This window comes from Bidens hawaiensis, unplaced genomic scaffold, assembly GCF_021521415.1.
Source record: "Bidens hawaiensis isolate Kalapana, Puna unplaced genomic scaffold, B.hawaiensis_p1.1 tig00047698_1, whole genome shotgun sequence".
Classification (NCBI taxonomy): domain Eukaryota; kingdom Viridiplantae; phylum Streptophyta; class Magnoliopsida; order Asterales; family Asteraceae; genus Bidens; species Bidens hawaiensis.
Genome location: NW_027506054.1, coordinates 1 through 72089, shown reverse-complemented (window position 1 = coordinate 72089; position 72089 = coordinate 1). Strand labels below are relative to the sequence as shown.

General features: G+C 37.5%; 1 protein-coding gene, 1 long non-coding RNA gene and 1 pseudogene across 3 annotated transcripts; all 3 read right to left on the bottom strand.

Moving 5' to 3' along the window:
- Positions 1-25476: 25476 nt before the first annotated feature.
- Positions 25477-29509, bottom strand: LOC143616515 (ATP-dependent 6-phosphofructokinase 4, chloroplastic-like). Its single transcript, XM_077089327.1, has 13 exons — positions 29276-29509; positions 28520-28566; positions 28349-28388; positions 28192-28254; positions 27966-28103; positions 27639-27851; positions 27477-27545; positions 27271-27400; positions 27131-27171; positions 26027-26251; positions 25899-25947; positions 25667-25821; positions 25477-25575 (listed from the first exon to the last, which is right to left on the bottom strand). The coding sequence occupies exons 1-13, from the start codon at positions 29507-29509 to the stop codon at positions 25477-25479; spliced, it is 1503 nt and encodes a 500-aa protein (XP_076945442.1).
- A 1665-nt stretch (positions 29510-31174) lies between these two features.
- Positions 31175-36755, bottom strand: LOC143616516 (lipid droplet phospholipase 1-like; annotated as a pseudogene). Its single transcript, XR_013150672.1, has 11 exons — positions 36552-36755; positions 34930-34997; positions 34736-34806; positions 34421-34657; positions 33439-33602; positions 33299-33354; positions 32335-32387; positions 32159-32268; positions 31955-32054; positions 31593-31726; positions 31175-31314 (listed from the first exon to the last, which is right to left on the bottom strand). The product of XR_013150672.1 is annotated as a lipid droplet phospholipase 1-like (transcript).
- Positions 36756-49261: 12506 nt separating this feature from the next.
- LOC143616517 (uncharacterized) lies at positions 49262-65184 on the bottom strand. The gene is made up of 3 exons (XR_013150673.1): positions 65036-65184; positions 64009-64129; positions 49262-49732 (listed from the first exon to the last, which is right to left on the bottom strand). It is a non-coding gene; the product is annotated as an uncharacterized LOC143616517 (long non-coding RNA).
- Between the last annotated feature and the right edge of the window lie 6905 nt (positions 65185-72089).

Here is a 72089-nt window from a genome sequence, read left to right as displayed (position 1 = left end):
GACGTATAATTTTCTTGTGCATCGTTAAGAGTTTTACTAGCATAGTGAATTGGGTGAAAGTGTTTTTCTTTTCGTTGTCCGAGTATGGCTCCAACTGCAAAGTCACTTGCATCGCACACGATTTTGAAAGGAAGGTTCCAATCGGGTGTAGTCATGATTGGTGCGTTGACAAGTTTGTCTTTTAATGTGTTAAATGATTCAACACATTCTTCAGAGAAGACGAATGGTGCGTCTTTTTCCAGAAGTTTAGTCATAGGTCTAGCAATTTTGGAGAAGTCTTTTATGAAACGATGATAGAATCCTGCATGACCTAGGAAACTTCTAATGGCTTTGACTGAAGTTGGTGGCGGAAGTTTAGAGATGGTTTCTATTTTTTCTTTGTCAACTTCTAATCCTTCTTGAGATATCTTATGACCGAGAATAATGCCTTCTTGGACCATAAAGTGGCACTTTTCCCAGTTTAGTACTAAATTCACTTTTTCGCACCTAGCTAACACTTTGTCTAGGTTTTTTAGACAATGATCGAATGAGTCTCCAAAGACTGAGAAGTCGTCCATAAAAACTTCCATAGAGTTTTCGTTCATTTCATGAAAGATGGCCACCATGCAACGTTGGAAGGTGGCCGAAGCATTACATAGTCCAAATGGCATTCTTCGGTAGCCGAAGGTTCCATACGGACATGTAAAGGTGGTTTTCTCCTGATCTTCAGGAGCAATGGGAATTTGAAAGTATCCGGAGAATCCATCAATAAAACAGTAGAACATTTTTCCACATAAACGTTCAAGCATTTGATCGATAAAAGGAAGTGGAAAATGATCTTTTCTTGTGGCGTCATTAAGCTTCCGATAATCAATGCAAACTCGCTAGCCTGTGATGGTCCTCATCGGGATTAGCTCGTCCTTCTCGTTCATTACAACTTTCATTCCTCCCTTCTTTGGTACTACTTGAACTGGACTAACCCAAGGTGAATCCGAGATTGGGTAGATTAATCCGGCATCAAGGAGTTTGATTACTTCTTTCTTCACCACATCTTGCATGTTGGGATTGAGATGTCTTTGATGTTGGGCCACGGGTTTGTGTTCTTCCTCCATGAGAATTTTGTGAGTACAAAAGGAAGGGCTGATGCCTTTGATATCCATGATCTTCCATGCGATAGCCTTCTTATGGTTTTTGAGAACCTCAAGAAGTTCGTCTGTCCCCCTTTTAGAAAGGTGAGATGAAATAATTACTGGGAGTTGAGAGTCTTTTTCTATAAAGGCATATTCGAGATGGTTTGGGAGTTCTTTTAATTCTAAGGCTGGTGGTTCTTCGATTGATGTTTTTGATTATTCATTATGTTCGGTGATCTCACATACTACTTCTGATGTTTCGTGAGAGTTATTGATAGTATTGATATTATCATGTTCTAAGGTGGATTTAATGTTTATATCAGTTAAGATCTGTGTTTCTAATGGGGTGTTAATGGAATATTTCCGCACATAGAAACTTACGATGGAAGTGATGATGTCGACACAATATAATGTATCGTCGTGATGTTGCAGATGTTGTATAGATTTCCCTATATCAAAAGTGATAGCCTCTTCATTAACCCTGAGAGTAAGTTTGCCAGTGCAAACATCAATGATAGCCTTTGTAGTGGCTAGAAAGGGTCTTCCTAAAATCAGAGGTACACTTTTGTCTTCTTCCATATCTAGAATTATAAAATCTACTGGGAAAACAAATTTGTCAATTTTGACAAGCATGTTTTCAACAATGCCCCGAGGATATTTAACGGATCGGTCAACTAATTGAATGCTCATGCGGGTGGGTTTTGGTTCTCCTATCCCTAGTTTTGCAAAAACTACATAACGCATTAAATTAATACTAGCTCCTAGGTCGGCCAGGGCATTGCTAATAGATAAATTTCCTATGAGACAAGGGATAGTAAAGCTCCCTGGATCGGTCATTTTTGGCGGCAGCTTGTTTTGAAGGACAGCTGAACATTCTTCACTCAGGGTGACATGTGATAGCTCCTCCAGCTTCATCTTATTTGTCAGCACTTCTTTGAGAAACTTAGCATATTTTGGCATTTGAGCAATGACTTCGATAAAAGGGATGTTGATGTGGAGTTGTTTGAAGAGTTCGGACTGGTTCCTTGGGTTGTACGGAATAGGTATGGAATAGATGGAACATTAGTTCGGACTGGTTCCTTGGGTTGTACAGTGCCGGTTGGAATCAGTACCTCTTGTGTTTTGTCAGGGGATTCCTTCTCCATAACTGGTTCTGAAGTTGGTGGGGGCAACAGTGGTTGTACCGCTTATGAGTGGAACAACGTTAGCTATCGCATTCGGATTTGTTAATTGTGTTGCTTGGAAGAGCGCCAGGTGGTATTTCGGATAATTGTCGCGAAATTTGTCCGATTTGGGTTTCTAGATTTTGTAGTGATGCTTGCTGACTTTTTAGGCCAGCTTATGTTTCAACAATACCCCGCTAATATCAACAGCTCTTGAGTCGGCCTTCTTTTCTGCTTCGTTTGTTTCAGTCATGATTTGGATTAACATTTCTTCAATTTTTTAGTAGCTTGGGTTCTGATGGCTACTGGAACTTTGGTCTTGGAATTGTGTTTTAGGCTGGAAGGATTGATTCATCGGTCTCTTTTCGAATCCGGGTAGGGTTTGAGTGTTATCTCCGTCCTTCCAACTGAAATTGAACTGAATTTTCCACCTTATGAATGGTGCTTGATTTGATTTCGAAATGTTCGGTGATATCGGGTGGAGCCACTCCAGTGTTGTAGCCTTCGAGAGTTGGCTTGGCATACTGGCTCATGATTGGTTCATTATTATGTGCTTCCATCATTTCTTTGGTTTTATTTTCTCCTGATGTCGTGGCGTCTACTGTCTCGTCTTTGATTGTTTCGGCGGTTTCTGCAGTCCGTCTACGCATTCGTCAATGAAAGAGTTGTTCTGGTTCAGAAATTGGAGAAACAAACTCAGGTCCAAATGTAGAGGACATACATGGGATTAAATCAAAATTTAAACTATTTAGATTAAACTAAGGGTTAGGCTAAAGTTAAGCAAAAAGTTGGGCTAAGCTATTCTAAAACTAAACTAAGGTATAAGTTAATTAAACTAAAGTAAAGGTTAGGCTAGCCTTAAAATAATTAATTCTAATATAGTAATAAGTGAAAGAAAATAAAATAAAAGTTACAAAATTTGTACAATTATAAACAATGATTAAATTAAATCTTGGATCGTTCTTAGAAACGTACCATGTCCCCGGCAACGGCGCCAAAAACTTGATGGTGGGTGTGCTAGTGATGGTAAAATATATTATGTATTGGAGATTTAAGCTTTGCACAAGATCGTGTTTTAAATTTATAAAATTCATTTCTACTAAAACTAAACACACACAAAATAAGTAAGTGTACCTATCGTATATGTAGGATAGTATTAGTAAGAACCAAGTATTGATCCGTGGACACAAATGTGTCTAATAATGTATCTTCGTTTTAATGTACTCGTTTTTATTCATTTTGGGTTGATTTTTGAACTTTTTTATAAAATATAAATACTTATATATAATATATAAGTGACAAGAAGAGAAGTTCTAAACAAGTAGTTCAATTATATGAAGGTTACCGTCTAATATCAAGAATCCAGTCCATTATTCCTTGATGATTATTAAATAAACATGTGATAAACTTGTCCTAAGAATATATGATAGAATAGTCCATCATTTCTAAGTGAACATATTCTATGACATAAAAGAAAGTAGCATGCGCATTTTAAAGTCCATCCTTTTCTAATGTCATACTACCACGAGAATGTCAATTTAAGTAGACAAGCAGCTTGGTATAGTAGAACGATTAGGATTGACTTCGATTTCTCAAATACCAATCCTAACAACTTCGAGTGGTTGTAGTTAACTCACAGAACCTCCCCTTGGTTGATTTAATTAGGTTATAATTGTTTAAGTTCTTCATGTAAGCAATAAAAAACTTAATAAATATTAAACCTATGAACCTGTTACAGCATGGAGAGTAGTAATCACAGCAGAGTATGGATGTAGACGACATAGTTGTCAGGTTGATCGAGTTCCCCTTTAGGACGTATAGTTAAGGATGGTGTTAGGGTTCTTGACAGGAACCCGGTTTAGGAGAGAGGAGGCACACAAAATTGTATGTGTGTGAGATTAGGTTATGATGTTAATATTTATCTCTCTATATATACACCCAAGGGGAAACCCTTTATTAGTTAATTATAGGTAATATGGTCCATCAACAATTACCAAACTAATATATAATAAGGTATATTTAATATTTTGATCTATTATAATATAAATGATTATAAATGCCATATATAAATATATATATACTATTATATATTATTCTTACATTCTCCCACTTGGCCGGGTAATCATTTATTATGAGTATTAGATAAGCCTGATCAGGAGTTAACACTCATTTTAGCTTTAAACTTAAACTGGAGCAGAGAAATATAGTCATTGAATTGAACATCAGCTCAAGACCCCCATTAATCATACTACAGTCTTTATTTAAAACTTAAGTAGTTATGATCAAAATTTTCAAGTAAGCCCTTCAAACGTTTGATTTGTAAAATAATTTGTCTATATGTCATTATGCATGCAGAACATATTAAGAGACATACAAAATCAAAAGTGATGAGGAAAATTAATAGTTAATTATTCATAGTACGATATGCAGTTGTATGTGGTCATCAATAAACCCCTTATGATTATAAGCGCTTTCATAATACCTATGGGTAATAGACCTTTAGTTATAGGATCCTTAAGCATATCATGAATGTATTCGATATGGAAATTTAGATTCCTCAATTCGTTCATAAACGAATAATTAATTTCATATCAAAATTTAATGCAGCACCTCTCAAACTGTTACTGTTTGAGAAAACATGGTAGCTGACTTTATCACAATTAGTCTTCAGTATATAATTTATTTGGAGTTTAATAAAACTTATGAGTCCACTAATAAATATTCAACAACATTTATTGACAACAACGTTGTAATTAATCAACATATTATGTCGTTATGACTTAGGTTGTTGTTATTAGTTCATTATGACTCATCCATGAGATAGATTTATCTACTGATATAAGAATATATCTCGAAAATTACATTTTCTTATATCTGAATATGGCAAAGTTTAGAGTAATCTAATTATTTGAATTCTCACTTCTTCTTTTAACTTATAGTCATTCGTTTCCTTTAAATATATTTTAGTATTCTTTTAGATGCTTCACATTAATCTAAACATATCTAGAGTGTTACAATGTTGAGTACTATCTAAACTAGTATAGACTTGAGCTTATATAAGGCTTCTACTTAATGAAGCATAAAGAAATAATCATGTGTTCCTATTATCCTCTAAAGTAGAGCAATATTGTTTGTTACATGTGTAAGGAATATTTCTGAGATCTATAATATCAAAGTGTGTGAACAATGCTTTGACTTATGTAACATATACTTGTTAGAAGAATGTCATATATATAAGGACAAGTTTGTTTTTAGTTGCTCCCACTCATCTTGAGGTAAGTACATTAATCCACTTGGTTTTTGATGAAAATAATTGTGTAAAGATTTCATCACATTTTGATGTTTGCATTAACCCATATATGGATTTTATTTACTTATAGACTAAATGTTCTTTAACCTTTAGCTTATAACTTTCAGGTTGTTTTATGAACATATAAATATGTAAGTCGATTGTTATGGAAAGTCGTTTTAATGTTCATCTAATGTAGCTCTTAATTATTATAAGCTACTAGAACAATAATGATCCTTAAAGAAATCATTATTAAAATAGGTAAGAAGATTCTTTGATAATTGGTTTATCCTTAAATATAGCCTTTAATAATCAATCGTGCTTCTTACTATCTTAACGTTTCGTATTGGGATTTAGTTTAGTTATGAACACTCTTGGGTGATTCAACCAAATCTCAAAACGTTAGCCTGATGTATGGAGTCAATTATGATTGATGTTAATGATTGAATTATAAGGGGTATGATCATTAAAATTTCCAACATCCATTTCAACTTTAGTTAGGGAGGTTACATACTCATCAATGTTAGTAGGTTTAAAGCTAGATGGCATCCTGAGTTGATTATTGGGTAAATTTAAAAATCTCGGTTTTATGGATTAGCTTTTGATTAGGTTGCTATCATTTTTAAGATTCTAAGTATGTAAGAGTTGGTGCAGTATGGTGTACAAGAGGTGTAATTGGAGTTTAAATATGGAGTAAAATTTAATGACTCTCTTTCCCTCGCCTCTTGTACTTCTTACAAGTCATTATAAGGACTTTTACTGCTCCCACTGACCTTAGAATCCTTTAGGAAATTAGCATGCTTAGGGTCAATATTTAAAGACCAATACATTCTAACAGATAAACAAGTTAATAATATAAGTTGTTGCAGTTTCTCTTGGTGAGGATTAGGTTAGTAAGAAATCTGAATTTGCCCACGTTTAAGCAACAATGAAACTTTTGTAAGAGTACTAGTAAATTCTAAAGAGATAAGTTTTGATGAAATAGTGTTGTGATGGAGCAGTGTCTTGTACAAGAGGTGTAATTGAGATAATGTCAAGTTTTCACTCCCCCACCTCTTGCAAATCTTGTAAGTTATGATTGAGACACTTAAGGCTCCTACTGATCTTTAATATCTCTAGGAAAAATACAAGAGAAGTTTCAATGATGTACGTGATGTGGGAATCTGTCATACATATGTTAGACTTGATTTGATTTCATTAACGTCCAGATGTCATAATAAATTTAAGGACATATTTAGAAGAAATCGTATTAAGTATATATGAATGGATCTCTTAAGACCGTGGACCATAGAATAGATACAAGTAATAGCCTTTTAAATCATAAATAATTATGTCTGAATATTCCGTTTGAATACGTTCCACAAATGTAAGTGAAATATAACTTCTGATGAACCCAAACTTATTTCTTAAGCCAAGTAATGTTTAGGGCATCTAACACATGATTTAAAATCATTAAAATGAGATTATGAAATATAAACCTCATCAACCATGTCATGATTTCTCATGAAATTTGGTTTTAATGGGTGAATTTATAGGTCTCATTTGTCTTCTTTTAAATTTTATTTGCATGATAACAAAAGTTGTGAAAGTATATAGTATCATCTAGTTCTATTTTATAAATGTTTCAATCCAGATATAAATTCTGATTAATCTCCATAATATTTAAGATATCATAAAGCGTAATTAGAAAACAGTTTATCATGGTTCTAATAACCTTAACATTTAAATTTGTCACTAACACTCATGTTAGTTATTTGTTGATTTCGGGTAAACATATAGAACTAGACTCAACCAATCATGTGTTAATAGGAATATTAGGATTAGCATACTTAAATATCATTAATATACAACTATCACTTTTAGCCAGTTGTTCTTTTGAATTCTGGATAGTCTTGTTGTTTATGCCTAATCTAATGACATATTTTTGCAATGAGACTTCTCCTTAGAGAACATAGAACTGGAAGTAATACTTGTATTTTGTTTATGAACCTTAGAATTGTCCTCTTTTAGGTTTTAGTGGTAGTGATTTGAATAACATCAATTATTTCCAGTACCATACATTTCTTTTCTTGTACATATGTTGCTGATCAACACACTCATTTTCCTTTGGTACTTCTAAGTGTTATAGTTGATTTTTAAGGAACCAAATTATACTACTGAAAATTTTAGTATGTAATGTACTTTAAAATTGTAGTTATTTTCATGTGTGAACCCTTAATTTTATGGGTTATGGAATTGTACATTATGATGTATTCAGGGATACCATTTAACCTTATAGTTAGAATTTAGAAGGAATGTGTGCATCTTATGAGTTATTTTGATTAGTCTTAGGAAAAACTAAATCAAGAATAACTCTAGTGATAACATTTATTTAAATAAGTTCTTGATTATCATTATCATAAGAGACATTATGATTGACTCATCTCATTTGTTATGCTCTAGTTTTCAATAGAATGATTGTTATTAGAAAGAGCAGTAGGATAGTCATATCATGTCTTAATGGATAATTAAAACTGAGAATAGCTAAATGTTATTAAAACTCTTTATGAGACAAAATTCAATTGTGTTTTGAGATTAGAGTGGATGATTTGGATGGGATTGTTATTTATAAAAGAATGTTATAACGAGTAATATTATGGGATATTAAAATAATACAGATTAAAATTTATGATCATTAGATTAATGAAGGATTATTAATGTAAGGATCATTATATTTCATTGAAGATGTGATATGTCTATTATTAACATCAAACTAATAGACTATGATAAGAAGTTCTACATAAACAAAAAATAAATCACCTTTGGGCAGAATTAAAATTTATTTAAGTATATGTGCAAAACAATTGTAACACATCACCTTTGGGCAGAAGTGAGACAATTATTTTAATTATGCACGAGCTAGTTTTGCTAAATAAAAATGTGACACATCACCTTTGGGCAGAAGTGAGACATTTGTATCATGTTACGCAAAAACTAACAAAAGCTTTTAAATAGACTTGAATGATATGGTAAATGTAACAAATCACCTTTGGGCAGAAATGATACATCAAAAGTTCATTCAAGTTAAGTCTTCTTAGCTTTGAATATATATATATATATATAATATTTAATAATTTACAAAACTATTTAGTTAATAGTAAATCATTAGAGTTCTCGAAAAACTTAGTTCTTGAAAAATTGAGTTTCCAAAAATTTTGAGTTTCCGAGAATCTTAATGGGTTTATGGGTTTCTAAGGTTTATGGTTTATGGTCGGTAAACTAGTTAGAAAACCATACACTGACTTGAAAACCCGTAGACTAATCCATGATCTTTATTAACTAAATTAATAATTATAAGATTTGGTTCAAATCTTTTTAATTATTAACAATTATATCTGTTTCCTATTTTAAGGGGATTCAAATCTTTTAAGAAAATATTTAAACTACTAAGTTATCCAATATTTGAGAAAATATTTCCCTAAATAATCATTAATATATTTTAATCTAGATTTTGAACCAACATATGTATAATTTTCGATAATTATGATGAACACGAAGAACATCATCGAAAATTTTAACAATTAAACATACAAAAAAAGAAGCTTGGAATCGAAATCTTTAAACATGAAATTAACATATTTCAAAAATATGAGAGTTTACTAAATATGAATTTTAGCGACTTTAAAAATTTTCATATATTTTTTTTCGTAATAGAACATGAAAAAATAAACCGAAAAAATTATGGTTTATCAAGTTTGAGTCCATGTCTTCTGATTCAATTCCAGATTTAGGAAAAACATGAAGAACTGATTAATCAACATCGCTCTGATACCACATGTTGATCATTTCTTCATGTAAGCAATAGAAAACATAATAAATATTAAACCTATGAACCTGTTACAGCATGAAGAGTAGTAATCACAGCAGAGTATGGATGTAGACGACATAGTTGTCAGGTTGATCGAGTTCCCCTTTAGGATGTATAGTTAAGGATGGTGTTAGGGTTCTTGAGAGGAACCCGGTTTAGGAGAGAGGAGGCACACAAAATTGTATGTGTGTGAGATTAGGTTATGATGTTAATATTTATCTCTCTATATATACACCCAAGGGGGAACCCTTTACTAGTTAATTACAGGTAATATGGCCCATCAACAATTACCAAACTAATATATAATAAGGTATAGTTAATATTTTGATCTATTATAATATAAATAATTATAATGGCCATATATAAATATATATTATTATATATTATTCTTACAATAATTACGTATTCCATTAACATATGATTTCTTTAACTAGCATGACCTAAGCAATCGTGTTAACAATGTTATTTCAGATTTATCAAAATTAGAGAAACAGATCATAGCTTATATCTCATCATTTCTAAGTACAGCATAAGGATCCATATTTTATCTTGAATAAGGTATCAAAGTATTCTTTTTACTATTTCTAGTTTCCAAGAACATGAGTTAACATGAAGATTATAAATCGTTAACTTTGATGTATTGAGTTAAAGTGATAAACATTTCTTCAACAATGGATAATTGCAAAATAATCATGTACTATACCAAACTAAATCACATGTTTCATATAATCATCAAGTAAAACAAAGTTTCTTCATAGATTATAGATGGTAATTGGAGTTTAGCTCATAATGAGCATTGTTGTGAATATAAAAAGATATGATGATAACAAACACATGATTAAACTAGAACAATCTAACCAAATGTGGATGAATCTCACTTATTAACGATGATGGATTATGGTGATATTGATGATGATGGATGATGATGATAACCTCCAAGCCTTCAAACTCCTCACAAGATCTTCAATATAAGTGTAATGTGGGTGTTTTTATAAGAGAACCTCGTTTAGAGATCTACTTCAAGCACACCAAGTGAGTGCAACTTAAGCCTCTATTTATAGGCTGTCTGGAGGGAGGAGCACGGCCCCATGTCCACGTGTCCCAGTTGCATATTGTCAGATCGTATATGATGACTCACCACAGGGGTGTGTTTCTGGGGTACGCCCCCGTGCTTTTTATTGAAATGTGCTTAAATTCATTTTGTCTTATTTGAAGGTGACCACGGCCCCGTGGTTAAGGAGGCACGGCCTCGTACTTTTGTCTTCAGTGTTTGTCTTTTCTTGTAGATTTTTGTCTTTTCTTGTGATACGAAGCATGGGGGCGTGTTTCTTGGAGCATGGGGGCGTGCTTCTTGTTTTTTCTTGTGTTTTCTTCTGTTTTTATTTGTCTTTTTGCTTGTTTCTTCGTTTGAGGCTTGGGTTTACCTGAATTTGCATTTTATTATGATAAATAGTCTTCTGAGTTAAGTTATTTGATAGAAATTGCAGTTTTTTAGAGATTATTTGATGCTGAAAATATGTATAATTTAATATACATCATGGCCCTCAGACGTTAGTCCTCCGCGGCCTTCTTTGCTTCTTCAGTGGCCCGGGACATCCACCCCATTTTCCCCTCTTGATTGCCATTCCCGCAGAATTTCTTGTCCGCTGGCCATAGTGTTAGCCATGACATAATTAAAGTTTTGGGCAAGATCTGGCGGGAGCGCCCGCGTTGGAAGGCGCGTTCAGCGGGTGGCACCCCGCGACTGACGAACTCAGCACAGGTGTCCGGGTCTACAAAGCGGGACCCGTGTGCGATTATCCAGTGTGGGATGTACAGATGATCATCCTCCCCAGGGTTTCTCATTCCGTAAAAGTCATAAGCGGATTGTTGGGAATGAGAAACCTCTCCACCACCCGCTTGATGTGGTGGTGAAGGAAGTGAAGTCTTTGAGGTGGTGAGGGAGGAGATTGATGTGGTGCTTCCTGCGTCACGGGATCCTCAACGGCGTTAACAGGATCCTTCCCTTTGGAACCAGACGCGTCATCGGATATGACGACTGTTGGAGGAGGAGATGGTGGCTTTTTCGTCAATACACCCTGTTGGGGTGCATCAACAGTTTCTGCAAGACAAAACAAAAAAACAAATTAGTTAAGGAATAATGCAACAAAAATAAATTTTGAAGAGTTGGATTAACTTACGTGTGGAGGCTTTCATCAAGTCCATCACACGATCCGCAAGTCGGATCCTCTGTTTTTTAGGGCCGTGCGCCCGGTGTTTCTTCTTAGCAGGTTCCTCCTCGGTATCCACTTAGATGGACCCCGCGTCACTTGCCTTCAAGGTTCGTTGTTTCCTTTCGCTCCAGCTTTGCCAATGCATGCGCGACAGATGAAAATTCAGATGCATCGTCAGGATAATATTCCTCGAGGGATGATGATTCGTCACTTGAGGACATAATTGCAATCACCCAGTCGGAGGTCAAAGCATTTAGAGGACAAGGGTTCAGACGATACGCACCTATTTGAAAGATAGCCTCTGAAGCTATCGGCTCGTCGCGCACAATGGTGGGGAAGAGAAAGTGGTCCCGGATTTTGTCCAATATCGGCAGAACCTTCGCATCGTGAATGCGCTTCTGCGGACACCCGGCGTCGTCAATTAGGGCGCCAATCATTGACCCCTCACCTGAAAAGAATGAGAAAAGACATTAAAAAAATAAGGAAACTGGAAAATACTTACTCTCGTCAACGTTATTGGAAGAACGGCTCCAGTTCCGGATATGGCCACGGGCGGCTCATACCTGCCCACACCAGGGCTTCCTCAGGAATGGTCCGCATGGGCATAGGCTTCTGCATCAATGTGCGGAACCATTCCTGACCCTCAAAAGAAGCAACCGGCATATCCAAAAAAACTTTGTTCTCCACTCGTACGCGCTGCGGGGCGGCTCGGTGCCAATGACCCTCTAAGCCACGGAGGCGCAGTTGAACCATCCATTGCGTCCGTGCATCTTGTAGAACACGGAAAATTTATCTATTTTGGGCACAATATTATTTGCCCGGCACACGAATTCGAAGTGATGAATTCACATAAGGCCAAACGGATGCACCTGCATTAAGTGTATCCCATGGCCAGTCAAGACGTTTCGTAGGAACTTGGTTATCGGAAACCTAAGATTCCCATGGAAAAAAAAATCGGCGTACACTGCCATCTTGCCTGATGGAGGCTTGTTGGCTAAAGATCCAGCGGCGGGGAACTCTGGTTCCCATTCCGGCGGAATCCCGTAAGTCGTGATAAGCTTCTCATATTCGGAACGTTTCCAACTAATCTCTATGGTCTCCACGTTTGGAAAAGACAACGCCTTCTTATCGCCAGCCATTTCGTCGGAATCGAAGGGAAAAGAGCGAGCAATTGTGTAAAATCTACAGAGATTAATCGACGATTCGAGAGAGAAAATTAGAAAGAGAGAAGATTGAAAGTGATAAAAGTGAAAGAGGAGAAAGAACCGCTTTATTTATACTCATCGCAATTAATGCGATGGGAGTTTCACCAGTGGAGAGAGAAAGAGACGGTCCACTCAGAATACACCACGTCACGCGGGAAAACTGAAAAAGCGAAAAAGGAGAACAGTCGGGTACAGTGACAGCCGGAATAGACGTCACATCAACTGCTTGAGGACTGCAAAACGTCCCATTGTCCTTTTTCCATTGTTATCCACACCAACATAAATTATCTCCACCCCAACTTAAAAATTCAAAACCCCCCAAAAAAATATCCTAAGTTTCACTCGCATAAAGCTTCACGCGGAAGAAACAATGGACTGGGGGGAGTTATGGAAGTAGGGTACCAAAAAGACCCAAATACCCTTAAGAACCGCCCGCGGGTGAAAAGGGACCCCCTCAGAAATCACCCGCGGAGCATATAAACCACCCGCATAACTCAAGATAAAGGAAGAACAATAACAAATCCTAGAGACTATGTGCGGGAGGATCCAGACGCCCTCAGAAGTCATCCACAGGGTATTGTTCCCACCCGCGAGGATGACCAGAAGGCAACGTCAGAGGACAGATGTAATTAACCAACGCCTTTCTAGAAGATTTACCAAGATCCTCTCGTGGAAAGCACGAGACGTAGCAACCAATAAGAGAAAGACATGTGTCCAGGTTGTTACAACCATGCAAATGACCAAGTTAGCTCGCCCTATCACATACACACACGTGTCCAGATTGTTACAACTATGCACATGACCGATATAGCTCGTCCTATCATATACGGACACGTGTCCAGGCAATTACGAGAGCGTCTTTTGGAAAAGGACAGTTGGCCAATCATATTCCCACATCCTTCGGCTATAAATACATCCACCATCTCCATGAGATATTCATTCACGCCCAATTATCTACTCTAAATACTTAAGTACTTTCTATCCATCGGAATTGTACTTACTCTCATGCCGGAAGGTGGTTACGGGAAGACCCCCCTCTTGCCCTTCCCGTAACGAGCTCATGGTGGTTGTTTTGCAGGTTTCTATCATTGGACTTGGGAGATCGGACTCATATCGCTAGTTAGTAATTATTTGACCTGTAACCTATGGATTCATTGAATCTAAGCCCTTAGGGGATTAGATCCGTCTTTCTTCAACCACCTATAGTTCTAATGAGATTGTTTTCAATTAAAAAAAAACATTTTCACTGGAGTAGTTCGTGAGTTCATACATAATAGGTTTTTACTCTTCTGTCATGATTATTTACTAACCAACCAAACATTTGTTGTTATCGTATGATCCAGTTTAAAACAATACAATGATCCTTGTCAAATCTACACTTGACGTTTAAAAAAATGGGAATCTTATATTACCATACATGATACAAATAGCATACAATTACTCGTCGGAAGGCAATTAGGAGACAAGAAGATCACATACTAAATATTGTTAAACGAATGCACACCATAATTGAATATTCGGTGGTAGAATTAACGCACCCGTCATATTGCGCGGGTTCATCTATTGTATATAATGATCACAAACTAGAAGCTAAATATTCGTGAAAGATGTAATACTTTAGCTCACTAATTTTGTAATGTTATAACATATATCATAATTTTCTAAATATGTTAAAACATGTGAGACGTAAATCTTGCATTCATTTCTTATGAATATTTTGGTTTTACAGTATTATAGTAAAGTATTTTTTGGTTAAAGGGGTTGGAACCCTGAAATAACTTTACAAACAAAAAAAGAGAATGGTTTATGTATTAAGAGGAAAATGTTTGCAAAACGTACAAAGGATCAGCATGTGATACGTATACTTAAGCTGAGGGTATATACATCTGTTAAATTACAGGCAATTTCCATCGGATAGAGGTATAGTGTGCCTACATCCCATCCTTCTCAGACCCTACTTATAGCGAACTATGGGTGGGATTCCACTGAGTATGATTGATTGATTGATAAATTACAGGCAATTTGCATATTCGTCGTGGTAGTGGATTGGACGAATCATTGCAATCATGTAGTTTGTTCTGTTGGGTTTCAACGGTGGTTCGGAACGAAAACGGTCAATATATTTTAAACCCGTTTTAGTTAATAATTTCGTTTAAATAGTTATTAATCAATATTAATAATCAAAGATATATAAACGAACTATAAAAACGCAGCGGAACGATTAAACGATTAACCCGAACCAAAACCGAAAACCCAGAACCCGGATCCGATTACAACTATTATACGAGTACGAATAAACATAAATAATAATCAACCATAGAAAAGGTAGTCGATATACCTCGGTTATACACAAACCGGGAAGACACCGAAGGCTTAACGATTATGCTAGACTTGGACACAAAACAATCCGGCGACACTTCCAGTGGCAGACGGCGGCGGAGTGCGGCGGCGGCTCGTCGGATCTGCAGCTACAAGCTTGAGATATCACTGAACTGCAACAATGCACCCTCACAGCAACCACAGCAGCTCTCCGACGATGGCAGGAGATAACGGCGGCGGCAGACAGGTCTCCGGTGGTCAGCAGCAGTGGACGGAACAACAACTCAGCAAGAAATGGTGAGCTGCGGTGGTGTTCTGGTTGTGCTGGTGAGCTCCGGTGAGGTTTATAAGGGCGGCAAAGGGTGGTCGCAATTTTTCGGCGACCGGAAAAACGCGCCGGCGGCGGTGGCGGCTGGTTTACCTTGTGATGGAGGCTAGGGTTTGTAAATATATGGTTACCATAAATAGAAAATTACTTATGTATTTATAGTAAACATATTTAGGGTTTAACAATTAAACCAACTTGGGCTTGAGCCCAAATAACCAAACAAAGCCTTTAATCAATATCCAGTCCACCTAATTGAATGTGTCGGGCCTAATTAACATTTAAGTAGGCCTTTATCTCGTCACCCCCCGTGTAACTCAGTCCGGGTCACATTCGGGTCGGTCGCGTTGACTTGACCCGAAACGACCATTAAATCCAACAGTCTCCCACTTGGACGTATTTGGGTCAAGTATCACAACGCTAACAGCTAGAGGCGTTCTAGCTACACATAGTTGTCCCCAACCGAATATGACAATTTTAAATCCATAACCAAAGTATCTTGGAATACCTTATTGCAAGATAATGAATTTATAGTAATCGTTGTCATCTATCCTTTCTGTATAAGACATCAATTGAACAATGAGACATGGATCAAATCAATCTCATACAGTGTTCAATTATTGTAGTTCTCGATATAGAGTCAAAGTGGTCCAATCAAACACACAGTTAGTTTGGGTGAGGCCTCACACTTTACCAGTTTGAATCAACGAGGGCGCCAATATGTCTAACTGTTACATTTTAATGTAAGAGTACAGAATCCCATCTTGACTACATACAACTTCCACTGAACTCTAGAACATTCCCAACCAATGCCTTTATGGCTGGCAGTTACGCAATAGCGGTTGACATGATCAAAGAATATTCCTCGTTAAACGAAAGTTCTAATATGTATCTCAAGTCTAAGGATACTAAATGAGCATACTATTATCAAAACATCTTATGATCAAGATCCATGAAGATGATTTGATGCGAGTTACATCCAACGTCATTCATAATGAGGTCTGTGAGTTTGGAAGTCAACTACTTGAGTCCAAAGTCAGAATAGTCTTAATTCAGAATCGATCCCACGAGTCTGACGGACTACGGATAATTTAGAATACAATATTCACGGATTAAACGTATTAAAATCAACACAGTTGTATTATTCAACGTTTGTATTTAACCATTAAATCAAAAGTGAACAGAAAAGTACAACTGATTAAACGTTCATACATCCAAATACTAAATCAAAATAAATCACTAGCAAGTCTAAGCCCGATAGCATCTCTATGCTGATCATGCTTATCCTGAGTCATCGGCTTAGTGAACGGGTCAGCTAGATTTTGATCTGTGTCTACTTTGCTTATCACGATGTCACCTCGTTCCAATATTTCCCGAATAAGATGGAACTTCCTTAGAATGTGCTTGGTACAGTGATGAGACATTGGCTCTTTGGCTTGAGCAATAACACCTGTGTTATCACAGAATATCTCAATTGGTTTGTGAATACTCGGAACCACATCGAGATCGGTGATGAACTTCTTCATCCAAGCAGCCTCTTTAGCAGCATCTGATGCAGCTATATACTTGGATTCGGTGGTAGAATCCGCCACTACACTCTGCTTGGAGCTCTTCCAATAAATAGCTCCTCCATTGAGAGTGAAAACGAAACCCGACTGTGAGTGAGAATCATCTCGGTCAGTCTGGAAGCTAGAATCAGTGTAACACTTTACAGTGAGCTCCTCTTCCACTCCCCCAAACACCAAGAACATGTCTTTGGTCCTATTCAAGTACCTCAGAATGTTCTTCATAGCACTCCAATGGGCAATGCCAGGACTCTGTTAAAAACGACTGGTCATGCTCAAGGCATACGAGACGTCAGGTCTAGTACACAACATAGCATATATGATAAAGCCAACCGCAGAAGCATATGGAATTGCTTGCATACGTTTAGATTCAATGTCCGTTGCCGGAGATTGCGATTTGCTCAACACGGTTCCCTTAGTCATTGGAACAGCTCCTTTCTTGGAGTTTTCCATTAAGAAGCGTGCCATTACTTTGTCTATGTAGGTACTTTGACTTAGCCCTAGAATCCGCTTAGATCTATCTCTATAGATCTTTATTCCCAGAATATATGCAGCTTCTCCAAGATCTTTCATTGCAAAACAAGATTCCAACCAGTGCTTAACTTCCTTAAGCATAGGAATGTTGTTCCCAATGATCAGTATATCATCCACATACAAGATGAGGAATGATATGGTGCTCCCACTAGCCTTTCTGTAAACACAAGGCTCATCTTCATTTTTGACAAAACCAAACTCTTTGATTTTCTCATCAAAGTGAAGATTCCAGCTTCGAGATGCTTGCTTAAGTCTATAAATGGACTTGTTCAATTTTCAAACCCTATTAGGATATTTTGGATCGAGAAAACCAACAGGCTGAACCATATAGACATCTTCAGAAAGATGCCTATTAAGAAAAGCGGTTTTGACATCCATTTGCCATATTTCATAGTCATAGTATGCAACAATGGCAAGCAATATCCTAATTGACTTAGTCATAGCAACGGGCGAAAAGGTTTCATCATAGTCAACACCTTGAGTTTGACTAAAACCTTTCGCGACTAGCCGTGCCTTATAGGTTTGCACATTTCCATGCATGTCGGTTTTTCTCTTGAAAATCCATTTGCTCCCTACTGCCCGATTATCGGGGGGTAGCTCAACCAAGTTCCAAACTTGGTTATCATGCATGGATTGCATCTCGGCGTTCATGGCATCTTGCCATTTCTTGAATTCCGGATCCAGGATAGCAGATTTGTAGTTAGTAGGCTCGTCCCCAGACTCGGCTACTAATAAGACTTCAGGACCATCTAGATGCCATAAGTATCTATAATTTGGTACGGGAGTCCTACTACTTCTACGAACGCTCGTGTTCACGTCTGATGTATCAGCAACAACAACTTGTTGATCAGACTCTCCAACTTCCTCAGCGGTTGGTTGTGGTTCTTGAATTTCTTCAAGATCGACAATGTCATCTCCAGTTCCTTGATTAAGAAATTCTTCTTCAAGGAAGTGGCCTTTCCTCTTGATAGAAATCATATTTGTATCAGGATGAAAGAAGTAATAACCGCTTTTGTTATAGTATCCGACGAAAATAACTTTTACGCCGCGGGGATCAAGTTTGTCATCAGACTCACTTGTGATATAAGCATCACATCCCCATACTCTAAGATAAGACAATTTGGGCTTCTTTCCCTTATGCCATATCTCATATGGAGTTTTGTCTATCTTCTTAGTTGGAGCTAGATTGACAATGCGGGCGGCGGTCATAAGGGCGTAACCCCAAAAGGAGTGAGGCAAGTTAGTTCTACACATCATCGATCGAACCATGTTTAGCAAAGTTCGATTTCTTCTTTCGCTCACGCCATTAAGTTGGGGTGTGCCAGGTGGAGTGAGCTGTGAAACAATTCCATGCTCTTTTAGATGAGTGATGAACTATGTGCTGAGATACTCTCCACCTCGATCTGATTGAAGTATCTTAATGGTTTTATCAAGTTGTTTTTCCACTTCGCTTTGAAACTCTTTGAACTTTTCAAAAGTTTCGTGCTTGTGTTTCATAAGATACACATAAGCGTATCGACTATAATCGTCGATAAAAGAAACGAAGTATCTTTCATGGTTTCTAGTCATGGTTCTGAAAGGTCCACATACATCAGTATGTATGAGTCCTAACAGATCACTTGCTCGTTCACTTTTATTAGTGAAGGAGTCTTTGGCGAGTTTGCCAGCTAAGCAAGACTCACAATTGTCAAAAGAGTCCGGTCCTGTGGATTCAAGAATCCCTTCGGATTGGAGTCTTTTAACTCTTGTCTTGCTTATGTGGCCAAGTCGGCAATGCCATAGAAAAGTATCATTGATGCTAGTCTTGATACGTTTTGAAAGATGATATACGTTATTGTCAGTTTGAACATCAATCTCATAAATACCATTTCGAGGTTTAGCCTCAAAATAAAAGATATCATTTAAGTAAGCAGAAATAGCCATGCCATTAAGAACATACTTAAATCTTTGTTCAAACAACAACGAAACTGAAATGATGTTTCTGGTCAAGCCAGGAGCATACAAACAATTATTCAAAGGAAAAACTAGGCCAGATGGACAAGTAAAATGAAATACTCCAGTTGCCAGAACTGGTACTCTATTCCCATCTCCAACGATGAGTTCCATGCTGCCTTTATTCAGTTTCCTCCACTTCTCAGGCTCCTGCAAGACATTAACGATGTGGTAACCACATCCGGTATCAAATACCCATGTGTTGCTAGAGACAGTGAAAAGTTCAATAACGTATATGGAAATACCTCGAGAAGAGCCTTCACCATTGGCTTTCTTCTTCTTAATCTCAGCAAGGTATTCGGGACAGTTTCGCATCCAGTGTCCCATTTGGTTGCATCGGAAGCACTTGCGCTCCTCAAAGGGCGGTGGCTTTGGCTTTGCAACTATCTTGTTAGTGTTGGTGGCAACCTTGGCAGCAACAGTAACTTTCTTCTTGCCTTTTCCCTTAAAACCCCGATTCTTTGGTTTTGGCTTCTTGATACCAGCAGATCGAATCATCAGAACTTGATTGTACCTAGAAGGAATGTTCATCTCAGCCATCTTGAGCATGTTATGAAGCTCTGGCACTGTCTTCACCCAACCATTCATGTTGAAATTCATTACGAACTGGTCGTATGATTTGGGGAGAGAGTTGAGGATGAAATCAGCTGCCATCTCATCGGGCAGGGGATAATCAAGTTTTTTAAGCTGATCGATGTGCCCCTTCATCTTAAGAACATGTGCACTGACGGGAGACCCCTCTGTCATCTTGCAACTGATGAGTTGTTTCATGGTGTCGAAACGCTCTTGACGGGCTTGTTTCTGGAACATGCCCTTGAGTTGCTCAAGCATCTCATAGGCACCAAAGTCTTCCAAGCCTTTAGCAAGCTCAGAAGTCATGGTGGCTAGCATAATACAGGAGACCTCAGCCGAGTCATCCTTATGCTTGTCAAGAACTTTTCGTGCAGAGGCTGTGTTGTTTTCAGGCTTGGTTGGAACTGGTCCATCGAGAACATACATGCGCTTTGCCATGGTCAGAACAAGTCTCAAGTTGCGGTGTCATTCGATGAAGTTGGTACCGTTCAGTTTATCCTTCTCAAGGATAGTCGTAAGGGCGTAGGGTGAGTATTCGTTTGATGACATCTGATTAATTAAGCAAAAGTAAATTTAATTAGTATTTTCGACGTTGTAGTCCTATTATTAATGACCCAATAACATTAATTAATTAGGAGTATGAGAATCTGGCTTCCAGTTATTAAAGGCAGCTGTAGCACACAACATTAATAAGTGGTTAGGCAGACCGACAACGATTGTCAATTGTGAATAGAGCACAACTCTCGGTTATGAGGCCTATAGAGACAACGATTGTCTGTATAGATACGTTTAGCCTCATCTTTGCCCACTTTAAGTCTCCAGACAGCTTTAGCACGTAATAGGAGAGTAAAGTAATAGTTGTCCTAGTACCGTGACTTGTGAAAGCGCCGGATGTGTCAACGAAACGGTTTCACCTTGATAGGATAGGCTAGAAAACAAGTGCGGTGATGTAGCTCCAAACACTCGAAATTTCGCAGTATGCCTCAAGTGTGACTTGTAGTAGGATTGGCATAAACTATTGATTTTACAATGGGGATTAATTTTAAAATTACCAAATAGAGTAAAAGTCAAATTTTACTGTATTTATTATCGGGATGAATAGATGAACCCTTTCATCTCTCAGGACACTTAGTTTTAGATAACCTATTAAAAACTAAGTTTGTCGCGATATGACTAACCAATTTTAAGTTAATAGAAAATAACTTATTAGTTTTGGAAATCAAAACGTTTTTAATTTGCAAAACATAATTGGTTAATAAAATATTTATTTTTCAAATTTATTTGGTATTAGGTCGGTGATATTATAATCCTATTATAAACAATCCAAGCAACCACAAATAGCAAATAACAATAATATGTAAATCCTTATGGCCAAAAGGTGATCGGTCTCGCTAGAGCCAATTAGGGAGACCGATCGGGTCAAGGGGTTCACAACACAAACAACCACAAGGATGGACTTCTCCGTGCATCCCGTCGACTTATCCGAACTCCCACTAACTCCAAGATGTCCATGAGTTCGTCCTCGATTATCTTCGTGTCTTCTTAATTACAAATTTATAAACTAACAATAATATGTCCTATTACAAATTTGAACCATCTTTATGGCCAAAAGAAAACTAAAAATTAAATAATAACCTTTTTACAACTTTTGAACCAACCATATGGCCAAAACAAGCTCAAACACCAAACACAACCAAACAAACACATAGTTCGGGGCCGGATTTACATATTCAAAATAAACGAATTTCGGGTCGTTTTGACTTGGTCAAATAAAATAAACAAAACTTTGACCAACTCAAAATCACCCGAAAATAAATCTAGATCTATAAACTTTAAACGATTTAAAGTTTAAGATGTAGATCCGGTTTTAACGAACCGGGATCGACTCGTACGTTGTAACCTCGGCTCTGATACCACTGTTGGGTTTCAACGGTGGTTCGGAACGAAAACGGTCAATATATTTTAAACTCGTTTTAGTTAATAATTTCGTTTAAATAGTTATTAATCAATATTAATAATCAAAGATATATAAACGAACTATAAAAACGCAGCGGAACGATTAAACGATTAACCCGAACCAAAACCGAAAACCCAGAACCCGGATCCGATTACAACTATTATACGAGTACGAATAAACATAAATAATAATCAACCATAGAAAAGGTAGTTGATATACCTCGGTTATACACAAACCGGGAAGACAGCGAAGGCTTAACGATTAAGCTAGACTTGGACACAAAACAATCCGGCGACACTTCCGGCGGTACACAGCGGCGGAGTGCGGCGACGGCTCGTCGGATCTGCAGCTACAAGCTTGAGATATCACTGAACTGCAGCAATGCACCCTCACAGCAACCACAGCAGCTCTCCGGCGATGGCAGGAGATAACGGCGGCGCAGACGGATCTCCGGTGGTCAGCAGCAGTGGACGGAACAACAGCTCAGCAAGAAATGGTGAGCTGCGGTGGTGTTCTGGTTGTGCTGGTGAGCTCCGGTGAGGTTTATAAGGGCGGCAAAGGGTGGTCACGATTTTCTGGCGACCGGAAAAACGTGCCGGCGGCGGTGGCGGCTGGTTTACCTTGTGATGGAGGCTAGGGTTTGTAAATATAAGGTTACCATAAATAGAAAATTACTTATGTATTTATAGTAAACATATTTAGGGTTTAACAATTAAAACAACTTGGGCTTGAGCCCAAATAACCAAACAAAGCCTTTAATCAATATCCAGTCCACCTAATTGATTGTGTCGGGCCTAATTAACATTTAAGTAGGCCTTTATCTCGTCACCCCCGGTGTAACTCAGTCTGGGTCACATTCGGGTCGGTCGCGTTGACTTGACCCGAAATGACCATTAAATCCAACATGTTCATCGTTAGATATGTATAGACACCTGTTGAAAATAATAGACGTACCATTTAAAGCCTTGCTATAGTCACAATACATTAAAATGTGCTCATATGCTAGACATGGACAAAGACACGTTGTTTTAGTGCTAGACGTGCTCTTGTAATTGGTTTAGTCATACTTTTGTAATTAGTTTAGACATGCCATTATAATCATAATGGATCAACATTTTTCTAATGTCATTTAATGTGTGTGTGTATATACTCTTTATGATCGTTAACCATTAAGACAGTTCATATGAAAAATAAATACAGAGAGATATGAATAGTGAGAACCAGATTTTTATTCCAATTATTATTGAATTAATGCAATAGTTTCATGGCTGCTAACGAGCACTTAAACTTGCGTGGATTAATTTATTGATTTATTAATTCAAGCTTTGGTTTATTCCACCTTAAAAACATTTGAATTGAATTTAGAACAGCCTGGATAAAACGACAAGATGTAAGACGTTAACACATAACATTTGTTAATTGCATTATTATTTATTTTTGTTTACAATAATCTGTGTTGTCATCAGTTATCATGTGCTATTTCTTCGACAAACACAATCAAACATTTCTTCTCACCATTTCCATCAATTAATTATTGTCTAACTACTAATTTTCTTTTAATGCAAACCTCACAAATTCTGAGTTGTTAACCACAGTTGAAAGACACCTTACTTAAGTTTTGCTTTATATAAAAAGTAAGATGGAGTCGTATCAAAATTGAACTTCTTTTATATCAAGATGGTTGGTATAAATGAACTAATTAATTACAAAATCACAAATCAAAGCAAAATCCAAAAACACCCCTCCCTGCCCATACCTCAAAAGAAAGCATTTCATAACACAAGCAGGGACTCAGGTTAGACCTATGTTATAAAGAAAAAATTGTGCTACGTTTGTATCCAAAATTAAACCAAGGTGATGTACCCAAAAAAAAGTTGGCTATCATACATTAATACAATTAGTACCATTCGTTAAATGGTTAGTCACGCATGCATCTTATAGCATGTCGTGTCCGAACCTAGAGCTGCACGAAAAACCCGAACTCAAAACCGGTTTTTTTATACCCGGGTTTTTAATACTCAAACCCGTACCAAATATGGTATGCATTTTAGTACTAAACCCCGTACCCGAACCGGGTTTTTCCAATACCCGAAACCGGGTTTTTCAAATACCCGATCTATATCCGAAAAATACCTCTAAAAAGTGCAACCCCTAAAAAGTTCCAATCTATACCAGAAAAAAACGCGAAAATATGGTTTTTTCAATACCCAGAATTAGAGTGTTAAAATACCCGGTTTTATACCCGATACGTAGGGTATGGTTTTAGAGGCAATACCCGGACTCGAACCCGACCCAGGAATTGCTAATACCCGATTTTCTAATATCCGAACCCGGGTTTTTCTAATACCTGATTTGTTCACCTCTATCCAAACCTACTCCTCTATGTATGCCCTCTATTTTCTTTTTCATCGTTAAATTGTTAATTGCTATGATTATGCATATAACTTTTACAAATGTTTACTCTTCAATGAACAAAGTGTGTATAAATATTGTTTCCAATATAAAATATGACTGAAGGACATTTAATAATTCTAATAACAATTATAACAAAAATATAAACGGCAGTTCATAATTTTAAGAACAGAATAAAAAGTTAATATACAAAGAAATATTGATAATTAAGAATTTGTTTGGTTAATTGTTAAGCTAAACATATAGTAATAATTATACTTATAAGCACCTAATAAACCAAAATTCATAAAACCCTTTTACTAGAAATCACTAAAATTAGTTTGATGACAAAACAAATAATTTGACTTCATTAAATCTATAATTCGGAAAAATAACCGAATTTGTAGGAGTTAAAAGTTAATTTTATGCTTTTAGCAAGAGTTCAATCAAAACATTGTTTGATTTTATGAAAGGCGAGAAATAATCTTATTTTCAACTCAAATTCCCCCGGCTCTTTCGAGGATCATTGAAAAATCAAGCTCCTCGGTTTCTTGCGAATTCAGAATCGTGGGAAACTCGCTTCAAGGATTTCAACTCAAACTCTGATACCAAGTGCAATCCAGTTCAAACTCTCCACCATAACATAATACTCAAATTATTGAACAATCATAAACAGTGATCAAATAATTGAGCTCCAAACAAGTATAAATTTTTCAAACAGAGCCCAAAATTTCAACATCACCAATTTAAATCTCTATATTAAAATATAAATTATATTGTTATAATAATACATTTTTAATCATATTTAACGCACAAATCATTGATTAAAAAATGAATTTTGACAAACGAATGTTACTGGTCAACCCAACCCAGCCTGTCTCATAACATTACCCAATTTAAACAGTCATCCAATCCAACCCACCCGTTTTGCCACCTCTAGGTAGTATGGTTGATGTTTAACAAATGAAACCTAGTTGTGTATTACCAAATCTATTCATGTTTGTTCAAAGAAAGTGGGTTGATTAGTAGAAGCTAAGAGTCTAGCCCACATCCTGTCTGTCAACTTCACAATATTTGTAGCCTCCGTTACACGCTGCACATTAAAAGTAATGAGTTGAGTACACTAATCCAAGTTTTAAAAACTTAATTATAACTAATGTGTTAAATACGTGTATGTGACTTACCCCAATTGGAATATATGCGTGTCTGCTGTTCACGGGTCCCACAGTGAAACCCGAGTATCCCGCCATGGCCCCATGAACCGCACTTTGAGCAAGAAGTGTGCAATAAATATTATCAGATGCATTACTTGGAACAGCCCGGATCATGTATGTCGGATCTGCATATTAAAGAAAAACATAAATTTAAAATTGTACACAGAGCAGCTATACTAATAAACTCATCCTCAAAAAGTACCTATGTATTTAAGGTTTATAGGCATCTTTTTCACATTTGTAAAATGATCCTGTTACATGCAACTCAACAAAATTTAGAAATTGTTGTCCAAGAAACAGTTACGTTAAATTTTATTAGCTACTAATAACCTTAATCTTTTGAGTCAACCATAGACCAACATCAAGAAGCAACTTATTTCCAGAAGCATCTTTCTCCACAGTTGCATTCTCACTTTGAGACACATATTCTTGACCCGCACCTTCGGCTAACACAATAACCACATGCCCGTTCTCTTTAAGTCTTTGTTGAACAAATTCAAAAAGACCACCTTGCCCTTCCAGATAGAACGGAGACTCTGGAATTAAGCAGCAATCCTGTTACAGTACAGATCCATTAACACATGTTGCATATTTACTGGTTTGACCCATTACCCACCCAACCCATTATGTGACATCTACCTAGGGCTGTAAACGATCCAGGTCGAGCCGAGCCAGGGTGGGCTTGGGCTTGGCTCATTTAGAAAACGAGCTAACACGGCTTGTTTATCTTAATGAGTTGACATGTTGAACTGGTGCTCAGCTCATCAAAAGTTAGATCCAGCTTGTGGCTCGTCAAAAGCTTGTTTATTTTTCAAATTCTGTATTTTTTACACATATTGATGTATATAGAAACAAAAAGTAATATTTTTTACACATAAATAATCCAAAATTGATAAACTTGCAAATTTATGATTTATACACACACACACACACATATTTAGAGATGCATTCTTTTCAGAACTAGTTAATGTTGAGAGCCACGATAACCACATAAAGAACTTGTACATTGTGCATTAATGATTTAATGAGATGGTGGGTAAGCAGTTATGTAACTGTCTTTTGTGAAACACTTAAAAGCAAGAGACACAAGTGCGTTATGCGGTTCTTGCAGTTAAAATATTTCTTGGTTCTTATTTGAACACTTCCGTGTATGTGTATAAATATATATATACATGCATTTTGGGTTATAAAATTATATATATTAAATTTGAGCTTTAATTTAAACGAGCCAAACGAGCGAGACAACAAGCGAGCTTACTTTGGCTCGAACTCGAATATTTATAAACTTACAAGTGCGCCCATTTCAAGCAAACCGTGAGCTTTTTGAGCAGCCCTACATCTACCTACTATATTTGAGAAACAACTAACTAGATCAAGTCAACATAATCTCAAGCTAAAGCAATTGATTCTCGGTTAAGTTAACTAAGGTCTTACCACATCTCGACTTGCTAGGGTAGCAAACATTGCAATGAATCCTGAAAATTTCCAAAAAAGTTTGGGAACAATAAGAACTATAAACACGAAATCTTATATAACTTGAACAAACATATGTATACATTGGTCAAGATACTTACCACTATATCGACCCATAAGTTTGACTATTCCAACTCCATTTTCAACACTCTCCACTTCAACATGTGCAGCATTTATCGCCCTCTGAGCTTCTTCAACAGCAGTATCAAATCCAAAAGATTTATCTATCACCTACAACAATTATTAAGCATTAACCTAATGTGTCAAAAGGTCAAATAAACAATCACAAAGAGTTCAAATGACTTACAGCAATATCATTATCAATTGTCTTGGGAATCCCAGCTACCGCAATGGGAAGGCGACGCCTTTCAACTTCCTTTCAGATTAAAAAAGAAAAAAAAAACTAACATCTTGTCTTATGTATTAAAAAGCCAAATGAAAACAAATATAATTTGAAATATTCAATTACCTTGTAAATAGCAGCTGCTCCTTTTTGAGTGCCATCACCTCCAATAATATATACCTGATTAATCCCACGGTCCTGAATGTTATCAACTATCTTGTTGGTATCATGACCGCCACGTGAAGTTTGAAGAATTGTACCGCCTCGTTTATGAATATCATTAACAACTTTTGGATATAATTCCATTGTGTTTCTTGAGTAAAAGCCCCTATAGCCTCCCTGTAGAAAAGAACAACAGTTGGATAACAGAATATTTGATTTTGTGTGTCCCATCTACATATTTATTATACGATATATAGCAATAAGGCGGGGATGAATAATGATACGACAAACCTCAATTCCAAGTATATTGTTAACACCGTACATAATATTCAAGCCGCATACAATCTCCCTGATCACTGTGTTGATCCCGGGACACAAACCGCCACATGTAACGATACACGCTCGTACTTCCTCCGGCTTGAAATAAACCTAGCATTAGGTAGAATAAAAACTTAAAACCATAATGAAGTAATGAGAAATTGGCCAACTTGTTTAATTAGTTAAATGAAATATATACCCTTTCCCTGGGTCCCGCACGCCGAAAGTGCACACCTCTGGGACTACCCTTCTGAACAACAATCTGCAACAAGATGTCATGGTTGCCAAATACCAAATTAGCTTGGTGGTAAAAAACGTTAAAATTTCAATGTGGTACGATTCAAGAAAAAACGTACTTGCTGTGCTAAAACGTCCTCTGGGTTAACAAAAGTATTCCTGATGAAAAGGGTTACATATTGTTTGGTGAGTTGCAAAAATGATCATACATTTTTATAAAGACCGGTGCACAAGGTATGCTAACAACATAAGAGAGTAAAATATAACAAAAAAAAAAAAAAAAAACTTACTTGACTATTGCATAGGCTTGGCTGTTTTCTAACGGGTTGGGATAGCTCTGCAAGAAGAAAGAATAAAACGTAAACTATGATCCAACGTTTTCGGGATTTCCTATAGTGTATGGTCCAGCCACATTGTAGCTCGGGTTTTTGATTATAAGATATTTGTAGCTAGGGTTTCAGTGGTACACTCTGAAACAGATAAAATACATTGAGATCGGGTTAACTTGATAAAGCATTGGGTTCTTGTGGTTGTTTCATAGTTACCAAAGGCGCTAAGCGCACGGGCCTGGCCTGGGGCCTAGGGGAAAAAAGCACACTTAAATAGAAAAAATTAAAATATATATTATGTATTAGAAAAATTATAGTATTCGTCAATGGTCACATAAAATAAGCAAAAGCTATAATATAACGTTAGGTGTCATCTAGATAGATTAAAACGAAATTCCAAAAATTGAATAACAAAGTGTTCAAAATAAAAGTAGGAAAAGGTAATAAATAGCAAAGGTTCAAATGATCATTATTGTTGATCCGTTATCAATAACAACAGAGGAGGGCTTTCAATAACTATGGGTTGTTTATGCTTCTTGGGTTATATGCCTAGTAGTTTGAAATGACACAATTCAGGTTCAACAAGCTTTCACAATTAAATAGATCTTTAATGAAACTGAATATGAGTCGATAAGTTTCTAGTGCGGATCATGTGTCACAACAGAATCCAATTGTTTAAAAGTCAAAGGTCAATGTCAAAGTATATAAATAAATTACCGGTAAATCAGGTAAGAAATCGGTTAAGTGAGGAACGTCTTCGAGGACAAAACCATCGTCATCTTTAATAACAACTGTAGGAGTGGGAGTGTTGTTATTCTGATTAATAGTCGGGTGATAATAACACCACCTCCGGGGGTTACAGTTTGTGAAAAATGGAAGAGGTTTAGAAGGAAACGATAAGGTTTTGGTTGGAGAAGAAAAGTGAAGAAGATTTGAGAGTGAAAGATCCATGTGAATGAAGCAAAAAGGTATGTTTCTCCAGGGATCTGGGCCAAGGGGAGAAGAGAAGAGAAGAATATATTTATTATTCAGGACTTGTATAAATTAATAAGGGGGAAAGTTGAAGTAAGACTTTGGGAACAACGGCGACATCAAATTCCAATACGACAAGTCACCCTACATAACTTTGACCAAACTACAACTACGGCTATCGTATATATCTAGAAATCAACACCAAACATGTATACGATTTACTTGTCACAATTCCATTAACCGTAATTATAACTAAATGGTCGGTTAATGAGATTCAATTAACCATAACCGCCGATATTGTTCGTTAACTTTGGTTAATTATTTGGTTAACGGTTTAAGTTTCGGTTATGATTCGGTTTTTTCTTACCCCGACTAACAATAGCATGTTTATATGTAAAACTGTATTGGGTATGTTTGTCTAGATTAGCTAAGCCGCTACTTCTATTACATTTACATTCATTTCAAACTATAAATAACATTAAATATTCAACTATAAGTATGTTAGTTAGGCAAATTAGAATTTAATAATCTATACTACGGCCTATTGGCTTATAATAATTTATATTGACAATTTGACCACTAATAGTCCTAACTTTCACTTTTGTTAACAAGAACAATCTAGTATCAAAATAATCATAGATTAACACATAATTTATATTTGATTTACTCTATTTCGTTCCTATCTCTCCTCATTTACTTTTTAGTCATCACTTAATGAAATTATGTCAAATTCAAACATAAATATAACGATTATGTTACTGATATTGTCCCTGACACTGAAAGTTAAAGTAAGGATATTAAGCACTTAAATAAATAATATAGTTTATTATCGGTCAATAGGCCATAATTTTGATTATTAAAATCCAATTAAAATTTAATTATCAGGTAAACAAAAGTAATTATACAAAAATAAAAAAAGACAAAACTATCACAGAAATAGATAATTAACACAATACCTCCTTTTGCATGACTAAAAATGTTAAGTCTTTTTTTTAAAGATATCACATTTTGTTTTTCCCTATTCCATGTCCTCTCAATTTCATTCAGCTCTCAAAAAGGAAAGAAGAGTTAATTTCGATCTTAGGCAACTTTTTTTATGTATATTCATGCAACTCCACATTTCCATCCAGCATATGTTGTACTTATAAGTTATTTTAATTAATTGACACTGATGTTTATAATGAAAAGCTTTTTTTTTTTTAAATTTCTTTCAAACGATTTTGAGTAAAGTTGTTTTGTCTTTGCTAGCTTGATTTTGACATCCCGAGTGGAGTTCTTAAATACAATTTCTCCGGAGTGGTGAATCTGTATCCAAAATCAGTCATTGAACTATCCGTTTTATATTCAAATTAAATTCCTATCCGTTACCTATTGACTTCTTTATCACTTTTTTCTTATAACTGTGACAGCTCGTACCTCTACTTAACCAGCTAAGATTTGGTAATTATATTTTATTTGAATACATTGAGGTGTGACTTGATCACAATTCACAAGTGTTAAGGGTTGTAAGTGAAATGACCTGTTGGCTATCACAGAGAACCAACAAACAGTCATCTTTCCTTCTAGTAAAACTGTATATAGCAAGAGTTTGTAGTTGGCACAACAATTTGTCAAGTAATCAGTGATGGTGATAGAATCAACTTGCTTCATTACATTCAGGTATACAACACAACAATTATTGCAAGCAGTCCAAAGAAACTTACAACATTATAAAGTCTACACAATACTTCTCTGTTTACAATTACATGACTAACTAAATCCCTAAGATGCGAGCTTGTATGTTCCTGCAAATGCAACAAACAAACATCGTATCAACTCACTCACAACTATCAACATATATCATGTGATATACTTCTAAAATGACAAACACTGGATGAGGTATTTGACCCGTTTACTTATGAACGAGCGCTTCATGTTAAACCTTTATCTCTACTGGTTTAACAGATAAAACTAATATATCTTCGCTCAATGCATAAACCCCCGTACTGATCTTATTAAAAAACTAATAAAATTATTGTTCTAATGATATATAGCCTTTGTAATTACATTTTATTCGCGTTACCTTTAAATATAGATGACATACTCTACGCCAGGACCTCTAATATTATACAGTTGGCAGAAGCTCTAAAGACAAAAATGATCAATCATATGTTGAATAACATCCGCCCCGTCTGTATGCGCGTTGTGATTTTTCACCTGCATTAAAAACGTATACGATTTATCTTTTCTTATTAAAAAAAAAGTCATGCTATGATACCAAGGGTAAAACAGTCAAACTAGTGGGAGAAAGTGGTAGAAATACAAAGGCAATGAATGGCAAAGATGGAACATTATAATGCTTAATAATTTAAAGAAGTGTATTTTTCCAAACAGCAAATAAATTATTTGTTTAAAAGAAGACAAAAAATGATTATAAATTCGTACCTGAATAACACTATGAGCAGCAAACCTGGATTTACTATTGTGAAAGCTAACATCGACTTTTTCCCATGAAACACGAGAAAGACCAGTCACCAATTCCTCCGCAATTATAATTTAATTATTCTGTTAAAGACCCAATTTAATTATTATTTATATAATCAGAAGGTAATAATAACAGATAGCCAATGATATATAAGTTATAAACCTTCCACGTCATCTGTACTATCATCATTAGTCAAATCCGGCTCAAAATCATACGCCTTGCAGCGTTCTTCATATACAATATGAGGATACTTCTCGTTTACCGAGTCTTGCCACTGCAAACACAAATTTATCTTAATAACATTTAAAAATATTGATAATAACACGAGCTTAAAATGTACCTTTGGCAGTTCTATGTTACGCCTAATTGATGAAGTTCTCCACCCGACAATATCTAATCATGTCAGTTAAGAAAAAACAGAGGAAATTTAATATCACTAAAGGCGTACTGTATTTTAGAAGAGGTGAAAATTGTGTCATCTAAAAACTAAGCTTGTAAATGAACCCACCAAACACGTATAAACCATGTTCATGCTTTTTCATTCAGCTTTAACTGACCAAACGATCAAACACGAACAATTAAACGAACGAGGTTTTCTTGTTCATGTGTGTTCTTTTATTCTAATTTGTTTAACAGTGTTAATGACGTTTCATGAACGTGAACAAACGAACATAACTAAGCTAAGACCAATTAAAAGTAATGTGAAGAACAACGTGTTGGGCCTTAAAATTTATTAAAACTAACCTAAGTTATAATGGGCCAAAAAAATTTTATAAAAATATTTTAACAGACGTAAACAAATGTAAACTAACGAACATAAATGAATGTAATCGAACGAACATAAACGAATTTAAATGAAAGAACGTTCATAAACATAAATGAACAAACGAGACATGTGCTCATGTTTTGTTCCTTTAACTAAGTGAGCATATTTTTTGTTCATGTTTGTTCATTAAACTGAACGAACACACTTTTTTTGTTCATGCTAGTTTGTTTAAGTAAATGAACACATTTTTATTGTTCATGTTCGTTCATTTATTAAATAACATGAACGCTTCATGAACTATCCACTAAACGCCCGATTGGTTTACAGGCCTACTAAAAGTTGATAGATTTAGGTTGTGTTTTATCTCAAACGGATCATAAAGTTTCTGCTAAACAGAGATCCGGGTTGAAAGTGACTTAAAGCCTGTTTTTTAATTTATACAACCTCCTAAATAACTTTATTCAATACTTTAGACTATTATAGTAATAATAATGTCTTTATGATCATAAATCAAAACTAACAATGAACAAAAGGATACGGTCATAGCCAACATTTGCATATGTTACACGACGATGGAACGAGCGTAATGCTGACCTTGAAATTTGAAAAAGGCAACGTCATTATGTCACATTCGGCATATATGAAGAATTCAAACAGAAACCGCTTATTTAAACATACATGAAATAACAATCACCGTAATCTTCCAGCATGCGTTTAAGTAACGGAGGCTTTCCTTCATCATTATCCGTAAGAAAAAGGTGCCGGCCTGTTCTTCTAAATATCCAATGTATAACAAGAATCGCAGCTTTTTCCAAAGCAGATAACCCGAATAAAAAAGGCACCTTTTAAATCATACAGCAAACATGAATGGAATTTCAAACCTTTTAAATCACACAACAAACATATATAGAAAAAAGAAAATGTTTTCTCTCTACTGGGCCACACATGTAAAATTAGACATGTAAACGAACCGACTGTTCAGTGAACCATTCGGTGGGAAGTTCGATTATGCGCGCTTAATAAACAAACATAAACAATTTCTTTTGTTATTACATTTAAATGAACGAACATGAACACTTGAATCGTTTGTTCATTTGCATTCGTGAGTGTTTGTTTATCTTTTGTTTGTTAACATTCATTTATGTTCGTTTGTTTACATATCCATTAATATGGTTTAGGCCTCAATTAATAACAGATATATGAAATTAAAAGATCACCAATCATGCCATTCAAAAAAACTATATCACCAATTGCAATTCGGGCGTGTCTTATCAATTTTAACATACTGATGTTCATCTGTGTTAAGTTATATTCATTCGTTTAAGTATGTTTACGTTTGTGAACCGTTCGTCTATACTATTAACAAACGAACACGAAAATGTTCATTTTCTTATGAATAAGAAACTCCGTTCCCTTAATTGTCAGTATTTGTTTGGTTTGTTTACAAGACTACGTAAAATAAAAATAAAAACAGTTCAATAAAAACAAGTTAGATGGATGAAAAGTCGCCCAACGTATATTTTTCATGCATAAAACCTCTTAAATCAATTCATTTAAAACATAGATTGTTCCTAAATAATGCAACTTTTGTAATCATATTGGTACGCAAATGTTTAAAATACATTTTCAAAGAAAGAAGCAATAGAACCAAAAAGACTACCTGTTTATTGCCCCTTGAACCAAGATGAGGTGTTGCAACTGTAATAAAGTTGACTGGAATCAAACCACCAATTGTGGGCTTTGATTCCTCACCGTTTTCAACCGAAAAATCATCTGTGTTTTCTTTCGGTGGTCTATATAATCTACCAATAGCATATCTTGCCACTAAACCTCCAACAGAATGTGCAACAAAAGAAATCTTACGAAGATTTGGCATTTGTTTAATCACTTCAAGCACCTGAAATTAGCAAAAAATCAAACTATAAGTGTTTCGTTAATAAATATAATAATTAATATATGGGAAATTAACACTAACCTCTTCGGACAACCGCTCACCCATTACATCTACACCATCTAGCGTCTGAGATGCTGCATTCTTTTCACTACCTATATTGCACAAGTAACATAAACCGAATAAATGAATGTGACAATCTTGTTTAATTACAACTTAATAGAATGTGAATCTTGTTTATAAATTGATATGGAAATTATATGACAGATGATCCGTACGGTGAACAAATACTTTGTCTGGTAGTGACTTTACAAACTGCTCTGCAGCAAACTTCCAATCTGCAGAACTGTAATACAACAAAATGTTTCACATTAGTAATTAAGAATATTGTAGTTATATGTAACAGAGTATAATTGTATAAATATCTTCAAAACAGATTTATCAACACATAAAATTTTAAAGAACATGTATTAGTACAGGTGTATCTATGCTCTATTATGCTAGAAACAAGAGCTATAAGTTATTTTCTCTCCAAACTGAGAAACTATTATGGCTTAATTTCCGTGTTATATATGGCAAAATTAAATAGAGAGGCTTAACTCACAAGTACTTATAATTTAAAACCACTCGCATCTATATGATACGGAAAACAGATATGTACTCCATAAAAATCCCACTAATTAGGAAATAAAAAACAATATCACCATATATCTGCTCTTAATACTTTATCTCAATTTCCTAGCATATGAGTGTTTTGTTTATTTTTATGGAAACTTTTTACGAATACACTTGACCCTAATATCTATCATAAATTTGTCAAAACTACTCCCTCCGTCCATGAAATATTGTTCTTGTTACTATTTTAGTTTATCACACATAAGTGTATATCTTTTAAAAGGATACGTATATATTACTTTTTTCCCATTTTACCCTTACGTTCATTATAAACGAAAGTTAGTATTGGTTGTAGTTTTTCCAGGTCTTTTAGCATATGTACTGTCATGCTTTCATTAAAAAAATCAATTAAGTAGACCAGATATTATGCTTTTCAACAGTCCACCCTCCATGTTTACTCTAAAATTTAATATATCAAACAAGCGCATATCATAAACATTATTTTTGAAGTCATTTCTAGTAATAAACTTACAAGCATACAAAAATCCATGATTTACAAATACGACTCATACATGTATTACATTTAACATCATACGGATTTAAAAGCATATAGTTTATGTATGTTGCACTGATATTGTTGTGTAAACTTTACTTGCATAGAAATTTATTTTTGCAAATGAAAGACAACTTTCGACTTAGTTCATTACAAACACTAACAACAATATCTACCAAGTATAAAGATATTTGTAAAAGCATAAAAATCCATGATTAACAGATAGGATATCTTGTTTAACATAAGATGGAGAGTTAAAGCTTGTAATGTATGAATACTGCACTGATATTATCAAAACTTCACAGGCCTTCTCATAGAAATCCAATTTTGCAAACGGAACATAACTTTCGACTTAGTTCACTATAAACTTCTAATAATTCCCGCAAGTATAAAGATGATAACTATAAATTTAGCTTCAACAACATGTTTATACCATCATCATATCAACTCGTTAAGATTAAAAACACTACTACATATGCTCAACTTAAGATAATTATAAAATACAGTTGGCCAAAATTTCATCCAACATATCATGACAAAATCAACTAACCCATAACCAACTCAACAAAACCCTAATTTTCAGACTAAAATCAAACAAAATTAACAAACACCCACAGGAAACAATCCAAATCTCAACATTCTCAAAATACAAGAATAATAACTAGTAGCAAAATACTAATTGAACTATATATATAAATATAATATATTAACTAATTAATTGATTCGTCTAACCTTCCAAGGATCCCATTGACCATGACGACAAGATGATCGGCGATGAAACATCGGATTCATCACAACTGAAGACATTTTGTCCGCCGGTAACTGTTTCCGATGAGCAAACATGTCCGGTTTCAGTCGTCATCTGATGTGATTGACTGGTACTGAATGTTGTTATGCAATAAAGATACGATCTTTGTGAAGGCGTAATAATAATAATAATATATTATTATTATTATTATCAGGTGGGAATTGTTGACGGAAGTTGGGAGTGGAGGATGAAGAAGAAGAAGAAGACGTAGAGATGACGGAAATGTTTAACGGGGCGGTGGTGTTTTATAATAATATAGCCTAACGGGCGTCAATGATCAGTTGGTCAACGTTTGGATTGGACTAAAGAGCGTAGAATTGTGAAATGAAATAAAATATTAAGTGTAAAGTGAATAACTGAATTTGGTTCTGTCTTGCACCTAGACTTACAAGCAAAACATCAAAACTACCTAATTTTGATAAAATTTAACTGAAAATGAAATTCAATCAAATTACCTATTTTGTCTCCACTAAATCTGGATCCATGATTAGAAATCAGAAATTAAAATGGATTGATGAAAATTTTCTTTATTGAAATGCATAAAGTATTTTTTTTATAAGAAATCAAATTAGCTGATTATTAAGTTTTATTCTATAATATTGTTAATTCTCCATAAATTTAATATCTGATTCTTAATTCTACAAATCAAAATACAGAATGAAAGAAAGAAATAAATGAAATTTCCCAAATTGATATATCAAAAAACGATAAAGAAAATGCATTATGTTGCAATTCTCATATTTTAAATTTTAATTATTTGGTAATTCAAGTTTTAGCTTGTTCATTTGAAATATACTTTTACTAGGAGATTGTGTGGTACTTTGGTGTAGGTAAAAACAAGGAATAACACATAACAACAGTTAATTAAAGTTTTAATTGTTCTAATCAAAACTACGTATTTTTAATGGTTTTGCGTGTAAGCTTAGATGCATAACAACACTGTATTCATTTTCCCCAAATAATAAACGTGGTCTGGAAAATATTTCATTCATTCATTTACAGCATTCCCAACGCGTTCCAACCCCCGAAATTTGCATTCACAAACTCTTGTGTGTGGACATGCTCTCGTTGCGGGGTTGGATTGGACGGAAAGTTTGAATGCAAAGTTTTAACAGTAGGTTTGGTATTTGGAAGAAGGTGGGGGGGGGGGGGTAGATTAAAGTTTGGAACTAATGTGGAGCTAATGTGTCAGTTTGTGGACATCTAGCATTGCTGGTGCTCTTATGTGATCTTTATCAAAACGGTATGTATTTAGTTTCACTTGATTAAGTTGTTTAATTGAACATGTTGACTCGCAAACTCTTGTTGACATGTTTAATCCATCTTTTCACACCATGTTGACCAGATTAACACGTTTACATTTTCAATTGATGCATACCAACCCGTGAAGTCATTTGTCAAGTTTAGGTAAGCGGGTTAAATGGACCGTGTACGCGTCATACAATTTTAGTCACATGCAAGCTTAAGGTTGATATTTTTTACAAATAAATAAAAGGGTCATGTTTTGGTTTAACAATTCAGTTTTCAACCCGAAAGTTGACAACCTTGGGATTGGCTATGATTTTTTTTAGGGGGGGGGGGGGGGGGGGTTGCGCAATATATTATGTTATACTCGTTGGATTACCACGTCAAAGTGAATGTAACAATTTACCACGTCAAAGTGAATGTAATGTAATATAATAGTTTAAAAAATTGAAAAGTTAGATTTGGGACTAACTTAAGATTGGATTTTTAGTTATGAGAATTCTCAAAAGTAATTTTTAACTATCTAAGATCATAAACGAGAATAGGAACTTGTGAATAGGATGTGAGTTAATAGTATTGTGCATAACATGTATGAGATCGAGTATGAGATAGAATGATTCAATAAGATATGAGACTGGAAATTTTTAACCTCATCTCAAACACCAGTAAATGTAACCACTAACAATATCATATATACTTATTAAAATGTCAAAATATCAAATATATTCATTTTCATTCATTAACAATTTTATGTCATTTATGCTATTTTATAAGCATTTGTCGGTGGCAAGCTACCAATTGAGGTTCGGGTTCACCCAAAACTAATATATTTTGGGCTTTATATAGAATGTATAATATTGCATTAACGAATGAGCTCCTTCTTTTTTTGACAAATGGACCCATATTTATTAAAAATATATTTGAATCCGCTAATCACAAATGGTTAAACTCATTTGAATTGACCCATAACCTATATTAAAGTGAAGCTTGGATTACTATAAATTAGTCAATCCAAATGAAGTGGGCCAACAATCGAAATAATAATTAAATCCAAATAATAATTAAATAATTTCTTAAATTACAAAAAAAAAATCAATTATCTAGCAACCTTAGCCCTCAATTGTGGAAGACTACACTCCTATGTCTAATCATCTATGTTTGAATTCGATTTGTCTGTTTGTCAAATCTGGCTCTCACGAGTCATGCCTCCAATCACGTTATCAGGTAATCAATAATCATCCGTCATTGATTTGATTTTCAAATACAATAATCTGTAACAACTCGGTTTTTCTAATTAATATTCGTATTCGTTACCCGACCCATTTTTACATTCGGGAAATTTAAACGATAAAATATCGCGCCTATCAAGTTAATATTATTTATTAATATTAGTATCATAACTATTTAATATATTAAAAACAACTTTGAAAGATATTCATTTTTAACCCAAAACTAAACTTTAACCCTATTTCACATCCACCTGCATAGTCTAGGGACCAATTTGTAAAATATGTTATATTAATATATCTTATAACTCATATTTCAGTACCCAAACCCATTCTTAAATCTCCATACCCGAGTCTAATCTTGAGCAATACGTTTGTTAAATATGGAATTGATCTGCGGTTATTGATCCCCTTACCTTATTCGGCCTAACCGACAAGTTAATTAGGAACACACAATCAAAGGTGATACGAATTAACTAATAACCAAAACCCGTCTTAGTCATAATAGTAGTCAATACTCTAGAGATCGATATAATTCAATTAAACGCGTCTGGACCTTCACACCATCATCGCCAACTAAAAATTTTTACTCAATTAAGTTAGTATGACCGTTTAATACGTGTTCTTATCCTTGTTCTAGCCGGCTGTGTGTAACATCCCGAAATTTCTAAAGTAATATTTAATATATTATTTTGTCGGGTGAAATAAACGAGTTAGTGGAACGATAATAATAATAGCAAAATATGAAGACTTAGTAGGATAGTTAGATGGGATTAGATAGGGACCAAAAGGAAATATGGGCCTTCGGTCCATGGGCTTAAGGGAGTATAAATACCCCCTTAAACCCCAATCATTTCCATTCCATCCATTTATCCATCCTAATCTCTACACACCCCAAAACACACAACCCGAACCAAGATCCAAAGGCGAGGACCCGAGCTCGTTGGTGCTAGATCGTCGTGACGAACCAAAGCAACAAAACCAGCTCGTGTTCGTAATTCGACTCATTTACGGTACGTTTATATCGAGAACTTGTTCGTTTAGGTTTGGATTAGTATAGAAATGATAGATCTGTGTTTGTATGGTAAAAACGAATCCAACAAAGCTAAACTTACTGAAAATGGTTACGATTTGATGGGTTAATCGATTGATAAAAGAACCCGTAACCTATATGCCTAAATCGCACCCTTTAAACATCGATGTTAGGTCGATTTGATGGTTGGGGTTTGTAGGGGCTGGTCAGACGATTCCGTGGATACCTAAATCGAGTTATTTGGTTAAGAAACGAAGATGATTAAGGACGAACAGTAGCTGCAGCCGACAACTTCGCCTGCAAGCTAAGTTCGCCTGATGAACTTCGCCTGCAAAGCTAAGTTCGCCTGATGACAACTTCGCCTAAAGCTAAGTTCGCCTAAGGTTTAACTTCGCCTAAAGCTAAGTTCGCCTAAGGTTTAACTTCGCCTAAAGCTAAGTTCGCCTAAGGTTTAACTTCGCCTAAAGCTAAGTTCGCCTAAGGTTTAACTTCGCCTAAAGCTAAGTTCGCTTAAGGTTTAACTTCGCCTAAAGTTAAGTTCGCTTAGAAAATAAATTAAAAACCTAATGAAAAATGTGTTAAGACAGTTAATGGAAATAAAATTTTTCCAAGCTGACCTGGCAGCTCGACCCCAGCCAGGGGCTCTGCCCCTTGGACCCTGCTAGGGGCTGCCGCCCCTAGACCCCGCTGCCAGAGGCGCTGCCCCCGGACACCCGTTCGTTGTGGGTCATATAAAGATAGAAATACAATATGAGTAGTGATAGTTAATTGATACGTATACTTGTTATACAGTCAGCCGTGCACAACTGAAGAAAGGGATTACGATTAACGGTGAACGTAACCGTGTTCAGGTGAGTTTCTAGCCCCATTTCCTTGTTATGTTTTCGGGGCTGTGTGCATACTCGATGTGAAGTGTGAATACACTTACCTTAAGTGGTAAGTGTATGCTATAGATGTTATACGAGGTAGCTATTATATAATACTTGTTGGTGCGTGAACGATCTTCGGGTATTGCACGCATCGCCAAGGATAGTGATTGCCAAGTGGTTATTAGTGTGTATGAATGCTATGATGTGACTTGCTTATTATGTAAATGATATGAAGCATGATGTAGACAAGTAGAGGTAAAGCGTGTTAGAAGTGGCAAGAGTGTAGTAAGAGTGTTAGTGGCACGACGATAGTACGTGGTAGGGTAAGCCTATACGTGACTACGTTATTAAAGCGGCAAAGTGGCATAACGTTATACGTTATTAAAGTGGCAAAGTGGCATAACGTTATACGTTATTAAAGTGGCAAAGTGGCATAACGTTATACGTTATTAAAGTGGCAAGGTGGCAAGGTGGTAGGTGTAAATAAGAGGCTAAGTGGTAAGGTAAGCAGGTTAGATAGTGGACTACGTGTCTGCGGATACGTATATGATGCATGTAGTGGTTGTATGATAAGTTGCTTGATTAACTAGAACTCACTCAGCGTAGCTGACTTTTAGTATGCACGCAGGTGATCAGACCAAAGAACTAGCATGAGGATGGCACATGGCATGGATTGAACGGCTGACATCTTAAGATGGAAGAAAAGATGTTTTAAATATAATGATTTGTTTTATAGTATCAGAGAAGAGATTGAATGTTTTGTAACGAATGCTTCAAGTAAACGTTTCCGCGAAATTTTTAATTAACTCTGATTGCAAGAACTGTTTTTATGAGTAAATCCGACGCTAAAGTAGGGCTACCGGTTTGGGGCCTTACACTGTGTGACATTCGTCGATTTCGGGTCTCGAATAGTATTCATTTTGTAATTGTTTATCTTGTAAACCGACCCGTTTTATAAACCGAAACCTTGGATATAATCAAAATGATGTATTTTATGTTACAATATTGTTTCACACTTGTTAGGTCTTAAAAACATTCATTTCGGTCCTTTAAACGCGTAAAAATCACTTAAAACGAACTTCGGGGGTCAAAACTGTCAACTTTCAAAGTTTGGAAAAATCAGGAAATCAACCCCGTCGCGCCGCGCGACGGGGGACACCCATCTTGGTCGCGTAGCGCGACCTACTTCAAATCAGCGGGCCTGGTTTTGTTGTTTTGTGCTCGTTTTTTATCCTTTTTGCATGAAACTTCTTGTGTTTATCACCCATCTTTGACCCAACTCCTTCCCCTATATATACATCATTATTCTCATCCATAATTCCCTGCTACATCTCTCATTTCTCTCTCAAAACATCAAAGATTCAAAGGTTGTTTATTAGTTGTTCTTGAGTGTTTAACTTCCAAAAGTCAAACTGAGTTAAATCTTTCATTTTAATTTTTTTATCTAACCTTATTAATACTTGTTTATGGTGGTACAACATATATATGATACTTACCCCTTGTTACCTTTGTTAGTTACTTCTCCGGCTCCGGTCGGTGAGGTTTCGGACCTTGTAAGGCAAGGCTTCATGTAGGACTTCGGTTCTTAATATATATATATATATACTTATATAACTTGTTTATACATATTATTCATGTTTAACTTCTGCTCATTTTAGTTTGTTAGTCACATTTATAACTCTTGGGTATGTGGAGACCATCTATGAACTCATTGTGAGATGGAAACCGAACCAAACCGAACTTTTGTTAAAAAGACTTGTTGTTGACTTTTTAGTTGTAGAACTTAAATATTTTCATTTGTACATTATTATACAAGATCTATGATGTATGGGTATGTGGAATTTATGAACTTGTTGTGAGATGGAAACCGAACCGATCCGATTTTTACTCGCTTAAGACACACAAGTGTGTTTTTAGCTATCAAGACTTGTATATTTCTTTAAAAATAGTTTACAAACTGATTTTAATTATTTTCTCAAGTACTTGGAAATGTTAGATCCAACTTGATCTCATAACAAAGTTTGGACCGACAAAACCGAACACTCGCTTAACGTACGTTGTTAGCTCTAAAACAATAGATCTACATACTTGGTTAAGTCTTACTTAATTTTTATGAGTTATCTCATAACATGTAATATTTTGGAAAGTTGACTTTGGATTTGACCATTTGTCAAGACCCGAACCAACAACCCGAACACTCATTAAAGACCCGTTTTAGTATCTTTGTCCCAAAGTAACTTGCATTCTTGCATTTTACCCACCTTATTACTTAACATAGGTTAAGTAAATAATGAGGTTAGATACTTTAACCCGGTTTCAAGCAAACTTACATTTTAAAGGGTTATTATTATAAATTATTTAATAGTTACATTTTTAAACCCTTACTTTAATTATTTACACATCTTGTCTTTTATTTTAAAGAATTTCCAAAACAACATTCCTAATTCAAGGCTTTCATTTTTATTTAGGCCTTGCTCGTTAAACTTCATCCACCCGGTTATTCATCTTTTTCCGATCAAGTTTTATATTTGAACGTGAGTACTTTCATACCCCGTTTTCCATCTTTTGTTTTGGGGGTGACATTTCATACTTATTCAACTAAATGTTTTATACTTGAACCTTACACCACAAACATTATTGTATACTTTACTTAAATACTTGTTTGATTTGGTGTTCTATGATTATATGCCTATGTGTTTATCGCTTTTGGTTGGTTGAATCTATAAATCCTAGACTACTTGGCATCCCCTTGTAGCAAGGTGTCGTTAACGTAATGCAATTAACGATAACTATTAAATCCTAAACTATTTGGCATCCCCTTATAGTTAGGTGTCGCTAACGTAATTCTATTAGAGATTTTTTTTCCAAATTATTGCTTTTATATAATGTTTCGTATACTAGTTTGTGGATCTTTCTTACTATATCTATATGCTCAAACTTATGAATTGCTCACCAACCTTTGTGTTGACAAACTTTATTTTATGAAATGTTACAGGTTTACATCTTGGTTGATTATGGATACTTGAAGAAAACGTCACAAATACCTTTAGGATATTAGCAAAAATGAACAATATTTGATTTGCTATATTTTGTTATATTTTGTTACGAATTGTTATGAATATTGTTATGTGACATTTTCGATGTTGTGAAATGAAATGAGTTTATTAAATATTTTCGCTTTAAATAGTGTCATGTGCTTATGGGCAATCGTTACACCTCGGCTTGTTCCGCCGCCTTTGGTCGGGGTGTGACAGGCTGCACCTCGATCAAATTAACCACCGATTTGATATCTTTTAAGGTAATTGCTGACATGGTTTTGTTCGTCTTGATCTATTTGTTATTAACCCCAACATGAATCGGCCAAATGATTTACGATTTGGCCGATTGATTGTTCTAGGGCGCATATCTAATATGTATCCGTGTTTAATATTATATCAGCTCAAACTTTTAACTAACTAAACCCCCTAGCCATGTGGCTAGGGTTGTGCGTTTAACTCGTGGAGCTGGCTGGGTTCGAGTCCCGACCATCCCCTGTTTTTGGAACATTTTTAATTTAAGCTTAGTTTATTTTATTTAATTCAATTCTTGATATTGTTATAAATAATATAAATATTGTAATTAATTATTATTTTGTTAGAACCAACACACTAACTAGTATTTTTTCGAACCTTGTTAAAACATATGTGTTCTACTTATTTTAGTATTATTTAATACTCAACTTTTAGCTGTCAGTCATGTGTGTATACCAATTTATGCCCAACATTCTTTTGGGGGATTCTAGCAATCGAAGGGAAGGTGTTGATTTTGATGAAATTTGTGCATTAGTAGTAAAAATGTTCACTATTAGATGTGTAATTAATTTAGCTGTTGAATATGATTGGCCATTATTTCAACTTAATATTAACAATGCATTTTTATATGGTGATTTGCATGAAGATGTGTATATGACATTACCTAAAGGGTATTTTTCAAAATACGATAAAGATTTTGTAAACTTAATAAACCTCTTTATGGTTTGAATCAAGCCCCTAGAACGTGGACCAAAAATTAGTTGGTGCATTACTGGATCAGGGGTTTGTTCAAAGTAAATGTGATTATTCTTTGTTTATAAAATCGGCTAAAGATGTGTTTGTATTTTTGCTTGTATATGTTGATGATATAGTAATTACTGGTAATAATATCCATGAAATTGAAAAGGTTAAGCATGATTTAAAATAAACTTTTTTTATAAAAGATTTAGGTGTTTTAAAAATATTTTTTGGGTATTGAAGTTTTGAGAACATCTAATGGAATCTAATTAACTCAAAGAAAGTGTGTAGAGTTATTGGCCGAATTTGGTTTGACCGATAGTAAACTGGTTAATACTCCTATAGACCAAAATTATGTTGTGACAATTATATGTAAAAAAGTTGCAAACTTTGTTGCATGATATTTCTGCTTATCATAAATTAATTGGTAAGTTGATATATTTACTTTAGTCACTTATGCATAGTCCAACTAATGCACATTTACAACTTGCATTTAGATTATGGAAGTATTTGAAAAATTACCTGGTAAAGGTGCTTTGTTGTGTAAGAGTGGAAGTTTTTGTGTAACAGCACATGCTGACTTTGATTGGGAAAAGTATCTTTTCACAAGAAGATCAATGTCTCGATATTGTTTGTTTGTTAGAAAGTCATTGTTTTCTTGGGAATGTGAAAAGGCAACCTACTGTGTCTAGATCTTTAGCTGAGGCTGAATACCGAGCAATGTGTGTTGCTACTTGTCACACCCTGACCGAAGGCGGCAGAACATGTCAGGGTGCAACCGATTGCCCAAAACACAAGACACTATTTAAAGTGACAATATTTAATCAACTCATTTTATTTCATAAATCAATAAACAACGCATCTCGTTCATACAAACAAATTTGAAAACAAGCAGCAATTATATTGATCGTTTTACTAATACCCTAATAGTCTTGGTAACGTTTTCGTCAAGTCCCCGAGTCAACAAAAGTCAAACCTGTAACATTTCATAAAATAAAGTTTGTCAACACAAAGGTTGGTGATCAATTCATAAGATTGAGCATATAAGTATATAGTAATAAAAAGCCACAAAACTTGTATACAAAACAATAGATAAAAGCACTAGATTTGGATAAATAGACAATCGCTAAACACATAAGCGCCACCTAGCTACAAGGGGTTGCCAAGTAGTCTAGGATTTTATAGTTATCGTTAATTGCATTACGTTAATGACACCTTGCTGTAAGAGAATACCAGATAGTTCACGGATTTATAGATTCCATCAACCGAAAGCGATAAACACATAGGCATTAAGCATGAACACCAAATCGGCAATTATTTAACCAAAGTATACAATCACGTTTGTGGGTTTAACTTCAACTAAATAAACATTTAGTTCGATACATATCAAATGTCACCCCCAAAATAAAAGAAAACGGGGTATGAAAGTACTCACCTCGATTGACGAACCGAGAACTAATAAATGATCGACATATAGAAAACTTGTGAACGAAACGAACGAATCCGACTTGAAAGCTAATTGAAAAACGAATAATAAAATATATTAATGAACATGAACTTTAGTTGAACTACATTGAAACATTGAACGAGAAGGTTCGATTGTTAATCAGGTTACCGGTTAATTTGTTAACGATTTGGGACTCATACTTACTTGATAATTAAAATAAAAATAATATTATTTTGTTTGGGCTTTTAAATAACTAAACCAATATTAAATAGAAACAAGACGGGTTTTAAATCAAGAGTTCGGTTTTTATAAAAATAAATTGATAGTAAGACTTATAATAATATTATTAATGATAAAAATAGTAAGGATAATAACGACTTTAAAAATATTTTATATATATATATATACATGGATATGTAAGATAATAATGATAATAATAATAACAATAATTATTTTCAATAATACTAATATAGTATAATAATTATACCAATAATTATTATTAATAATACTAATAATAGTAGTTAAAGAATAAAAATCTTGGTATTAATTTAAAGTGTTGTTGATAAAAATAGTAATAATAATAAATAATATTGATAGTAATGATGATACTATACCTGATGTTGGTTCAATTTCTAAACGAATTCACAAAATAAATATAATGATATTATTGCTAATAATTATTGATAAAAAAATATGATTTTATTAAATAATAATAATATGATCTTTTATTAATAATAACAACTTTAATATTTATAAGAATAATGATATTAATAATAATATTAAAATAAATAAATAAATATATATATATATTATATATATATATATATATATATACTAGTGGGAGTGCCCGCGCGTTGCGGCGGGACCACACGGGGTCGTATAATGATGTTAGCGATGACGTTTTTGGTGTTTGATCGATCCATGAACCGAATAAGTTATAAGTACTTGGTTATTATTTAGTTAACAATACCATAAAGCCTATTTATAGCTAAACTAATTAAAAGTGTTATATTACCCATTGGAATGGAGCCCGTCAAATGCATTACATGTTTAGATAATTTTTAATGTGTTAATTTAAAGATTTAACTATAATAAAAGTGCATTAAACTAAGTCGAGAGACATCTATGACCCATATGAAAAAAAAAACATATGGGAAATTGATGCATACTTTTTTAAATAAATGCATGTATATAAGCAAATTTTACGGATGTGTACAAGTAATAAATTTAAAAAGAAAGCACATAACGGCAGAGTCGCAACAGGGATTCGGTCATTAGGGTTCAGTTTGTTATAGCCAAATTTATAGTCATTATAGACAAATTTGCATCAAAGAAGATACATGACGCAAATAAGAAGTGTATTGAAGCCTCTACTTTCTAATAGTATGATCAAATTTGTAAATTTTTTTTAACATTGTATCAAAAATAAAAATGAAAAATGAACTTTCTTGAGATTGAAATAGTTGAATAAAAAATCCAAAAATCATTTCAAAATTACAACTTGTAACGAAGCAGCAAAAGCTCAACTTGAACCTGATCTTGCCACTTAGATAGAAAAGGCGAGTAAGGGATACAAGACAGAAGATATGCAAGATTGGAATTTCAGTTGGGATGATACACTCCTTCAACTGGCTAAAACTCGGTTTTGTTTCTCCGGCTGCAGAATTGCATCCGATTGCACGTTACCCTTCACAATCACCTTTTGTTGCTCCCGATCATGGTCAAAAGTTTCCACCTCTATGGAATATATAGACAAATAAACTTATATAAACTATTTTAAGTTGGAACTAAACCAATAATTAACCAACCTTTCATTATGCCAAGAACCTTCTTCACGACCCACACATCCGCCTCATGACATGCCAACCTTAAGAACAACAGTCTGCATATCCATCAATATAAAATTTTAAGTTATGAAGCCATTTGCCATATATTACAGTTAAGATAATACACCAGCAATGCAAACATTTTATATATGGTTACTTGAAAAAATTTGAATTATTATATAATATGTCGAATTTGGAAATTATAAAAGATTAAGGCTGTAAACGAACCGATCCTTGTTCTTGTTTCTTTTTTTAGCTTTGAATTGTTCACGAACACTAACCGAACGAAATTTCATGAGTGTGTTTGTTCATTAAAATAGTAAATTTGTTCCAATTCATTTATGTTCATTTGTTAACTTCCTAAATGAACATAAACAAGCACATGATAGTTTGAAAATTAGAAAACAACACTGCTAGGCCGTTTTTCTGAAACCCACTAATATATTTTCATGTATATTATATTCAACTTCAAACTTGATTCTTAATAAAAATATAAAGGGAAAAGTAATGCTTACAAACTTGCTCGATACAGCTCGCAGAAGGCTTGAAAATTGGTTTCTTCATTTTAGCTCGGTTTGATTTTGAGTCGATCGGCTCGGTTCGATTTGTAAACCAGCAAGCCCTCACTCAGCTCGACTTGGCTTGTGAATGCCCCTACCTACAAGTGGAATATATATGTAATCTCAATATTAGTATACAATCTGTATTCCTATAAATATTGTCATAAGGCTCTTTGTTGTGGGCATCAACAAGGGTGGCATGGGCTGAGTTGGCGGGGGTTTACTGCCCCAAACACCGTGCCAGGGCGGCAAGCAGTGGGCTACAAGGGAGTGTCTAGCAAATTTTTGTTTAGTCGCTATATGGGATGGAGGTGGAACCATGTGCTTCAACGGCAATATGATCGTTTCATTTAAAAATAAAGAATATGATCGTTTCATTTAAAAATAAAAGTTCTTGTGATGTTACATTCCCATTAACTAACCTGGAATATAATATATAAAGGCCAAAACCATAAACACAAAATGTGCAGTAGTTTCCTCTTAAAAGGTAGAAAACGTAATCATCCTCTTAATAAAACAAAAAATTCTAACTTTAAATTTGGCTCGATACTGCTTGAAGAATGCTTGGAAATTGGTTTCTTTAGTTTTGCTCGGTCCGATTTTGAGACGATCGGCTCTGTTCGATTTGTAAACGAGCAAGCCCTCACTCAGTAACGCAACATATTTAGCTTGCAGTCGGAGTGTTTCCGGCTTGCTTTTTTATACTCGTGTTTCACGTAACTTCTACCTTCATAAAACATGCTCGGATCTTCCTCGGGCTTTAAAGCACCATAGTGACCAGTCTCATGATCTTGTTATGTTATCTTTTCTTGTGTTATACAAGGCAAACGGGTTGGATTCTGTATGAATGCCAAATTAGTGGCTTCGGTTTCTATCACTTAATGTGATTAGGCCTGTGAAAAAACCGTGAGTTATGTAAATCTTTCGGCATGAAATTTTTTCATGTTCTTTTATTTAATAAACGAATGAACATGAACAAAACTTCTTGTTCATTTACTTGAATGGTCCTAAAAAATTTAAACTGAGTATATAAAAGGGCTTTAACGAACATAACTAATTAAACAAATGAGCAAAAAACGAACTTAAATGAACAAACGTTCACGAACACATATGAACAAATGGACTTGTACTTGATGACCATGACTCATAGTCATCAGGTCAACCGTATTTATACATGCCAACTCGAACTTAACTTGCTTTTAAATCAGGTCTACCCAAATCTGACCTATTTTGACATTTTGTAAAGTGGCCATGTTAGCCAAACCAAAACTTGTCTTTCGTGTTACAGACTGAACACGGCCAAAAATTACGAGATTCAAACACAAGGGGCAAAATTTGGTAGTATGAGATAAATTATACTGTTAGTTTTGGTCATTTGAGAAAGCATGTTTTTTAGCCACGTTGACCTTTAGAGTATGTTTGACATTTTGATTAACTTTGACTTCGTGACCAACATTGACTTTTTTTTTTGGTAAAAGTCGACATTTTTGACCTTTTAGCCAAGTTGCACAATATAATGGATGCATGTAAATATAGGTATATATACATTACTATAATAATGTTAGATGAAACTTGGGCCCGTTTATTGAAGTATATATTTCTGACCGACTCTTTTACTAAAAAGGGTATCATCGACTTTTTACTAAAAATAGTAAACGTGAAATCAAAAATTTGCAACTCAATCATAGACTTGTTTACTGAAAACAGTAAATATGAAATCAAAAAATTGCAAGTTAGTTCATTTACAGTACGAGTGAAACATCTTCCAAAAGTCAAACGATTTAAAAATCATTAAGGTAACAAGTGAGGGTAGTTTTGGTATTATTAAAGAAATTTGCAATTGCTAATGAAGTTAAATAAAATTCCCATTAATTAGCAACATGATTATTTTCAAATTTTGATCTTGTAAGTCAAGAAACAGTAGTTTTGGTGTGTTTGCTAAAATCAGGAGTTTTGACCCTTTGCCAAAATGACAGTTTTGTCCCGTTAATTAAAATCGACAATTTCTGCGCGTTTGCTAAAATGATAGCTATGACCCATTTATTTAAAATTTGATGTGTATATTTATATTGTTTTGATTGTTTATCAAACCAATAACAGAGTTCAAAGTAGCTAAGTATGACAGATAACATTAGAAAGTGCCACATGTCGAGACTCAGGTCATCATCAGTAGAGTACAAAAACAATATGGTCTATATAACCTGAAAACCGTCAGTCTATAAACGCATACCTGGTACAAAGTCAAAAAAGTCTTCTAGCCTCTACATGCTCAAAACTCAAATTACTATAAAATTGTGAAAAAAATGCTAGAAATAGAGGAGCAGTTATATGACTCATATCATATATGTTATAATACATCAAGGTAGTAAGAAAATGTATGTAATATGAAAAATGTAATTTCAATACATTTATGTGAAAACAGGCTCATTATGGTTAATAATTTACTAATAAACATGTCAAACATGGTTCGACTTAAAAATATTTTAGGTAAGCAGGTTGAATTCCAAAGTCACTGAAGAGGTAGGTCCCAGCAGAGACCAGTTGGTCCCGCAAGACTCACCTTGAATAGGGACGTCTGCGCAAAGGCCATCTGCTCCCGCAGGACCCACCATGCTCATAGAATCTTACGCGCAGTACGCAAGCTGTATACGCAGGGAAAGCCTCCCAGTGGTGAAGTACCCCGCCTGTTCCCGCAGTTACGGATACAAGCCATCAGGGAAGGCTACCAGCAGACAGCAGGGCTACACGCACAAGGCAATAGCTACTTCAGTAGTCACATGAAGGAATGAGCAAGGCGGGAACAATCCCGCCAAAATGAGCCAGTCCGTATGATTCTGAAAGATCTTTTGTACTATACCTACCAAGGTATGGATAGGACAGACGATCTGACCAGAACAACCCATGAGCCAATCACAGGGTGACAGCTCACCGACAACAGTACGAGGAGGAGCACCCTCTAGTACTGTTTGTCACTATTAGCCGCTGCCTACTCACCAACTCTTACTGACGGGCGTGCGTAGCCTACAGTTGGTAGAATAGTGTTACTGTTGGCCGTAACCTATTCATCAACCAGCATGGCCTGCGTATATTCCACAGTAGGTGGGACGTGCATAACCTACAGTTGGTGGAATAGTGCAGCCGACTTTGTTACTATTGGCCGTAACTTATCCACCAACCAGTATGGCCTGTGCATAATCCACTGTTGGTAGAACAGGAATACTATTCAGCCGGCTGTACCTGCTTGGAAACCTACCTTCGGCTATAAATACTCCAACATCTTGGAATGGTAAGATCATCTGTTATCCAGTTATCTAGCAATCTCTTAATATACACATATTCAGAGCAATCTAGTCTGATTCTCACGCCGGAGGGTGGTCACAAGGAGGAACCCCCCCCCTTCTCAGTGACGAGCTTACGGTGTTTGTTTTGCAGGTCTCCTGAAGAACAGCCTTCTCAGCTAGACCTCATCCGTGGGAAACATTACTTAACCCCCAGATTATCTATAATCTGTCCAGGGTTCACTTAGTGTTTCTTCATTGGCGCCATCCGTGCATAAAAGCTAGAACTAATTTAGTTTTTTCGAATTTTCTGAAGAAATGGTTAACGTTACTCCGGTCCAAAGGCCAGTAACCGACCAAGAAACCCCGGTAACAACCCCAGCAACTGGGGGGAACACCGGCGGTTATGCAATCCTTACGAACACTACCCCGACTACCCAAGCCGGGGCAAGTGGAGTAAATATTCCACTGGGGTTCACCAATACCCAGCTGGAAAAACGAACGAGGGTCCCTCGCCAAACACTAGATCAAGTGAAGGCGTGGGCCGAAGAACGTCAGAAGGAGTTCCAAGCTGAGTTGGACGAACGCTTGCGTTCAGTTCAACAGGCTGACGAATTCGGCAGTACTCGCCAACACCTCATTATGAACAGCGAGGGCGAGTACTCAGACGAGAGGGAGGAGTCCGATACCGACGCAAACCCTCGCCATAAGGCGAAAGGGAAGCGTAAGGAAACGGACTCCCAGCAAAAAAGGAATTTTGGGGAAGCCTTTAAACCAACAAATGCGGAGAGAAACCCGCGTGACTTCTCCAAAACCTTTAGACCAACTGCTACGAATGCAGGAAAGTCAAAATTTGCGAGGGACATTGCGGAAGCAATCGCCCCAAGAAGTGCCAAACAAATGTCCAACATTGGCACTTATGATGGTCTATCCGACCCAGACGACCATTTGAACAGGTTCATTGCGGGGGCTACCGTCAGTAACTGGACGGAACCCACGTGGTGTTACATGTTCCAGATGACTCTGGTCGGAGCAGCCAGGGCATGGTTCGATCGTTTACCGGTCCACCACATATATGACTGGGCGGACTTTCAGAACAAGTTCAGCCAGCACTTTAGCCAACAGAGGAAGTACACTGAAGAGCAGTGGACGATCCTCAACTGCGTGAGAGAGGAGGATGAATCTTTACTAGACTTCATCACCCGCTTCAACTCCAAAAAGCTAAGTCTCGGCAACATAAGTGAGGATCTGGTTCGCGCCGCCTTCATCCAAGGCGCCGAATACCCAGAACTTATCCGCACATTGACGGGTAAGGATGGCATGCCATCAACTTGGGATGCCATCATGACGGCGGCAAAGCGCTTTGCCGAGACGGAAAAGCAACTGGGAAGGGATCTTCCCCAGAGTACACACCTCTACAAGCAGAGGACAAGGGAGAACAACGTTAGGACCGCCCGGCAGAACAAAAAGAGGCGGCTAGGTATTTGGCAGTCAAGGGTAAACTTTGACACCTCATCCAGCTCTCGCCCTCTTGTTGGCGGAAGGGACAACACACACCCTTCAAACCGAAAAAACCGGTGGACGCCACTCACCAAGAGCGTCACGGAGATATTTGCCACGGAAAAATTGCCATGGCCAAAAGCCCCATTGATCCGGCAGAAACCTAATGCGGATCAAAGCAAGTCCTGTGATTTCCACGGGACAAAGGGTCATGGTACTGAAGAGTGCACATCCCTGAAGGATATCGTGGAGACATTTGTCAAGGATGGAAGACTTGCACATCTCGTGGCATCAATCAGGAAGGGAGGAAGAAATGACAACCGGTACAGAGGTAACGGACGAAAGCCCGTCGACATCAGCATCAACATGGTTCATGGCAAGGTCGGAGGAAGAAAAAGACGAACGACAGAACCATGCGCGTGGAAGGAAGCTGAGGTGCGCTTCCCGCGAGTGCCAGGAGGCCCCAGCAAAGAAGGCCCCATCGTCATCAAAAGCCAGCTGGGGCATTACATCACTTCCCGCACTCTTGTTGACAACGGCGCTTCGTCGACGGTGATGTACAGGCAGTTCTTTGACAAGCTGGATGATGAAGACAAAGAACGCTTGGAAACGGTCTACGCTTCAATGGAAGGGTTTGATGGCAGCACAGAAACCCCCCTGGGTATCCTATCTTTCCCCGTTACTCTTACCGATGGGAATCATTCACGCACAGAAGACGTGGATTTTGTCGTGATGAGAAAGCCACACCACACGTACGACATCCTATTCGGAAGAGACGGGATGGCAAGATTCAACGCCGTGGTATCTTCAGTCCACGGCATGATGGGATGGCCAACAGCTGAGGTGTGTAGCGATGATCACTGGCATTCCCCAGGTATGCATCGCATTTGTCTCATCTAAACCCAAACCAAAAATGGCCAAACCAACCATCACCGAACCGGAAAAATGGGCCTTCAATGGCAAATACCCCGACCAGGCCGTTACCATTGGACCAACAATCGTTGATCCCACCCGCACCTTACTCAAACACCTACTGCAGAAAAACGCTGACATCTTTGCGTGGACACCAGCTGACATGACTGGTGTACCCCGAAGTAAGGCGGAGCATAAGCTCAAGTGCGATCCGGCTGTTACGCCAGTCGTACAAAAGCGCAGAGTAATGGGGTCTGAACAAACTAACGCGTGTAGAACCCAAGTCAAGGAACTCCTTGACGCAGGCATCATACGCGTTAGTAGATATCAAACATGGGTTGCAAATCCCGTAATGGTACCGAAGAATGACAAACAATGGCGCATGTGCATAGATTTCAAAGATTTGAACAAAGCATGCCCCAAAGATTGTTATCCGTTACAAGAAATTGATCTTAAGGTGGATTCGTTGGCACCATTTCGCCTTAAATGCTTCTTGGATGCGTATAAGGGGTACCATCAAATCCACATGGCCGTAGATGACCAGGACAAAACCGCGTTTCGGACGCCCGATGGTACATTTTGTTATAAAATGATGCCCTTCGGACTTAAGAATGCAGGGTCCACGTACCAACGCCTGATGGACAAAGAGTTTCATGCCCAAATCGGGAGAAACTTGGAAGTCTATATGGATGATTTGGTCATCAAAAGCCCCGAGCCAGAAGCGATGTTGAAAGACATTGAAGAAACTTTCAACACGCTCAGAAAGATAAACATGAAGCTCAACCCGAGCAAGTGTTCATTTGGGATGGAAGAAGGGAAGTTCTTGGGAGTCATTGTTACTAAAGATGGCTTCAGAGCGAACCCTGAAAAGGTCGAAGCCATTGTTAAAATGGAATCACCTACCACCATCAAACAGGCTCAGACACTGAATGGACGACTAGTTGCACTTAATCGCTTTTTGGCAAACCATGCAGATAAGTCGTTTCCTTTCGTGTCAACATTAAGAAACTGCTTAAAGAAAACGCACTTCCGCTGGACACCAGAAGCGGAAGCAGCTTTTCAGGAGATTCGGTCACGCCTGATCGAACTCCCAACACTTACAGCACCACAAGCGGGAGAGGAGTTAATCCTATACCTTTCCGCAACAGATAGAGCAACCGGGGCAGTACTACTAACAGAACGAAAAGGCATCCAGATGCCAATCTATTATGTTAGCCGTGTACTAACAGACGTAGAAACCCGGTACTCTACCCTCGAAAAATTAGTCTTAGCACTTATACACGCTTCACGCAGGTTAAGACGATATTTCCAGGGCCACCCAATCACCATTCTCACCAACTTCAAACTCTCAAACGTTCTAGGCAAACCCGAATTATCGGGACGTCTAGCCAAATGGGCAATTGAATTGGGAGAATATGCAATTAAGTACAAGCCAAGACCAGCCATAAAAGGCCAGGTCCTGGCCGATTTTATTGCAGAAGTCCCCGCTACGCGGGAGAAAGAGTGCCAGGAGGAGGCTCAACCCTCCCCAGCACAGGACATCAACGATATCTGGCGACTCTACACTGATGGAGCAGCCAACAACGAGGGTTCAGGCGCAGGGTTAAAATTAACCAACCCAGCGGGCCAAGAATATACTTACGCTATTCGGTTGGATTTCCCAAGTACGAATAACGAAGCCGAATACGAAGCATTCTTGGCCGGATTGAGAATTGCGCGTAAAATGGGAGTGAAAAACTTGGAAGCCCACGTGGATTCCATGCTGGTGGCCAACCAAATAAATGGGACGTACACGGCTGTGAACGACACAATGGCCCTGTACCTCGCCCAGGCAAAAACCCTTATGCGTGATTTTAATAATTGTAAAGTCATACACGTTAAGCGCAGCGAAAACAAATCTGCGGATGCGTTAAGCAAGCTTGCATCACTAGCCTTCACCCACTTGGGAAAGGACATCCGCATTGAACTCCTCGAAGCACCATCAGTCCCGCACAAGGAAATTTGTGTCATCCAAACCGGTACAGAAACGTGGATGACACCAATAATAAATTACCTTGCAGCAGGAACACTACCAGAATCAAAAACACAGGCAAGAAAACTACGCTGTAAAGCACTGAATTATCAACTCATCAATGAAAACCTTTACAGACGTAACTTTCTTGGCCCACTTTTAAGATGCGTGGACAACCAAGATGCTGACTACCTCTTAAGGGAAGTACACGAGGGCATCTGTGGAGTTCACGCAGGTCCCCGCGCTGTTGTGGCTAAGCTGAACAATGCGGGATACTTTTGGCCGGGGATGCATATGGATGCACTGGCATACACTAGAAAATGCAGGTCTTGCCAGCTTTACGCACCCAACACGCATCGCCCGAAGAACGAACTTGTTCCAGTCACTTCTTCGTGGCCATTTCAGAAGTGGGCCATCGATGTGACAGGCCCATTTCCCACAGCAGCAGGAAATGTTCAGTTCCTGGTGGTAGCCATCGATTACTTCACCAAGTGGATAGAAGCAAAACCTTTAGCCCAAACAACCGCAAAACATATTAAAAAATTTATTTGGGAATTTATTATCTGTCGTTTTGGACTTCCACAGAATCTGGTGAGCGATAACGGCACCAACTTTGCTGACAAGAAGCTACAGCAGTGGCTGAAAGAACTTCAAATCACCCACACCTTTACCTCAGTGGCACACCCGCAAGGTAATGGTGAGGTGGAAAGAGCAAACAAGAGCATCGTCGATGGCATAAAGAAAAGACTCTTGAAACACAGATCCGGCTGGGTGGACGAGCTCCCGCACGTCCTTTGGGCAAACAGAACGCTGAAAAAGGCCAGTACGGGGGAAACCCCGTTCAGTCTCACTTATGGCACTGAAGCCATGGTCCCAGTCGAAATTGGTTTACCCTCACCAAGGATCTTGATCCAGCCAGAAGACAATGATGCGGAAAGACGGTTAGACCTTATGCTAACCGAGGAACGCAGAGACTTGGCCGCAGTGCGTGAAGAAAATTACAAACGACAAATGCAAAAGTACTACAACACGCGGGTAAAACTCTGCAACTTCAATGAAGGAGACTACATACTGCGTAACAACGAGGCTTCAAACCAAGAGCGCCCAGGAAAGTTGGCCCCGGTCTGGGAAGGGCCATACATTATCAAAGAAGTCCTGGGAAAAGGCGCATACCGGCTTGAAAGGCTCGATGGCACTCCTATCCCAAGAACATGGAATGGAGCTCAATTACGCAAATGTTATATGTAGATCAATTCCAAACTTGTAAAGAAAAGGCCTAGAGCCACTTCTAATGGAAATGATTCTCCTTACACAATGTGTTGATAGCCTTACCTTTAACTTACGAACTTCCCATGTGCCGGTATTCACCGCACCAATGCGTGAAGAAGTAAGTAGTTGCGTGTGGAAGGCGGCAAAACCCGCATAAACACAACGCTAAAAATGTTAAAAAGTTCTAAGGAAAACCTACACGCAGGTCAGATGTAAGTAAAGTTTAGCCATCCTTGTAAGTGCAAGTGACGGTCTTACCCGCACAATCACAAACAAGGAAGCAAAACTTCAACCTATCATCTACCACGTTCAAAGGTTAACTTATTCTGAACACTTAGAAAATTTCAAGGAAAAGATGAGGAAAACTTCCACGCAGGATAAATGTAAGTTTAGTCATCCTACTAAGTGCAAGAGACGGTCCTACCCGCACAATCATGAAAGAGGAAGCAAAAATAAACTTATAATTTACCACGTCAAAAAGTTAACTTATCTAAGTACTAAAGAAATTGCTAAGTGTAAACATGCGTAAAATAAACAAAGAAAAGGACAAACACATTCTTTATTTCAACTTGAATATTACAAACATTGCTGGGTATATACCCGCATACAAAAGAAGTACAAGAGCAAAATATCTACGCTAGTGGTGGAAAGGAATCTTTTTGATCATGCTTCAGGACCACTCCCACTTGGACCCGCACCATCAGCAGAGTGTGACGGTTCAAGGAAAGCTCTAAGGACAGCAAGCCCATCATCAGCAGCAGCAATTTCATTCACCTTCTCCACCACTGGATGCGGGAAGGCAGCATACTGGTTCACTGCTTGGTCATAAATAGTTTCGGTGTCCGCATTATACAAAGGGAAGTTGGAAGGCGGGACGCCTTTCTCAGCAAACCCTAGACCAAGCAGGAAGCCGGTCCGTTCCCCATCCTCATGAGAAGCGTTGAGGGCTGCGCTCATAGCATCGTCGTAAGATGTCTCTGAAAAGACCCGATGCACAACCTACAAAAAATGTACAAGTATAAGAACTTCTATTCTGCAAAGGAAAGCGTGACGACATAAAGCTAAAATACCTGAGGCAACGCTTCTCGAAGAAGCCATTCCTTGGCAACCAGAGCTTGGGTGCAGGCGCGTTCAGCTTCGTTCTTATTAAGATTTGCGAGAATCACATCCTTTGCAGCGGCCTCTTCAACGCCCTTAAGCTTCCGCTCGGTGTGCGCAAGCACACCCCTCTGGTCCAGGATCTCTTGAAGCTTCTTCGCATCCTCCATAGCCAAGGCATCATGAGCCTGTTGAAGAGCCTCTAACTTAGCTTTAAGTTCTTCATTCTCCAGGCGGAGAGGCTCAGCAACAGCTTCAGCCTTGGTGGCCCTCTCGGTCGCGTTCCTCGCAGTCTCCTTAGCTAGCCGAAGCTGTTCGTTAACAGCTTGGGCAGCCTTGGAGCGGGCCTCGAGTCGCGCTTGAACCTCAACCTCGAGGGCCTTGAAGGCCTTCTCCTTCTCCGCAGATACTGCGGTTAGTTTTTGGTTCTCCTCCCGGAGAGCACGCGCCTGAGATACTTCTTTAACGCGAGCTGCTTTCAACTTGTCGTTTTCACGACAAAGCAGCTCGACGCGTGGCTGCATCCGGGCCAGGAGAACCCGAAGCTCGTTGGTTAGCCTACCCTCCTGGTAGCTAACCATGGCTTCCCCCAACGCACCATGGGGAGCAGCGTGGCGAGCCCAGTCCACGCACTCCACAGGTGTGCGAAGGGTTGTTCCTCGGCGAATGTTCCATCTTGGAACATACACTTCATTGGAATCCGACACTGCAAAAGAAACAAAGCAGTTAGGAAAAGATGATAAAAATTGCATAAAGGCCAAAAGAACCCTACGCACCTGTAGGGTCGATCACAGGCCGATAGCCACCGAACCCATCACCTGAACCTAAGGGAAATCCATCCAAAAGGTCAGGCAGATGGGAAGGTAACAAAGATCGGCGAGAAGCCCCGCGCGTACCTGAAGGTCCAGCCGTCGAGGCCGATGGCGGAGGCGGCATGGTTTCCGCCGCAGTCGATGGCGGAGGCATGGTGTCCGCCGCGGACGCCGCCGAGGAGTCAGCAGCAACAGTAACCGCCGGCTCGGTGAAGGATGCTGTAAAAATCGCACTCACCGCCGGCGGCGACGTCATCTCGGCTGGAACAGTTGGCTCAAAGGATTGAGCAACTGGACCAGCGGAAGCAGGCGCAGGTGCCTGGGTCGACGCCTCAGGTAGGCTGACCGAGCCTGCCGTCATTGGCGGAGAGGTACTCCCCTGCGCTCCACCCTAGAATGCGCCAACATCCACACCTGCGTAAAGAAGAAAAGTGTTAAAAAAGACGAAGATCAAACTACGAAGATAAAAGCTAAGAGAGTTGTACTTACAGGTTTTCTTGAGCTTGAACGTACGGACGGGCGGGGACGAACCCGATGGAGCCGGTCTCTTGATGCCGGTCACCGTCGTCGTCATTGGTTCTCCAGAGGTAACAGTCGTAGCCTCCGGAACAGTGGTCTTCTCACCACCCGGGCTTCCCCGCCGCCTCTTCACTATCTGACTCAGTGTCAGATAGGAGCACTGGATCGGCTGTGGAGGCCGCCTTCTCCTTCCCTTTCCCGCCGGCAGCCCGCTTCTTCCGCACTAACGGAGGACCATCTGCGGATTCCTCAGAAGAAGACAGGGTGTAAGGAATTCCAGCAGCGGGTACAGCACTGAGGGGTGGAGGAGAGAATAACGCCTTACCTGGCCGCCGGTGGCTCAGGATCTCGTGGCCCAGCGGATAGACCTTCACAAACTGATCCGCTGTTTGCTTCAGGATGGGCAACTCGTTCTCGTCAAGATCACGAGTACCCATCCGCACAGGATCGTCAGCTTCCCGCGGGTACAGGAGCGACTCCAAATTGTTCCCCTCTGAAAGAAAAGAAACAGTTAGAAGACAAACTCATATCAGCAAGAAAGACAAGACATACCATAAGGAGTAGAGTTCAAACCGTATTCGAGAAGGATGGGAACCTGAGACGCCTCCTTCCATACCCGGCTCATCCCCAGCATCACCATCCCGGACTCCGCAAACCGGTAAACCGGAGATTGGACCCGGGATATCTTGGCAAACCATTCCGCCTCCTGGTAGTTGGTGGCGTGGTGGCTCGGAATTGCTTGGCCATTTTTAAACTTCATGGCAATGGGGATGACGCGGGCAGAAATGTAGAAGAACTCCCGCTTCCACGATCGGAGACTGCGCTCGGTCGCGCATATCTTCAAACCCTTGATCCGGGTTGTCAGGGTGTACCACCCCTGGATGCACCTCCAAGTATAGAAGGTCATCAGGCGGGCCACATAGGGCTCAATGCCCAGAATCCGGCACACCCACTCGAAATGGCGAATCTTGGCGATCGCCATGGGGTGCAACTCGGTCAGATGAACACCGTGCCTCTCAATGACACGGTAAACAAACTTTGTCAATGGGAACCTAAGATTCCCATAGACAAAGAATGCTGCATAAACCCCGATCTTGCCTCTGGGGGCATCGTACACGGTCTGATGGGGTTCAGGAAACTCAGGCTCGAAAGGATCGAGCATGAACTTCCTAACAACATACCGGTACTGATCGCCGGGCAGAGCACACTGGCACTCACCAGCAGTACTCCTGTCATCGGTGGTAGACTCGAGATCATGTGAAGACATCTTGCAGAAAGAAAGCGATTTCGGGAAAATGCTTGCCTGAAAAGGGGAGTATTTGCCGGAAATCGCTAAGAAGAAGAAGAGAAGGGTGAAGGTGTGAATTAAAAAGGACCCTCTCCCCCTTTATATACTAATCGCAATTAATGCGGTGAATTTAATGCGGAGGAGAGAGAAATCAAGGGTGCAATGAGACTATGACGCGTGGCAAAAAGCAAGCTGGCAACAGCTGTAAAAAGTACGCGTGCCAGAAATTTCGCGGCCACGCGCCCGAAAAATCGCGCCCACGCGCCTGAAAAAGCGTCTGGAATGACCATGTACTGTCACGTCACCATAACTTCCTGCACGTCCTGACACAGTCAGAAGAAACTGTCGCACGACGTTTCAGATGTTTGGACTGTTCTTATCCTCACCAACCTTTCGAATTTCAAAATTCAAAATTCAAAAAGATTCAAAAATAAGCGGGAAAATAACCCTTACCTTGGCAACCAAGTAACCATAAGACGGATGCGGGTACAGTGTTGAGGCAAAACCCTTCACATACCTAACACCCGCAGGGAATTGAAGCCAAGAATACCCCGGCAACAAAGTAACTATAAGGCGGGTGCGGGTACAGTGTTAAGGCAAAACCCTTCACATACCTAGCACCCGCAGGGAATTGACGCCAAGGGTACCTTGAAAGTAAAGTAACCGTAAGACGAGCGCGGGTACAGTGTTAAGGCAAAACCCTTCACATACCTAGCGCTCCGCAGGGAATTGAAACCAAGAAGGATCTTCTGGGCAATGCTTGCGGAAACGGAAATAACATCCCCGCATAGCGGGAACGTCGAGAACTACATTGTTTGAGGCTCCAGGATGGAATTGGTGGTTTAAACATAATTGATCACTATGTCCAAAACCACTAAAACCTCAAGGAGAATCCACACAAGTGAGACTCAACGCTCCTGACTTGCGAGAAGGTTACATACCTACCCGCATCATACCCAAAAATCAAGCAAAAAAATCGGGAATTTTTGCAAGTGACATTAGGAAACCCGCGGGAAGAATCCCCACGGAGAACCTTAAAACTAAAAACCCTTTTCAAAACCCCTCAAAAGTCCAAAAGTTCACCTCACTTTATTAAACATTCATGAGAAGAACATTGGACTGGGGGGACTTGAAGAGGTAGGTCCCAGCAGAGACCAGTTGGTCCCGCAAGACTCACCTTGAATAGGGACGTCTGCGCAAAGGCCATCTGCTCCCGCAGGACCCACCATGCTCATAGAATCTTACGCGCAGTACGCAAGCTGTATACGCAGGGAAAGCCTCCCAGTGGTGAAGTACCCCGCCTGTTCCCGCAGTTACGGATACAAGCCATCAGGGAAGGCTACCCGCAGACAGCAGGGCTACACGCACAAGGCAATAGCTACTTCAGTAGTCACATGAAGGAATGAGCAAGGCGGGAACAATCCCGCCAAAATGAGCCAGTCCGTATGATTCTGAAAGATCTTTTGTACTATACCTACCAAGGTATGGATAGGACAGACGATTTGACCAGAACAACCCATGAGCCAATCACAGGGTGACAGCTCACCGACAACAGTACGAGGAGGAGCACCCTCTAGTACTGTTTGTCACTATTAGCCGCTGCCTACTCACCAACTCTTACTGACGGGCGTGCGTAGCCTACAGTTGGTAGAATAGTGTTACTGTTGGCCGTAACCTATTCATCAACCAGCATGGCCTGCGTATATTCCACAGTAGGTGGGACGTGCATAACCTACAGTTGGTGGAATAGTGCAGCCGACTTTGTTACTATTGGCCGTAACTTATCCACCAACCAGTATGGCCTGTGCATAATCCACTGTTGGTAGAACAGGAATACTATTCAGCCGGCTGTACCTGCTTGGAAACCTACCTTCGGCTATAAATACTCCAACATCTTGGAATGGTAAGATCATCTGTTATCCAGTTATCTAGCAATCTCTTAATATACACATATTCAGAGCAATCTAGTCTGATTCTCACGCCGGAGGGTGGTCACAAGGAGGAACCCCCCCTTCTCAGTGACGAGCTTACGGTGTTTGTTTTGCAGGTCTCCTGAAGAACAGCCTTCTCAGCTAGACCTCATCCGTGGGAAACATTACTTAACCCCCAGATTATCTATAATCTGTCCAGGGTTCACTTAGTGTTTCTTCAGTCACCCAAAGTATGCTCAAGTGTAAGCATACTTCCAAGGTACTTTGATAAGAAAACTTGCATCAGTTTATTAATAATATATTGGTAATTATAATTAATACATTAACTAATAGCCGACCTGATTACTCGAACCATATAACTGGGAAATTTTAACTTTCATTTGGTAATATTCTTACGTGAAGATAAACATTATAAAAATTAACATAAATTTGTATGATTATGTTACATGTTCGCAATTTAGCATAATAGTTGCAAGTTTGCAACAATCATATATAAACATTATAGAATTTTAAAATTTGATGTGCTTACCAGAAATGCAATATTAGTCCCACCAATGACATACCCAAAAACGTTGTTGTTTAGAAATGCCACTCACATCAAAAGTTTCATGAGCCAAAATTTCATTTAATTCAGACATTAGCTGCTGTAGCTGCAAATCGATTAAAAAAAAAGGTTAAACAATTTTAAACTAAAGATATTGGCTTAAATAATGTGAAAAAAAATAACAAAAATCTGGTCCAAACAGTTATTAAACAAGATCAAGCATTGCCATTGCCACCATCTTGAGCCTAACATTCTTAAAACTAAACGTAGATCAAAATCTAAAACTCAAATTACATTTAAATTCGGGTATCGTACCATAACTCTTACTGGTAAATATTTTCTCCCCTTAACTTGAACCATATAATCAACTAAACTCAAACACGTCAGTAGCAAATACATATATATTGAGAGGATATTAATACAACATTATATCTAATAAATAACTAAATTTAGGGAATAAATATTCAACCAATTAGCGTTTAAGATATGACCATCAGTTCCAAGTTCCAACAACCCCATGGCTCGAAGCTCCCAAATTCTATCAAAATTGTATAATTTAGTGATAATGTCATAACAATGGTAAATTGGTAATTACAGTAGACAGAATAAGAATGACAACCAACAACCAAAACCTAAGCGGGCAACAATTTTAAGATACACAATTCAAAAAAAAATGATTGAAACCCTAATTGGAATCAAACCAATTCCAAATTAAAAATAAAAAATTAAACAGAAAAGGAATTAAGTGATTATGAGTCATAACCTGTGCAATTATAAGCATCACCACCATTGCTCCTTTTTGGTTTGCGATGATTATGTTCTTCATAGCATCTATATATAAGAATTAAATTGGCGTTAATTAATCGGTTGGGATGCTCAGGCGAAGCGAACTGAAGGGCCTTCAATTGATCTATCCTCTATAATACGAAATACATAAAATAAATTAAAGGCCGATTATTAATGATAATTTATTGCAATTTAAGGTAGGCAAGCATCAATTGTAACATCTGACCTAAATTGAGGAAACTGATAGCACATAATGATTATTGAACGTCTGAACAATGAATGATTATCGGAGCAATAAAGGATGGCCGGTAGGATGAATGGTCATCGGAGAAATAAATATCTGGCATTTTATGTGGATAACGAAAGGTCTCCTATCTCCATTATAATGTAATATATATATATATATATATAATAGTAAGTTTAACATGATAATACTAATAATAATTTTTATGTAATGATTTTTGTACTAATAGTAACCGTAAGTTGTTAAGTATAAAAATAATACCAACACCCTTCTAGGATGAGACTCGGAGCCGGCTGTTCATCTTTTCCCCAATACAAAACAACCAAATACCCATCCAACTCGTTTCAAAGAATATAACCGAAAGATAAAACCGGATTATTGACAATTTAAGTCTAATAATTGATATACGAAAACTAATAGCACTAAAACCCAAATTACTTTACCTATTAGACGTGTATATGCTCGTGGCTCTACACCGGGAAGAACCCGAGCCGAAACTGCCGGAGACGGAAAACCAGAAACCGAGGGAGAGAGAGAGAGAGGGAGAGACGGAGAGAGAGTGAGAGACGAGGAGAGTGAGAGAGAGACGGGGAGAGAGAGGGACATAGATGGAGAGAGGTTGGGGCCACAACGGGAGAGGTGACGGAGCACCGGGGGCCACGGCGGTGCGGCGACGGTGGTTTGGAACAGCGGCAGAAGGTGGCGGGCAGCGGGTGGTACAGCAGCGGTTGCCGGAATAACATTCAGCCCAAAAAATTGGGTCACCGGAAAAAACGGGACTCGTCGGAAAAACGTCCGACGGTCCGTTTGTGGCTGTGGGTGGTGTTTTGAGCTGCGGCTGAGGGTGATGGTGTTACCGAAGAAACCGCGAGAGGAAAAGAGGGTGCATCTGGGCTCGCCGGCCTCCCCGTCGGAATTCTAAGGTCGCCGGAAAACGGCGCCGGAAGAGGAGAGAAATAGATGGGGGCGGCTGTGGTTTAAGTGGGTTAGGGTTAAGGTTGGGTGGTATATATATGTATTACATATTTACAGAAAAGGCTCTTCAAGTTTCAATCCTGGTTAAATACGAGTTTAAAGGTTTCCAAAGTTTATAACGATTTTCCGAAAATCAGTTTGAACCCCTTATGTTTTTCTTAACAACCCTATATTACGACAAAACATCGATTTTATTTAAGATCGAGGTCTATAATAATATTATATAATAATAAAATGAGGTTCTAAAAATGTTGAGTCGGTTTTACAAAATAAAAGTTTACAAAACTAATACAACTCGAGACCCGAATTTGACAAATGTCACACTACTTTTGAAATATCTGGGTGGTCAACCTGTTAAGAGAATTGAAAGTACACGTTAATTTACTTGTTGATTTGTATTGTGATAACTCAGTTGCGGTTTCGATTAGCGCCAATCCTGTCTTTCACGACAGGACAAAGCATTTTGAAATTGATTTGTTTTCTTTGCGAGAAGAAGCTGATTCAGGGGTTTATGAAGGTGATTAAAACTGATACTAGAAACCAGTTGTCTGACACATTTACAAAAGGTTTGTTCCCTGGCTAGCATTGATTTTTTTTTAATTCTTTGGGTTTAAATGTTTTGTTTCAATGAATTGTTTTTTCTTTGTTTTTTTTCTTTTTTTTTTTTGGGGGGGGGGGGGGGGGGGTGGGTTGCTAAAAATACTCCATGTCTTGCAATTCCATTCATTTTATTTATTAATAGGTGTTAATAGTTTTTTACTTACATTTTGTTTGTTATTGTTTCATGAGTTGTATCGGGAGTTTTTTTGGATGCGCTAGGCTTTTTGGATAGCATTTGTTGGATCGGGCTAGTGGTCAAAGTCTAGTCAAGATAATTGAAGGCCCATGTTTCTAAACCCGGTTTGGCTTATTATTAAATCGTGGTTTGTTGCATTGGGATTTATATATATATATATATATATATATATATATATATATATATATATATCACCTTTGTTATTTTGTGCAAGGTTATAATAAGAATATTTTTCCTCACAAGTGTAGGAAGTGTGTTTTCACAATTAGATCTAATAAAACACACCGCACAATAAAAACACCGCAACTAAAATAAAACACACTTCACAATAAATACACTTTTCATATCCACCGTCAAATCAATATATCTAACACACCAGATTACTTCTTACACTTCTTAGACACACTTCATTTCTTATATAACTCCACCATGTTATTTTTTACTATTGAAGATTATTCTTTCTGTTTTTCTTATCATCACCTTTCCTCTATGATTGTTAGATATTATCCCTTAGTTAGGGTTTGATCTTTGTTTTTTTTCGGTAATCTTGAGAGTTTATTAAATCAGATCATCACAAAAATGATATGATCATTGTGTAGTCGGTTTAATCTATGATGTATACTTCATCTTGTAATTGTGATTGTTGAAGATTGGCTCTAATTGAGGTTTCGGTTGATTAATAAAAAAGTGAAGTTTAATTTATGATAAAAGTTTCTATTGATTTTGGGTCCCGTGACTTTCGACTCATCTATATTAAATGCTGAAGATCCGTCACTTATTGTAGTTCTATTGTTTCGTCTATGTCTGTTGTTTTTTGTTTGTTAGTGGACCGTGTTTTTGGCATAGTGACTTGCTGTTAGTTTTTAATATTAAAAAAATACTTCTGTTAATTTAGGGTAAAGTTAAAATATAAAGAACAATAAAAATGAGAAGAGTAAGAAGGAATTTAGTCCATTGATCTTAGATTTGAATGACTGAGATTAATTTAATAAATAAAAATTAATGGAAAGGGCATGAAGTTAATAACACACTTTTGTTGACTTTCTCTTTCCACATGAAAGGCATATGTCAATTATCCCATCATTTTAAAATTTCCATAACTTTTTCATACGACATTATTTTTTTAAAAAAAAATTACCATAATAATAAGTGTTTTTTATCTTTAATATGAGTATCATATTGTTATATAAAAATAAAAAAAAATTAATGGGTTTTTTTAATTGTGTTTTTTTGTTGTTCATTGTGTAATATGTAGTTTCCATTGTGTTTTACGTTTCAAGTCATTGTGTTATACGTATTCACCATTGTATCTTACGTTTTAGGTCATTGTGTTATACGTATTCACCATTGTGTTTTACGTTTCAAGTTATTGTGTAACATGTATTAAGCATTGTGTTTTATGTATTAGATAAAAAGACACAATGGTGTGCGAAAAGACATAATGACGAAAAAAGACACAATGATAAGCGAAAAGACACAATGGTGTGCGGAAAGACACAATGACGAAAAAAGACACAATGGTGTGCGAAAAGACACAATGACGAAAAAAAACACAATGGTGTGCGAAAAGACACAATGACGAAAAAAGACACAATAGTGTGCGAAAAGACACAATAATAAGCGAAAAGACACAATGATAAGCGAAAAAACACAATGGTGTGCGAAAAAACACAATGACGAAAAAAATACACAATGGTGTGCGAAAAGACACAATGATAAGCGAAAAGACACAATGGTGTGCGGAAAGACACAATGACGAAAAAAGACACAATGGTGTGCGAAAAGACACAATGACGAAAAAAACACAATGGTGTGCGAAAAGACACAATGACGAAAAAAGACACAATAGTGTGCGAAAAGACACAATAATAAGCGAAAAGACACAATGATAAGCGAAAAAAACACAATGGTGTGCGAAAAAACACAATGACGAAAAAATACACAATGGTGTGCGAAAAGACACAATGGTGTGCGAAAAGACACAATGGCGTAATTTTTGTTTTGAATTTTATATAACAAAATCATACTCATATTAAAGATAAAAAAACGCTTGTTATTATGATGATTTTTTTAAAAAAATAAATATCATACGAAAAAGTTATAGACAAACTAAAATGATGGGGGTATTAACATGTGCCTTGCATGTGGAGAGGGAAAATGTATACAATTACCTATATACCATTTTCCTTTTGGTCCACATTTGACACATGTCAATTATTTATGGCTTCTCACACTTCTCATTTTTGTGACCCTTTGTAGAATAACGTCACCCGTTAATTTATAATAAAAAAGTACAACACTTTTAGGAAATAAAAAACAAAAAAAAGCTTAAACTAAACATCTCTTTTCCATCCCGTTCCCCGACTTTTAGCAATTGCTTGATTTTGAGCTAAAAACGCGTTCAACGCCGACAAATGAATTTCAAGTTTGCTTCTTTTATTGGTCAAACAATACCCTATGTTATTTGAAAATGCATTGAACACCTATGTTTTTGTCGATTTGCATCATGCGAAATTTGTTAATCTTCATCTTGTTGGTGGTCTTTCCTGGCCATCGTTTCCTTTTTGAAAGATGTGAACCTAGTTATCACTTTGTACCAAATTTGAATTATCGCTAGTTGACGTCGGTTTTTTCCCACATCGTGTTCGTCTTTTGGCTTTTTCAGGAATGGAACTTTATCATCGTTGATGCCCAAGTGGCGGTGGACGTATGGAAAGTGACCTTCGAAGAGGTGGTTTATTTGTTCGAAGCCAATGTCTTGATTCGTTTAGACGATTGGGTCATAAACTCGGCTCCCATTTCCGAAACAGGGACCATTTCATATTTATGATCCTTAGGACTTCCCACGCCTTTAAACGAAGAAACCTTTTTTGAGATATCTTTCTTATATTCGGATAGTGACGTCGTGTTTACATCCTTCTCGTCTTCACTGTTCCTTTGACCCATCAATCTTTTGTTGTACATACCGTTAATTTTATCTTTTGGTGTAAATATTTTCATTTTAATTTAAGTTGATGGACGGAACGGTTGGTGGGGCCAAGTTGGCGAGTGAAGCGATCAAGATTTGTTTTCCAAAGTGAGTTGTGTTTTTGTTTATTTGCATCCCCCTCCCCCCGATATCGAGACCCATGCCTTGGCTAAAACCACCATTTCTTGCTCGTTCCATGGTGTTGTATTCTTCGTCCCGATATTTTTGTTTTCTTTTTATGGAGTCGGATCTGGTGATTCGTTAAATTGCTCATCGGATGGTTCACTTTGTTCATTTATGTCTGAGTCTTCGAACTCTTGACGTTTGTGGTAGTTGGCATCATTTGGGGTTTGAGATTGTTGCGAGTTTTGTGAGCGATTATATGGGTCTTAAGCAAAATATCGACAAATATATCTGAAGATTGGTTCAAGAATGGAGAGGGGTGAGATTGGTATTCGAGATCGTTGTGAGAAGATTTGCTATTGAGAGAACATTTGGTGCAGATACAAGCTATATTGTGGCGGGATGTTTTGGAATTGGGATGACATCCGTATTTAGTTTTGTGGGATTCAAACATTAAGCTCGGGATTACAAGAACTATCGGCTCTCCATTTCTTTGAACCCTTGATTTTGCGAGAATGATCTATAGGTGGAATTGGTTTTGTAAAGGGTTTGTAAAAAAATAAAGAGATTTGATGAAATGTTTGTGAGAAAAGTGTTAAATGGTGTGTTTTCTTACATGCATTGTTGAATAATATATAATCCTTCAACAGTCATAAAGTGATAAAACCATTGGAAACTCACGGGATACTCGGCTTCTACAACCTGTTCGAGGTCTTTTTTGTTTTAGTATCACTAGGTAGTGTTCCTGTAGGTACCATGCGGTCCCAAACCCACTTCGTCCGGTCCACCCTTAGATAAATATGTAGAATTAAATTAGTATTAGATTATATATGAGTTATACGTTCAAATTAAAATATAAAAATAAAAAATTTAGTTCACCAATCCCCACCGGTCATTGAAGAGGTATGTACCCGGCTCAACACCGAGCAAGGCGGGTCAACCCACAAGATATAGACAAGAAGCTTGAAATCAAGACATTATGAAGGCACAAAGCCAAAACCTACGCGCATGGCGCATATCACATATGCTCACGCATATCACATATGTTCATGCATCACATGCTCAGGCATCATATGCCCAGGCACCACACATGCTCAGGCATCATATGCCCAGGCACCACACATGCTCAGGCATCATATGCCCAGGCACACATATGCTCACGCATATCACATATGCGCGTGGCGCATCAGCGCGCGGCGCATATCACATCTGCGCATGAAATATCTGCGCGTGAGAATAAAGAGAAGACCTCGCGCATCCTCAGGATTGGCGCATATCACACATGCACATAATCAACCTCATCCTTATCCAAATCAGGATTAGGGCAACCTTGATTGTGCACGTCAGACAACCTTCCAGAAGGTATCTTTTTAAGGAATAAGAATATGCTGATGTTGACAGCTGCCAAATGAAAGGTGGACAACTCAGCATGACACATGTGCTACCACGTGATTACAACCAATGAGAAAGCACCAGGTGTCCCAGAGGACACGTGGCGCAGAGCAATTGGAGGAGGCCAACAAGGCTGAGCCCAATCAGTGGAAACCCTAGCACTATAAATACAGCATCAACTCCACAAGGAAGCATGATCAGATATCACCTGACAACATACAATCACAGAGTATTCAGCTATTAAGCAATACACTCTAAATTCCTTACTCTCACATATTATTATCTTCTCCCACAAATACTTATTCTCATACCGGAGGGTTACCCCAAAGAGGACCCCTCTGTCCCTTTCTGAGGGGTAAGTTTACGGTGCTGTTCATTTTTGTAGGTGGAAGAACCCAGATCCAAGAGAAACCATCGGTGAAATAGCATAATCACACCCGAGGAAAGTAGATCGTCTACCAGAGAGTCGATCCACGTTTCTTCATTGGCGCCATCCACTGTTACAACGGCAATCAGATCTCATCAGATCTATATATAAGAAAAAAAAAATCACCATGGTTTCTGGCGTTCATAACGTTGATCAAGTTCTGGAGGATATTGAACGTGAGGATGTTAATGAGGGACAACAGTTTCTGAGGGTGCCGCGTGATTCTACGCGCACCACCAGTAACCGTCCCTTCATCACAACTCCTCACGGCCAGACTGAAACTCCTCCAGACGATCTCACGTTACAAAATCTTGCCGGCGCGAAACAAAAAGGACCAATGGGTCCAGAAGATGAA

What these genes read in the sequence shown, in the direction of transcription:
- LOC143616515 (XM_077089327.1), bottom strand. Translation starts at nt 29,509, where the DNA reads ATGGATCTTTCACTCTCAAATCTTCTTCACTTTTCTTCTCCAACCAAA. An exon ending in CAAGCCTATGCAATAGTCAA is followed by an intron (nt 28,389 to 28,519) that starts GTAAGTTTTTTT and finishes CCTTTTCATCAG; the next exon opens with GAATACTTTTGTTAACCCAG. An exon ending in GAGCAGCTGCTATTTACAAG is followed by an intron (nt 27,546 to 27,638) that starts GTAATTGAATAT and finishes TTAATCTGAAAG; the next exon opens with GAAGTTGAAAGGCGTCGCCT.